Source organism: Hevea brasiliensis, chromosome 5, assembly GCF_030052815.1.
Source record: "Hevea brasiliensis isolate MT/VB/25A 57/8 chromosome 5, ASM3005281v1, whole genome shotgun sequence".
NCBI classification, from domain to species: Eukaryota; Viridiplantae; Streptophyta; class Magnoliopsida; order Malpighiales; family Euphorbiaceae; genus Hevea; species Hevea brasiliensis.
In genome coordinates, this window is record NC_079497.1 from 69,222,221 (window position 1) to 69,294,309 (window position 72,089).

Genomic DNA, 72,089 nt, shown 5'->3' on the forward strand with positions numbered 1-72,089 from the left:
TTCTTCATGAAAATGAACAAGAGTTGTTTACTCATGAAGAAGTAGATCATGGAGATGATCCACTTGCATATGAAAAAGCTATATCAAATATAGACTCTTCAAAATGGATTGAAGCTATGAAATCCGAAATTGATTCCATATATAAAAAGCAAGTTTGGGATCTTGTTGACCCACTTGAAGGTATTGTACCTATAGGGAATAAATGGGTTTTCAATAAGAAAATTGGTTCTAATGGAAAGGTAGAGACCTATAAAGCAAGGCTAGTAGCGAAAGGGTTTCGCTAAAGGCAAGGAATCGACTATGAGGAGACTTGTTACACTCATTTCATATAGGCATTTTAGGGTAGTTTTGCATCCATTTTGCCCTTATATTTTAGTATATTTTGTGTTTTTAGCTTTATTTTAGCTTATTTGTTAACTTTAGATACTTTATATTTGATTTTTGTAATTTTGTTGTTTTTGATAGGATTTTGTGGCAAATCAAAAATCAATGAGTGCATTAGGAATTGATTTAAAGAAATTTGGAATTCTTTAAGCATGGAGGAAAGTTGAAGAAATCAAGCCTTGAAAGAGCAAGTTAGCTGAAATTTGCTTGAGACTTTGCTTATGATGTTGCTTAGGGTATGTCATATAAGCTTAACCTTAAGCCTGTTCAAGCTGAAAGTCAAGCACGGCTTAAATCCTACACATTCAAGTTTTTACTCCACAACTTGCCGAGAATTGCTTAAGATTCTACTTAGGGTAAAGCGGCAGTGCTTAAGGTGCAGCACAAGTCAAGTTGGAAGTCAAGCATGAGCAGAAAAGTCCATTTTACTCCAACCTATCGAGATTTGCTGAGGGTCTTCTTAACCTTAAGCAGACAGTGCAACCAGAGGCTGAAATTTACTAGGAAGCTGCTTAGGGTTAAGCCGTACCCTAAGCAGACTGCCAGAACGTGAATAATGCTGCTGACTTGGACAATTTTACACCTTATTTCCTATACATTCCTTGGGTCTTATCCACTTTTAGGGCAACTTTTTGGGATGATATAAATTCATCATTTTCTAGTTTTTTCCAAAAGAGGAAAGAGGATAAAACAAAAAGGAAAGAAATATAAATAGAGAGAGGAGGAGAACGCCATTTTTTCTGAAGAGGAGCTGCTGCAACCATCTTTTGGAGCTCCAGAAATCAGAGTTTTAGGTTCTTCTACCTGGGTTTTTCTATTTTAGTCCTCTTATCATGTTTTTCTTTAGTTTTCCATCAATCTTTCTTGTAAATACCATTATGGGTGAATAAACTCTTTAGATTTCAGAGTTGGGAAATATGTTTTAGATTAATTTGTGGATTTGGACTGGGTATTTCCTTATTTTACATAAATATGAGCTTTGATTCCTTCCTTGTGTGCTTGATTTACTTACCTAATGTTGGTACCCATTGGGTATTGTGTTAATCTTTGATTGAAGGACTGAAAGGTGAAAGTCATTGATAGATAATCAAGGATTGAAACTTAAAATCACCTAGATTTAGAAATAAACTAGGATTTTAAGAGGAATTAATTATTGGTTACAAAACTTAATGGGTTTTAAAGTAATCAAATAACATACGAAAGTAGGTTTGGTTATTTTAGAACACACTTTGGTTTGCTTGAAAAAGATATCAAAGGAATTTAGAATCAATTTCCTTCAAACTCTATTTTTCCCTTAAAATTGGAATGCCCAAGATAAATCCCAATTAATTTATGCATAAACCCCCAACTCTTTAATCACTTTTAACATAATTAGACTTTGATTTAAATTACCCATTATTAATTTAGTTTAATTGCAAACTAGATTTAGAATTTATTTGTTTGCTCTTTACCCATTCCAATTAGATTAATCAATTTACCTTACCCATTTACATTTACCATTTATTCATCAATCATTAGCCTAAATAATCGCTTCATTCATAGTTTGGTACTCAAACGGAAAATACTCATGGGAACGATACTTGACTCATCACTCTATTACTTGAGACGACCCGTATACTTGCGGATTTGCGCATCAAGACTTTCTTGCCTGTTGCCATGCTTAAATCAATTAGGATTCTATTAGCAATAGCTGCATACTATGATTATGAGATTTGGCAAATGGATGTCAAACCTTCCATTAAGTCAGCAGTTCCACTATACTGAGACAAAAATGGAGCGGTCATATAGGCTAAGGAACCCCGGTCTCACCAGAAATCCAAACACATAGAAAGGCGCTAACACATTATTAGAGAAATAGTTGGGCGAGGCGATGTAGCCATGCAGAAAATAGCATCAGCTGAAAATCCAGCTGATCCATTCATGAAGCCTATGTCACAAGCTCAATTAGACCAACATCTTGAGAAGATAGGTCTAAGATATTGTAATCAATGGCTCTAGTGCTACTGGGAGATTGTTAGTAGTATGCGCTAGAGCATATCATTTAGTATGTATCTTATACATATTTTATTAATAAAAGGCAATTTCACTATTTCGTTTACATAACATATTTTTGTGTAATAGAAAAGTTCCATTGATATTTTGTTAGAAATTATATTCTTAAGTTGTTAAGAGTATGAGTGATAGTATTTCTAGCACAAAGTATCATAAACTGGTTCACAATCGAGGATACTTCACACAGGACATGACTTATCTAGAAAGATTGTAATCATGTTTGTTCCCAAGGTATTTATATGAGATAAAAATAAGATGGAATGGTGAGTCTCATGCCATATAACAAACATGATATGCACCTATGCATGATAAGTAGGCCGAACCAGTGACGCATATAACAAGCACATGGAGTTTACTCTTGTCAATGCATTATCATATATCATATTAGTGCATATAATCTTTAGACCTGAGATAACATAATTATCTTGTATATAGATGGTTTGAGTTTGATACTGCTTTCATACTTGTACTGTGTATGGGTATATGGGCATGTGTTGGCTCCTACTAGTTATATATGGAGATAGGTGTTCATCAAGATGAAATCTATTACCCTAAGTAAATAGGGATAAAATCCTATGTTCATTTAATTGTTCTTAATGTTTCAAGTTCTTGGCCAGGATAGACAGATTTAGTCAAAAAAGAGTTTGTGATAAGAAAATCTAATTAATCAAGATCTGGAATTAAAAGTAAACATAATATTCATAGCAAATATGGTTTGACATAAACCATGACTCTAGCTCGAATTGGGATTTTGTAACAGAGAGATTCTAGTGCATGGTAACATATGATTAAAGGTTCATTTAAGGTATTCCTTGTTATTGATTGGGTGGCCATGGCACGCTATGCTAGGTGTTAACTATGGTCTATGAGATGCCTAAAATGATTTAGAGAAATCATTTATGGTAAGAAAGAGTTCTAATAATATTAAGAGTTAATATCATAACTCATTGCCAATTAGTGATGAGCCTAGTGAGTCACGCACATAAACAAGATAATCACTAAGTAAAATGTGATTTAATTGATTAATTAAAGAGTTTAATTGATTAATTAAATATGTTTGGTTTGCAATAAGATTACAAAGTCCTCAGCATGACTTGAAACCAGATATGGGTTATTGGATGTATAGCATAAGTTAAATTTATATTTAAAGTATTTAAATATGAATTTAATTGTGAGAAATTAATTAATAGAGATTAATTAATTAATTTATATTTGATATAAATTGATTTGAAGAGGAGAAATAATGATTTTGGATTGAGAACTAAAAAATACAACATAAGGGTAATTTGGTCATTTCATATGGTGACATGTGGCACCATGAGATGGTGGCACATGGCATCATATAAGCTTACCATTTGTCTTCCTATCATGTAAGATGATCAAAGTCAAGATTAAGTCTAGCTTTGACACTTGGCTTAATGTGATTGAGTCAATTAAAAATAAGATGCAATGAGGTGGTGACATGTGGCATAGGGTTTAAGTGACTTAATGACCTAATTATATAAAAGGGAAAAGAAAAGATGAAACATAATACACTCTTATTTTCTCTCAAGTGTGGTGGTATACCTCTTTCCCTCTCCTCTTCATCTTGTCCCATCAATTCAAAGAGAATTGCCCAAAAATCCTTTGAATTAAAATTGCTAGAAATTGTTTCTAGTGTCGTATACATACATACTACCTCTCTAAAGGCAAAAACCCAATTTATAATTGGTTGGCAAAGGCTTGAGGAGAAAATTGGAGGCTGCCCATTGGTGATCTTGGTATGGAAAAGCTAGAGGGACAACACTTGGGGTCCTAGGTGCTTCCTAAAGGTGCTAATTACATCCATAGTGCATCAAAGAGGTTAGTGCATTAACTCCTATTTTAAACTGAGGTTTAAATGAATTAATTTATTAATTCATAATCTTGAATGGCAAACATAGATCCTAATACATATTAAAAGTGTTTTAATATTCAATTGAGCATTGAAATTAATTAGGCATAGAAGAGATGTGGCATGATGCATGTAACCCTAGAAGAAAAATTTTGAAATTAAATGCTCAAATGAACTAATCAACATGCTTCTGCTCCTTCATGAATGTGGGAGATCATGTGTATAAAATGATTAGGATTATCGAGCAGCTTGCGGCACTTGATTTTTCTATGGATTTCACATTGCAAACAGATTTGATCTTGTAATCCCTTTTAGAGTCATTTGGATCTTTTATTACAAATTTCTATATGACTAAGCAAGAATGCACCTTGGTTGGTCTGCTAAATTTACTAGTCATTACACAGAAAAATATGCCTGCCAATAAGGGATAAGAAGTTGCCTTAGTTGCTTCTTCTTCTGGAAAGTCCAAGAAGAAAGAGCAATAAAAGAAAGAAAACTTCTGTCCTTGGTCCTTCTAGTAGGATTGCTAAAAACCAATCCCAAAAGAGAAAGAAGACTAAAGCTATTCTTGATAAAGGAAAATGTTTCCATTGTCAGAAGGATGGGCACTAGAAAATAAATTGCTCAGAGTATTTGGCGTCTTTGAAAGATAAGAAGGATAAGCCTTCAGAAGGTATATTCATATCTTGTTTATTTAGATTCTGATAATACTCACAGTTTATCTACAGCTTGGGTTTTAGATACTGGTGCTAGTTTTCACATAAGTTTTGATATGTAGGAACTAGCAAGCAGTGAAAGCTTGGATGCACAAGATGTTAGATTCCGAATTGGCAACGAAGCAACTGTTGTAGCATTAGCCATAAGGTCTAAATCAATGTATCTAAATGAACATATTTTATTTTTGGATCATATTTTGTATGTGCCTGATGCTTTTAAAAATATAATTTCTGTATTTAGTTTGATTACAAATGGTTATGAATTTCACTTCATAGATGATGTTTGCAATATTTATTTTAGAAATAAAATTGTTGGCATGGATTATTTATAAGATAGTCTTTATTATTTGGATAGTGAAAACAAAACAAATCCAAGTAATCAAATTGAGTTTTCTAACACCCCTCACCCGGTCTACTGTCTAGTTGAGTAAGGTATACTTTATTCGGTGTCAAAACACCCTATCTTATCTTATCCTATACCCTATTAATTTAAATTCCATTTATTTGTATTATTCCATGTGTGGCAAAAAAATTTTTTTTATTCACATTTTATTTTTGTGGAGACCAGGACAGAGTCTCCTCTATTTTCTTAATGCATGGCGGGTTCCACCATTTACTTGTTAAAAATAATTTCATATCATATATTATTCTATCCATCTCATTCTTTCTATATGTCATGTCATATCATCTCATTATTCATAATATTTTCAAGAAGGTAAATTTCATTTCATTCATATAATATTTACATACAATAATGTATAATTTATATACAATCTAAAAATTTAATTACATATCTCAAAATGATTTACAACGTTTACTTATATACAATGATCAAAATGCGACATCTAATATATACATGAGCCCTACCAAAATAACTAATGAGGTGACACCGACACTGTAGCAAATCTGATCAATCCTCTATCGGTGCTCTACTACTACTGCTGCTGCTGCTGGTGGTCTCTTGTACCTACACGAGAAAATAATCCATCGCGCTAAGCATTTCCGCTTAGTGGTGCATAAATTGAAATAAAAATAACTAAATAATTGAAATAATTATTCTACGTATAACTTTATAAAGAAATATAACATTTTCATGAATTTAAAATCTTTTACATGTTTATGGAATTTTGGAAGCAATTAAGTTAATAAGGATCTTTTCTATTCACTTGTTTCGTGTTCAATCTTATTATTCATACCTGTGATCTCTTCATGTAATTATTTAAATTTAAGACTTATTACTCTTATTTATGCCCAAGTAACTTATAACAAACTATAAAGACTGAATACATGAGAGTATACTAGTTAAACATCCATATGTCTAACATGTATAGATCTGTCATGTCAGGCACAAGGCCAGTGGGCAGGCATGAAGCCAGAAATGAAATTAGACACAATGGCCAACGGGCAGGCATAAAGCCAGCAGAATAACTATCTTAGACATATATTGTCTATCATTGATTATTCCTATGGGCAGTACTTCTATCTATAGTCCTTAATTGGTATACCAATTAATCCAAGCTATAAACATAAGTCTAAGTATACTTTGGGCAAATTAAATGTTATTAATTACTTATGATATTATCATTTCATGTCATGCACTATTAGTGCTTTATAATAGTTTCATGTCAATTTACAGTGGTAAAATAGGTTCCCCCTTTATTTTCATGTAACTTATGCATTTAGCAATTCATATAGGTAATTTACATCTCATGTATCAAATAATATCTTGAACCTTTCTTTAGGTCCAGATTCGGTATCTTATTTTCTCCTAGCAATTTGGCCAAGATATGGCCACGGTTTGGCTACACTTCCTCTATGGAAGTTGTTTCTCTATGTCTTATCTTTATTCTCCTTTTTGAATCATATTATTTGGAGTTTTAGAAATCAAGTTATTATAACACCCCTATTTGTATAGCCTGGTATATTTCACTGTTTCGATGACTGGTGTCGGTCTGGATAATTAAGGGGATTAGAAGCACACTTAAGACAACTAAATAAGCCATAAACACAAATAATTAGTAATTGCCAATTAGTTAAGTATAAATAAGAAAAACAGAACATAAAATGTTAAAAGAGCCGAGAGTCACAGTGATGGGTGACCTTCTCGGGAACGACTGCGAAGTCGATTTAAACTCAAATTTCGAACCGTAAAATGTGACGCTGCGTCCTTAGGACCATTACGAACATAGTGGAAAAGAGAAAATCATGAAAAAGAACTGTTAAGCTAGTCAAATAATTAGGTCAGGGAGCCAGAAGAAATATTGAATTATTTGCGAACCGGGATGAACCGGCGAGGGGCAATTTGGTCAATTGACCCCGAGAGTTGACTCCTGACCTAACTGTCAAATAAAATCATAGAAAAGAAAATTTCGGAATCGAGAATTAAATTAAAGAACTAATAGAAAAAAAATAAATAGAAAAAAAAATGGAAAAGTCAAAAGGTGATGACATCATGCATGACCTCATGCATGATGCCATAAAAATAATACTTAATATATTTACTTAATTTTAATTTTTAGTTCTTCCATAAGTAAATAAAGGAAAAGAAAAGAAAAAAAAAACAAAAGTCCTTCTTCTTCCCAAAGTGGACGTCTCCCATTTCTCTCTCCCTCTCCATTGTTAAACCTCCATGGAAGCTTATTCTCAAGCTTCTTAAACCCAAAACTAACCATAAATTTCACAAATTCCTTCATTAAACTTTGTTTTTGAAGCTTGGTAAAACTATTGACAATAAAAAGAAGAGGAAAGAAAGGAGATTTGAAGAGGGAGAAATTCAACAAAAGAGGTTAGTGGTTAGTTTTTAATATTATGTTTAAATTCATAATTAAGTAGTTGAATTACACTAGAAATTGTGGAAAATGAAATGAAATAAATTATTGAAGGACCAAACCTAAATTTCAGTCAACTAGGGTTTAAGGATGTGTATGCATGAACTTGGTAAATTTAAAGGTGTATGTGAGCTTATTGGTGTTGAATGATCATGATTAAATGTTTTGAATTAGTTAAATGCAACAAGTTAGTAAGTTAGGGTTTTGGGGCACTTAGGGTTAGAGATAAAAATGTGAGAAACTTGTAAATGGTGTCTTTGACCTAATGTGAAGTGAGAAATAGTCATTTGTGACCTAATTAAGTGTGTTAGAAGTGTTGAAATTAATGTCAAATTCGGAGGGAGTATGGGCAGCATGACCAAGTTAACTTTGAGGGACCAAAAATAAAAATTTTCAAGTCCAATTGGTATGAGACCAATTGGGAATGAAAATAGGCACTAAATGACACAATTTTCATTTAGGAAGCATGCTTAAAAAGTGACTAAAACCTAGTGAACAAATTGACCAAAGTTGGAAAATTGCAGGCTGCCCTGTACAAACTGACTAAATGAATAGTGTTTGTTCATTTAGTCATAACTCGAGCTAGGCAGGTCAAAATGACCTGAAATTTTACCAGTAGTTAGATGAGATATAGACCTAAAACTTTCATGAAGAACACAAACCCAAATTATGCAATTAACCCAATCAAATTACTGAGAAAATTTGAATCACTGAATCTGCAGAACTGCAGATTTACCATATGAATAGTAAAGTTTCAATGACTATAAATCTCTCTAGAAAACTCCGATTTAGGTGATTCTTGAACCAATGGAAACCTAAGCCATAGTAGAACATTTCATATGAAGAAAATTAGACCAAATTATGGACTTAACTTGATCAAATTGTTGAACGAATTTGGATCAATAATCTGCCAGAACTAAAATCTGCAGCATAAACAGTAACCATAATTTGGATATAACTAAAGCTAAAAAACTCCAATTGGAGTGATTCAAAAAGGAGAATAAACTTAAGACAATAGGGAACATTTTCTATGAAGGAAGTTTTGCCAAATTCAAACAGAAAAGTAACCAATGGAACAGTGCAACCTTAAACACCAAAACTGAAAATTCGGCAATTTTGCCTAAAAGACCTAAGTTTTGAAAAAATGACCAAAACTAACAAGTTTGGTGATCAAAATGTGGTATGTGGGTGAATTTGGAATTCCCATACCTATTAAACCTTAGAAAGTCAATAATTTGACTTGAATAGTATATTGAACAGTAACCCAAAACACAAAAATTTCAAGAACGTCGAGTTTAGCACATTAGACCTAGGTAAAAGTGAAGTTAAATTTATTTTTGGATTTATGCTAAGTTATGGAACTGAAACACTGTGAAACTATGTGTTTCAGCTGAAAAAGACTTGGAAGGCCTGAGAGACTGAGTCAAGGCCTCGAGACGACTCACGCCAGGTTTGTGCACAATAAACCTTATTTGAGCCTTTTGTCATTGAAAATTTGATTTAGAATGATTTATGAAAATTTGAAGTTAATTATGAATTGTGTTGCCATCTTGCGAATGAAATTATGAATTTGGAAATTTATTGGATTTCTCATGAATCATTTGAATTAAATGTTTGAAATTGATTTTTGATTCACACCTAGCATGACAGTATCTTATTATTTCTCCTCCATTTATGGGGTGAGATCGGTTATCTTTCCTCCCTCTCTGGTTTACCAGTTGAGGTTGTAGATCGGATGAGTACTCATTAGCTAGCTAGCCACCTTCCTCATTGATTTCGATTAGTGGGGTTGTAGATTGCTTTGTCGTGGTGTACAACATGGCATTGATCAGAAATTTTGTATCATGGCTTAAGTTGTGTATGAATTGGCAACACTGTGTTTATTAAATTATTTGACCCAAAATTTTTCTATAATGAGCTTTAATAATTTGTGAAAAGTAATTGTGCAGCATTTAAATTGTGTTTTGGCAATGAATGATTTATGTATTATATTTAAAATTTTTATTGTGCACCACTGAGTATTTTTATACTCAGCGATGGCTTGTTTTGCTGTTGCAGATAAGAGCAAGAAGAAAGCAGCAGAGTGAGTTGCTATCAATATTGAAGATTCCATTAATTTTTTGTACGGGTATTGTTTTATACCCTTGTAGTTCTTTTGATGTAAATATTGTGATGTTGTATGTATCAATGTAAAGTGAGCAGTTGTATAATAAATTGTAATAATTTTATTTTTGGATTGTATATCTGGAAATTTAAATTGTGCATACAATATTGATGTAATGATATAAAATAGTTTGTTTTAAGAATTTTGAGATGTATTGACTTGAGAATATTTGGAGGTTGGGAGTTAGGAAAATTTTATTGGAAGTGCTTTTTACAGGTTTTTGAAGAACGGTTTTCTCCAAATACAAACGGAACTCCGTCAAAATTTTTATAAAACTTGCGATAAAATTAAAATGGACAAAAATTATTACTAGTTTATAAGCTTTGAATAAATGATTTTAATTCCTACCAAAATGCTCACCACTTCCAAAATGCAAGAAAATAGTTTTAAAATCCCTTGTAGTGTACTTAATGAATTATCGGTAGGTGAAGTTCGGTAGTTCATTAGGTATTCTATGGGATCATGTTATGCCTTACAGAGGGGTAAGGTGTGACATGTTTTAGTGGTATCAGAGCATGGTTTTGCAATGAATTTTGACTATTTATGTGAATATTTCTTTGATAAGTACAACTGCTCAAGTGTCTTTAATTGATACATATGACATATTTACATCATGAATATGCACTAACAGAGGTCAACCTCCTTGTATTTGATCTCAGGAAGTAGAAATTTTGGGAAAATGGAATGGAAGAAGGAGATCATTCCGTAGAACAATCTGTTGAGGCTGAGGTTTAAGGGGAAGCCCCAGCACTCCAGAACGTGAGTGGGTCAGCCACTCTAGCTCCTAGTTCAGTACTGCAGTTCCCTGCTCAGTTTGCACAGCAGATGGCTGCGTTTTTCTAGCAAATGGCGGGAAATGTGCCACTCCAAGCTCATATGCAAGTACCTGTAGCACAACCACAGCCCTCTGCTCGGCAATATGAAAAATTGATGAAATTTGGGGCCACCGAGTTTAAAGGCACTGTGGATCCACTGGAGGCAGAACAGTGGTTGGAAAGAATGGAACGAGTTTTCAGGAAGCTGTAGTGTAGCAAAGAATTAAAATTTGAATATTCAGTATCTCTTCTCCAAGGGGATGCATATGAATGGTGGAAGACCATCCCCCACAGCCTGGTAGAAACTCTTGTCCTTACTTGGTTAGACTTTTTGAGGGAGTTTCGATAGAAGTGGGTCCCCGATGCATATGTGGATATGAAGTTACAAGAATTCTTTAGTTTGAAACAAGGGGACAGAACTATAGCAGAATATGAGAGAGACTTCTCTCGACTGAGCCACTACGCTGGAAGCTTAGTCTCCACCCCCAGAGATAGATGTAAGAGGTTTGAGTCCGGGTTAAGGTCAAATCTGAGAATGCAAGTTATGGGTTTCCGACATCAGAATTTTACTGAGTTGATCTCACAGGCCCTAGAACTGGAAAGGATAGAATCAGAAGGGGCAGTGAAGAAGGGTACACAAGAGAAAGAGAAGACTGAAAAGACTACTGAACAAGCACCTGAGGGTGGTTCTGGGAAGAGAAGCTTGATTTGGGGATCCAGCTCCGTAGATCCGCAGAGGCGATTCTGCGGCCAAATACCACCCGGTGCAGTCGTGGACCCAGCAAGCACCCCGAGGAGCTATATTAGTACGGCAGTGTGAAACTTGTGGTAGAACTCACAGTGGGGTTTGTTTCAAGGCCACCGGTGCATGTTTTAACTGTGGAGGGAGCAGACATTTCGCTAAGGATTGTATTAGTCCACATCGGTCTGGACCTTTTGCTACATCTGAAGGATCAACCCAAGTCTCTACACCTAGAAGGTCATAGTTAGCTGGTAGAGGTAGAGGCAGAGGTATGGGTCCTAGTAACACTCCTGGGAGTCAAAGCACTGTTAACCAGCTAGTATCCAATGGCGCACTAGTTAGAGTGTATACCATGCATCAGAGGGAAGAAGTTGAAACATCAGACGTAGTAGCTGGTATTTTCTCCATCCTTGACCAAGATGTACATGTGTTATTTGATCCTGGCTCTACACATTCGTATGTTAGTGCTAGTGTGATGTGTTCTACTGCTATTTAGTGTGTACTGATGGATTATGATGTGCTAGTAACTAGTCCGTTAGGCCGGGAGGTCAGGGTAAATAAATTATATAGGGATTGTCCTTTGGTGATCCAAGGACACACTTTTCTATCTGATTTGATTGAAATGCTCTTCAGAGATTATGATATTATCTTGGTCATGGATTGGTTAGCCAGGCATCATGCGATGATTGACTGTAGACTGAAGACAGTCACTTTTGGTCTTCCTCAGTATGATGATGTAGTAATACATGGGGAGAGGTAGTTATTGCCTTCAAACATTATTTCAGCTGCACTGGCTAGAAAAATGATTAGGAAAGGGTGTGAGGCGTACTTGGCACATGTGATAGACACCCAAGTGGATAGTCCAGCATTGAGGGACATCCCTACGGTATGTGATTTTTTGGATGTATTTCCTGATGAATTGCCAGGATTACCTCCAGAAAGAGAAATGCAGTTTGAAATTGATGTTATGGCTAGTGTGGACCCAATCTCTATAATGCCATACAGAATGGCACCAGCAGAACTAAAAGAATTGAAAGTAAAGTTGCAAGAGTTGCTTGACAAGGGCTTCATCCGCCCTAGTGTGTCACCTTGGGGAGCGCTAGTATTGTTTGTAAAGAAGAAGGATGGCACTCTCCGGCTATACATTGACTATCGGCAGTTGAATAAGGTGATAATAAAGAACAGATACCCATTGCCCCGCATTGATGACTTGCTTAATCAGTTGAGGGGTGCAGCTGTGTTCTCCAAAATTAACCTGAGATCAGGTTATTATCAGCTAAAAGTATAAGAGCAGAGTATTTCTAAAACTGCCTTTAGAACCCGCTATGGCCATTATGAGTTCTTGGTTATGCCATTCGGGTTAACTAATGCTCTGGCTGCTTTTATGGATCTGATGAACACTATCTTCAGACCATACCTTGATCAGTTTGTTATGGTATTTATCGATGATATATTGGTTTACTCGAGGAATGCAGAAGAGCATGATAGACATCTACGGATTGTACTACAGACTTTGAGGGAGAAACAGCTATATGCCAAATTGTCAAAATGTGAATTTTGGCTGAAGGAGATATCCTTTTTGGGGCACATAGTATCAGCAGAGGGTATTAAGGTAGATCCTAGCAAGATAGAAGCTGTCCTTAATTGCAAGCCACCCAGAAATATCACAGAGATTTGTAGTTTTCTGGGTTTAGCTGGATACTATTGTCGTTTTGTGAAGGGATTCTCCATGTTGGCATCTCCATTGACCAAGCTGCTTAGAAAATATGTGAAATTTCAGTGGACAGATAAATGCCAACAGAGTTTTGATGAATTGAAGAGATGTTTGACTGAGGCTCTAGTTCTGACTTTACCTACTTCGGGTAAAGAATACACAGTATATAGTGATGCTTCTCACAATGGGTTAGGCTGTGTATTGATACAAGATTGAAATGTCATTGCCTATGCATCACGCCAGCTAAAACTGCATGAGAGGAATTATCCGACACATGACTTGGAGCTTGTAGCCATTGTGTTTGCTCTTAGGATCTGGAGACATTATTTGTATGGGGAGAAGTGCTATATCTACACAGATCATAAGAGTTTGAAGTATTTGGGCACCCAGAAAGAGTTGAATTTGAGACAGAGGAGATGGTTAGAGTTGATAAAAAACTATGATTGTCTGATAGACTATCAGCCAGGGAAAGCTAATGTTGTGGCTGACGCCTTAAGTCTCAAGACTATGGCAACTCTATGGGTTACTCCTTTGTCTTTGGTGCATGAGTTAAGATCATTACATGCCAGCTTAGAGGTTAATGACGATGGACAGACAGCAGTTACATGGCATGTACAGCTAGTGTTGATTGATCATATTAGAATGGTTGCTCAGAATGATCAGAAATATCAGAAGCTGTTGGAAGAAGTCCGGCAGGGCAAGAAACCAGAATTCTCAATAAGAGATGATGGTCTATTGCTACACCAGGGCAGAATGTGTGTTCCTAATAATGTTGATTTGAGGCAGATCATTTTGAAGGAAGCACATGAGTCTCCTTTTGCCATGCACCCTAGTGGTACAAAAATGTATAGAGGGCTAAAGGAGCATTACTGGTGGATTGGTATGAAAAGAGATGTGGCAGAGTTTGTTTCCAAATGCCTAACTTGTCAATAAGTAAAGGCAGAGCATCAAGTACCAACTGGGTTATTACATCCACTACCAGTGCTAGAATGGAAATGGGAGAGAATAACTATGGATTTTGTGATGGGACTTCCGAGGACACAGAAGAGTCATGATGCAGTATGGGTCATTGTTGACAGACAGACTAAGTCTGCTCATTTTCTGCCAGTCCGAATGGACTACAGTTTAGAAAGATTGGCCAAGTTGTACATTGATGAGATTGTGAGACTGCATGGAGTGCCAGTATCCATTGTATCAAACAGAGATCCTAGGTTCACTTCTAGATTCTGGGGTAGTCTTCAGAGAGGCCTAGGAACTAGATTGAACTTCAGTACTACATTCCACCCACAAAAAGATGGCCATTCTGAGAGGGTAATTCATATCTTGGAGGATATGCTATGGGCTTGTGTGATTGAATTTGAAGGTAGTTGGGATACATACTTGCCTTTGATTGAGTTTGCTTATAACAACAGCTACCAATCAAGCATTGGGATGCCTCCATATGAAGCTTTGTATGGCAAAAAATGTAGAACCCCATTGTGTTGGGATGACGTGGGTGAAAGAAATGTGAATGGGCTCAAAATTGTTTAGCAAACTAAGGAGAATATCAGAGTAATCAGAGGTCGACTTAAGACTGCATCAGACCGTCAGAAGTCCTACATTGATTTGAAAAGAAGGGATATTGAGTATGCAGTGGGTGAGAAAGTTTTCATCAAAGTTTCACCTTGGAAGAGAATTGTGAGATTCGGCAGAAAGGGAAAACTGAGTCCTCGCTTCATTGGGCCATATGAGGTTCTGGAAAGAGTGGGTCCTTTTGCATATTGGTTGGCACTACCTCCAAAGTTGGAGAAGATAAATAATGTTTTCCATGTGTTTATGTTGAGGAGGTATCGATCAGACCCATCTTATGTACTACCAGTAGAAGAAATTGAAGTGAATCCAGACCTCACATATGAAGAAGAACCCATAAAGATTCTAGCTTATGAGGTGAAGCAGCTACGGAACAAGCAAATGCCATTAGTGAAAGTGCTGTGGAACCATCATTCGGGCCAGGAGGCTACTTGGGAAGGAGAGGAGGACATAAAGAGACAGCACCCACAACTGTTTAGAGATTGATACTAGGTAAAATTTCGAGATGAAATTTATTTTAAGGGGGGGAGAATTGTAACACCCCTATTTGTATAGCCTGGTATATTTCACTGTTCCGGTGACCGGAGTCGGTCTGGATAATTAAGGGGATTAGAACCACACTTAAGACAACTAAATAAGCCATAAACACAAATAACTAGTAATTGCCAATTAGTTAAGTATAAATAAGAAAAACAAAACATAAGAAGTTAAATGAGTCGAGAGTCACAATGATGGGTGACCTTCTCGGGAACGACTGTGAAGTCGATTTAAACTCAAATTTCGAACCATAAAATGTGACGCTGCAGTCCTTAGGACCATTACGAACACAGTGGAAAAGAGAAAATCATGAAAAGCCAGTCAAATAATTAGGTCAGGGAGCCAGAAGAAATATTGAATTATTTGCGAACCGGGATGAACTGGCGAGGGGCAATTTGGCCAATTGACCCCGAGAGCTGACTCCTGACCTAACTGTCAAATAAAATTGGAGAAAATAAAATTTCAGAATTGAGAATTAAATTAATGAACTAATAGAAAAAAATAAATAAAAAAAAAGAAAATGGAAAAGTCAAAAGGTGATGACATCATGCATGACCTCATGCATGATGCCATAAAAATAATACTTAATATATTTACTTAATTGGAATTTTTGGGTCTTCCATAAGTAAATAAAAGAAAAGAAAAGAAAAAAAAAAAAACAAAAGTCCTTCTTCCCAAAGTGGACGTCTCCCATCTCTCTCTCCCTCTCCATTGTTAAACCTCCATGGAAGCTTATTCTCAAGCTTCTTAAACCCCAAAACTAACATAAATTTCACAAATTCCTTCTTTAAACTTTGTTTTTGAAGCTTGGTAAAACTATTGACAACAAAAAGAAGAGGAAAGAAAGGAGATTTGAAGAGGGAGAAATTCAACAAAAGAGGTTAGTGGTTAGTTTTTAATATTATGTTTAAATTCATAATTAAGTAGTTGAATTATACTAGAAATTGTGGAAAAATGAAATGAAATAAATTGTTGAAGGACCAAACCTAAATTTCAGTCAAATAGGGTTTGAGGATGTGTATGCATGAACTTTGTGAATTTAAAGGTGTATGTGAGCTTATTGGTGTTGAATGATCATGATTAAATGTTTTGAATTACTTAAATGCAATAAGTTAGTAAGTTGGGGTCTTGGGGCACTTAGGGTTGGAGACAAAAATGTGAGAAACTTGTAAATGGTGTCTTTAACCTAATGTGAAGTGAGAAATGGTCATTTGTGACCTAATTAAGTGTGTTAGAAGTGTTGGAATTAAAGTCAAATTCGGAGGGAGTGTGGTCATGCTACTGCAGCATGACCAAGTCAACTTTGAGGGATCAAAAATGAAATTTTACAAGTCCAATTGGTATGAGACCAATTGGGAATGAAAATAGACACTAAATGACACAATTTTCATTTTGGAAGCATGCCCAAAAAGTGACTAAAACCTAGTGAACAAATTGACCAAAGTTTGAAAATTGCAGGCTGCCTTGTACAAACTGACCAAATAAACAGTATTTGTTCATTTGATCATAACTCAAGCTAGGCAGGTTAAAATGACCTTAAATTTTACAAGTGGTTAGATGAGATATAGAATAAAACTTTCATGAAGAATACAAACCCAAATTATGCCATTAACCCAATCAAATTACTGAGCAAATTTGAATCACTGAATCGGCAGAACTACATATTTACCATATGAACAGTAAAGTTTCAATGACTATAACTCTCTTTAGAAAACTCTGATTTAGGTGAATCTTGAACCGATGGAAACCTAAGGAATAGTAGAACATTTCATATGAAGAAAATTAGACCAAATTATGGACTTAACTTGATCAAATTGCTAAACGAAGTTGGATCAATAATCTGCCAGAACTAAAATCTGTAGCATAAATAGTAACCATAATTTGGATATAACTTGAGCTACAAAACTCCAATTGGAGTGATTCAAAATGGAGAATAAACTTAAGACAATAGGGAACATTTTCTATGAAGGAAGTTTTGCCAAATTCCAACAGAAAAGTGACCAATGGAATAGTGCAACCTTAGACACCAAAACTAAAAATTTGGCAATTTTGCCTAAAAGACCTAAGTTTTGAGAAAATGACCAAAACCAACAAGTTTGGTGACCAAAATGTGGTATGTGGCTGAAGTTGGAATTCCCATACCTATTAAACCTTAGAAAGTCAACAATTTGACTTGAATAGTATAGTGAATAGTAACCCGAAACACAAAAATTTCAAGAACGTTGAGTTTAACGCGTTAGAGCTAGGTAAAAGTGAAGTTAAATTTATTTTTGGATTTATGCTAAGTTATGGAACTAAAACACTATGAAACTATGTGTTTTAGCTGAAAAAGACTTGGAAGGTCTGAGAGACTGAGTCAAGGCCTCGAGGCGACTCACGTTAGGTTTGTGCACAATAAACCTTATTTGAGCCTTTTGTCATTGAAAATTTGATTTAGTGTGATTTATGAAAATTTGAAGTTAATTATGAATTGTGTTGCCATCTTAGGAATGAAATTATGACTTTCGAAATTTATTGGATTTCTCACGAATCATTTGAATTAAATGTTTGAAATTGATTTTTGATTCACACTTAGCATGACAGTATCTTATTATTCCTCCTCCATTTATGGGGTGAGATCGGTTATCTTTCCTCCCTCTCTGGTTTACCAGTTGAGGTTGTAGATCGGATGAGTACTCATTAGCTAGCTAGCCACCTCCCTCATTGATTTCGATTAATGGGGTTGTAGATTGCTTTGTCGTGGTGTACAACACGGCATTGATTGAAAATTTTGTGTCATGACTTAAGTTGTGTATAAATTGGCAACACTATGTTTATTAAATTATTTGATCCAAAATTTTTCTATAATGAGCTTTGATAATTTGTGAAATGTAATTGTGCAGCATTTAAATTATGTTTTGGCAATGAATGATTTATGTATTGTATTTAAAATTTTTATTGTGTATCATTGAGTATTTTTATACTCAGCGATAGCTTGTTTTGCTATCGCAGATAAGAGCAAGGAGAAAGCAGCAGAGTGAGCAGCTATCAATATTGAAGATTCCATTGATCTTTTTGTACGAGTATTATTTTATACCCTTGTAGTTCTTTTGATGTAAATATTATGATGTTATATGTATCAATGTAAAGTGAGCAGTTGTAAAATAAATTGTAATAAGTTTATTTTTGGATTGTATATCTGTAAATTTAAATTGTGCATACAATATTGATAGAATGATATGAAATAGTTTATCTTAAGAATTTGGAGATGTATTGACTTGAGAATATTTGGAGGTTGGGAGTTAGGAAAAATTTATTGGAAGTGCTTTTTACAGGTTTTTGAAGAACAGTTTTCTCCAAATACAAATGAAACTCTGCCAAAATTTTTAAAAAATTTGCTGTAAAATTAAAATGGACAAAAATTCTTACTAGTTTATAAGCTTTGAATAAATGATTTTAATTCCTACCAAAATGCTCACCACTTCCAAAATGCAAGAAAATAGTTTTAAAATTCCTTGTAGCATACCTAATGAATTATCGATAGGTGAAGTTCAGTAGTTCATTAGGTATTCTACGGGATCATGTTATGCCTTATAGAGGGGTAAGGTGTAACAATTATGGTCAAATAACCAAAACTAGTTCCTTAACTCACTCTAGTTCCAAAACCAGGCAGATTCTGGAGTCAATTTTTCGCTAATTATTTGGACATGTTATAGCCTCTTTTAGGCCTAATGTTCTTCATAGAAGTTCTTACCCTATGTCTTAGGATCACTCAAGTTTAAGAATTAAAAATTTTTAGGTTTTGTAGAATTAGTTATAGCAAATTAACTGCCCTGGACTCAGATACCCTGTGTCTTCAAGATTCCAGGTTCAGGTCTGTAGATTTGTTTCCCATTTTAGGGTTCTTACACTCAAAATCTGAGGAAGGTTCCTAAATCAAAGTTGGAGCCCTATCTCTTAGGTTTCTAGAATAGTTTAGTATATCCTAATTTGAGTTTCCTAGTGGGAGATATGATAAACAAACAGTTCTAGGGTCAAGTGTAGTTTGGTCAAATTCTAGGTTTTGATGTGCTGATTTGTTCTAGCCATTTGACCTAGTTCCTTTGGGTTCTAGGTTTTGGTCCAAACACAAATATTGTAGATTTATGTCTTATGAAATGTTTTCCATTAGTTTCATTGCATTTGGATTTTTTGTAGACCAAGGTATGGCCTTTTTTGCCACAACTGGTCGGATAGGTTTATGTCCAGAAAATTCTGGGCAGTTTGGCTCTTGACAGTTTTGTGACCTAAAGTTTGCTAGCAAATTGGTTTGGTTAGAGGCAATTCTGGGTTCTATGTTCTTCAAGAGAGTTATGCTCCTATATCTAACCTTTCTAATGGCATAAAAATCAGGCCATTTGACTTTTCTAGAGGAAGTTATAGCCACATGTTCATTTGGTCATTTTTCTAGGTTTAGGTTATGGTCATCCGAATTCAAGCAGTAATTAGGTCAAGTTGCGAAAAGTTTTTGGGCATGGTTTCTTGATGAAAAATGAGGCATCTTGACCCTAGTTTCATCTCCAATTGGCTTCATACCAATTGGAGCAACACAAGTCTAGATATGGCTCAAAAACACCATTAGACTCAAGATTCCCACAACCTGCATGAAAATGTACACTCCTAATTTCATTTCCTCCAATCTCCCAAACTTCATTTGACATACATGGCACTTCTAATGGTTAACAAATCATCTCATCAATACCAATTTCAAGCAATAACACAAAAGTCCCAAAGTTAGGTCAAAACCCTAACTCAAAATTTCAATCTCAAGCATAACACTTGCAAATCAATATCCAAGTCATCTTTACTTATTAATCAACACCACCAATCACAATTATGTTCATGATTTCATCAAACCCCTATGTTTCTCAAGGCTGCCGAAAATTGGGTCTTCCATATATTCCAAATTTTCTTTTAGTTTCATGCAATTTCAACTTAATTAAGCATGCTTATCATACTTAGAAATGAAAGAGAGTATAATTAGTGCACTAACCTCTTTGAAGCCAAGTTTGGTCTTGTAGAACTTCATTTTTTTTTTTCAAGTTTTTGCTACCTATAGGTTTCCCAAGGTACAAGATCAATATTTTGTGAAGGCAACTATAGATTTTGGGGTGGAAAAAGGGAGGGATTTAAGTTTTAGTAGCTTGAAAATGGTAGAAGAGAGAGGACCAATTGTTTCGGCCAACAAGAGGTGAAAGGAAGAAGAAGACTATTTTATCTCTTTTAAGTTTCTTCTTATCCTTTCATAAATGGTTGTTCAATTTTTATTGGTTACAAATTTTAATTGCATCATCTTAATGTCATGCTTATGTAATAAAGGTTATTTAAATTTCATTTCTTTTCTTATTTCCTCTACTCATTTCTATCACACAAATTCTTGATTTTTAATTTATTTTTAAGGTTTTATTCTCTCTCATTTTAATTGACATTTAGGTCAAAATTCAACACTGAGAGGGAAATCACCAAAATGCCCTTCGTTATGCTTATCGGGTTATAATTTCCCTTTATTAATTAGCTAATTTTCTTTGACATTTTTAATGTCATTTAATCCTCATAAAACCTTCCATTTAATCCAAAATATTTATTTCATAGGGTTCCTTGCAGGTTTGGAGTCAGCAACTGTCTTCACAGTCACTTCCCGGTACGGTCACCCATCGTCGTGACTCCGGCTTGTTTAACTCATTTACAAATCTTTTCTTTTATTTTTCTTTGATTTTACTTAATCTTTATTCAGTCAATTTATGCCTCCTCACTCTAGTTCAAGCATAGTCCTAGACATCCTGGTTATCCGAACAAACATTAGTCGTCGGAACAATAGAATGTACGAACTACCAAAAATGAGGGCGTTACAATTCTCCCCCTCTAAATAAAAATATTGTCCTCAAAATTTATCCAGTCTAAATAGTAAAATTTTATCTCAATTAGTTCTATAACTATCTTCTTCCATCCCATATACAAGGTCTATCAATACATATACTAAAGTATTAATAAAAGAAACTATACCTCTGACAGCATCTGCCAGTTCTGGCTCCTCTTGAGCCATGGTGTATACACGAGGTGCTACTCTGGCCTTGGGTCACTCTATAGTCTCAAAAGTAGGTCCCTGTGGTGTACCCGTTACTTCTGGGCTCGTAGATCATTTACCCATCTGGGCCACAGGGGCAGATCTCTCGGTCGATGGTAGAGCAGTGGGAGCACTCCTCTATGGGCAATCTCTCAAAAAGTGATCCGTAGATCCACATCTAAAGCATCCTCCAGTCAATAGTCGACACTCTGCTCGGTGCCTCCTCCCACAGTGGGTACACTATGGTACTGGGGCTAATCCCCTTGTTACTGTGCCAGGAGAACTGGCCATAGATACTTCAGACTAGCCTTTCTGACCCTTGGACTTCTTACTACCAGTAGCTGGTACACTAGACTGGCCCGATCTAGGACCCCTCTTACGCTGTCTATACTTTTGGGACTGCTCATCCCTTCGCACTCTCTCCATATTAAGAGCTACAGCCACTAACCGGGAAAAGTCGATAAGCCCATGTGCTGTCACCAGAAGTTTGATGTTATCATTCAGTCCATCCTCAAACCTACAGCACCGATTTGCCTCTATAGGCATCATCTCCCATACATATCTACTTAACCTCATAAACTCCCTCTCATACTCAGAGACAGTAAGCTGTCTCTGTCTCAATGTCAAAAACTCTCTCCTTCTAGCCTCTAGGTACACATGACTAATATATTTCTTCTTGAACATAGCCAAGAAGAAATCCCAAGTAAGCGCTGTAGGCTGTACCACTCTGGAGACCGTAACCCACCATTGGTAGGCGTCCTCCTGTAGAAATGATAAAGCACACTCCAACTGCTGCTCAGGTGCGCAGTGTAACTGCTGCTCTAGTGTGTAGTGTAACTGCTACAACACCCTCTTAGTCTGCTTTAGCCAATGCTCAGTAGCGGTTGGGTCGTCTTCCTTCGTACCCTTAAAGTCAATGGCCCCATACTTTCTTAACTTCTCTAGTGGGGACCGTTGTACAGGCCATGGCTGAGGCTGTGGGAATGGCTATGGAATGGCCCCAGTAAACTGGCAGAGCATCTGGGTTATCTGCTCCAAAAATGCCTATTGTGCTCTACCCACAACACCATGAGATGACTCCTCTCTCCTGTATTACCCTTGACCACAGACAGCTACATGGCTATTAATCTCCTCCTCCTCAGGTCTATAACACCCTTCCTCTGAAGGATTAGACTCCATCAATCCTATAATACAGATAAAGAACAAATCTGTATTAGTGTCACCTCGACTCCTAAATAAAGGCTCATGCATGTTATGCACACAATATCTTTCTGTTCACCTAAGCCTAGGAACGCCTAAACCTTTGCTCTGATACCACTAAATATAACACCCCTCACCCAGTCTACAGTGTAATCGAGTAAGGTATACTACATTCGATGCTGGAACACCCTATCTTATCTTGTCCTATACCGTATTAATTTAAATTCCACTTATTTATATTATTCTATGTGTGGGAAACTTTTTCTTTTATTCACATTTTATTTTCGTAGATACCTGGACACAGAGTCTCCTTTATTTTATTAGTGCATGGCGGGTTCCACCATTCACCTGTTAAAAACAATTTCATATCATATATTATTCTATCCATCTCATTCTTTCTATATGTCATGTCACATCATCTCATTATTCATAAAATTTTCAAGTAGGTAAATTTCATTTCATTCATATAACATTTACATACAATAGTATATAATTTATATACAATCCAAAAATTTAATTACATATCTCAAAATGATTTACAATGTTTACTTATGTACAATAATCAAAATGCAACATCTAATATATACATGAGCCCTACCAAAATAACTGATGAGATGACACCGACACTGTAACAAATCTGATCAATCCTCTATCGGTGCTCTACTACTACTGCTGGTGGTGGTGGTGGTCACCTGTACCTACGCGAGGAAATAATCTATCGCTCTAAGCATTTCTGATCAGTGGTGCATAAATTGAAATAAAAAAAACTGAATAATTGAAATAATTATTCTACGTATAACTTTATAAAGAAATATATAATTTTCATAAATTTAAAATCTTTTACATGTTTATGGAATTTTAGAAGCAATTAAGTTAATAAAGATCTTTTCTGTTCACTTGTTCTGTGTTCAGTCTTATTATTCATACCTGTGATCTCTTCATGTACTTATTTAAATTTAAGAATTATTACTCTTATTTGTGCCCAAGTAAACTATAACAAACTATAAAGACTGAATACATGAGAGTATACTAGTTAAACATCCGTATGTCTAACATGTATACATCTGTAATGTCAGGCACAAGGCTAGCGGGCTAGCATAAAGCCAGAAATAAAATCAGTCACAATGACCAATGGGCAGGCATAAAGCTAGTAGAATAACCATCTTAGACATATATTGTCTATCAATGATTATTCCTGTGGGTAGTACTGCTATCTGTAGCCCCTAATTAGTATACTAATTGATCCAAGCTATAAACATAAGTCTAGGTATACTTTGGGCAAATTAAATGTTATTAATTACTTATGATCTGACCATTGCATGTCATATACTGTTAGTCATTTATAGTAGTTTCATGTCAATTTATAGTGGGCAAAATAGGTTCCCTCTTCATTTTCATGTAACTTATGCATTTAGCAATTCATATAGGTAATTTACATGTCATGTATCAAATAATATCTTGAACCTTTCTTTAGGTCCAGATTTGGTGTCTTATTTTCTCCTAGCAAATTGGTCAAGATATGGCCACCATTTGGCTACACTTTCTTCATGGAAGTTCTTCCTCTATGTCTCATCTTTGTTTTCCTTTTTGAATCATGTTATTTGGAGTTTTAGAACTTAAGTTATAGTCAAATAACCAAAACTGGTTCCTTAACTCACTCTAGTTCTAGAACGAGGCATATTCTGGAGTCAATCTATCCCTAATTATTTGGACATGTTATAGCCACTTATAGGCTTAATATTCTTCATAAAAGTTCTTACCCTATGTCTCAGGATCACTCAGGTTTAAGAATTAAAAATTTTTAGGTTTTTTAGAATTAATTAGAGCAAATCAACTGGCCTGGACTCAGGTACCCTTTGTCTTCATGATTCCAGGTTCAGGTTAGTAGATTTGTTTCCCCTTTTAGGGTTCTTACACTCAAAATATGAGGAAGATTCCTGAATCAAAGTTGGAGCCCTATCTCTTAGGTTTCCATAATAGTTTGGATCATCCCAATTGGAGTTTCCTAGTGGGAGATATGATAAACAAACTGTTATGGGGTCAAGTGTAGTTTGGTCAAATTCTAGGTTTTGATGTGTTGAATTGTTCTAGCCATTTGACCTAGTTCCTTTGGGTTCTGGGTTTTGGTCCAAACACAAATATTGTAGATTTGTGTCTTATGAAAATTTTTTTCATTAGTTTCACTACATTTGGATTTTTGTAGACCAAGGTATGGCCTTTTTGCCTCAACTGGTTGGATAGGTTCATGTCCAGAAAATTCTGGGCAGTTTGGTTCTGGACAGTTTTGTGACCTAATTTGTTCTATCAAAATGGTCTGTTTAGAGGCAATTCTGTGTAACACCCTCCTTGTAGCAACTCCGTACATTCTACTGTTCCGGTGACCAGTGTTAGTCCGGACAGCTAGAATGATCGGAAAAATATTTAAACTAAAGTGAGGGACCATAATTAACTCAAATATTAATAAGAAAAATTTAGTAAAAATTTTAGAAATAAAATACAACCAAGTTAAATGAGCCGGTGCCCAAGCGATGGGTAACCCAGAGGGAAGTTGCGGTTCTCGCAACTAGGAGCCCTATATTCGGGGAAAAATTCATAAAATAATTTTTGGGACTCCAGAAAAGGGTCATTGAGGTTCCTATGGCATTAGAATGCCAAGAAAATATTTAGAAAAATTTTTCAATCGGTACAGACAATTTTGACCCGTTAAGCCAAACAGAGGGCATTTTGGTCATTTCGCCTTCAGAGACGATTTTTGGCCGATTTGTCCAGTTAAGTAAATAATTATTATGATCTAAAATATGAATAAATATTGCTTAAAATTAAATTAAAAATGAATAGAAAAGAAAGAAAAAGAAAATGACTTAAATCCTTAATTATGACATCACTATGATGTCATTTAAATGCCCTCCACTAATCAACATTCAACAACACAACAAAAATTCTTTAAAAAGGGAAAAATGACAAATTAAGAAACCAAATTCCGGTTTCTTCTTCCTCTTCAAGCCGTGACCCTCTCTTCCATCTCCCTCCATTAAAATTTCTTTCATCACTTCCATTTTCCCATGAATTTTCACTACAAAACCCTAGACATCTTTCATTAAAACTTTTCTATACCTCTTGGGGAAGTGTTTGGCAGCCTAGAAAAGGAAAGAAAGTGAAGTTTAAGCTTGAGAAAATTCTGCCCTACAAGAGGTTAGTGCCTATCTATACATAAATCTCTCTTATTCCGTGTTAGAGACTTCAAATGAGTAAGGATTTGTGGATTAAATGAATAAAATTCATATGTATGTACACTATGAATTTTGGCAGCCCTAAGGAAGGGATAAGATTGATTGTTTTTTATGGACTTAGAGTGGACTAGAGATCATGATTAAAGAATATATATATATATATGTGGATAATGAATTAGTGAGGTAATTAAGGTATCTTGTGTAAATTCATAATGGGAATTAGGGTTTTGGGGGTGAAACTTGTACTTTGCTCATGAAATGGTGTGTGAACATTCTAATGGTCAATTATTGACCATTTGAGGTATGTTGACCATAATTTGAAGTGAATTAGGGTATTACAAAATGAATTGGTATGCTGCCTAGTGAGGGCAGCAGGTGAGGCTGTGAGTCCAGCCTGTTTGGACTGCCATAACTCTGGCTGTGTAGGTTCAATTGGTGTTTGGCCAACTGGAAATGAAACTAGACATATAATGACACAATTTTGGTGAAGAAACCATGCTCAAAAGACCAAAGCAAGTGGACCAAAAACTGGCCCCAAACTGGATGTCCTGCAACCAGATTCTGCACAATGACCAAATGAACAGTAATTGTTCATTTGGCCATAACTCATTGTAGAATGGCCCAATTGACCTAAAATTTTTACAGTGACAAGTTAAGATATAGACAAACAACTTTCATGAAGAAACCTACCCCAAATTATGACAGAACCTATCCAACAAGGCAGTTACAGTCACTGTTCACTGCACTGTAGATATGGTCAGTTCTGCAATTTTTCAATCTGGCCAGCTGTTGTTTTTGGACCATAACTGGAGCTACAAAACTCCAAATGGAGTGATTCAAAAGAAGAAATTCAACTAGACAAAATAAGAAACAACTTTCATGTTTATCAATTTCTCAAATTCTCACTGCAACAGCAACTAATGGAACTGTAAAGTTTAGGTATGAAAACTGAAAAATTCTACTCCCTTAGTTTAAGCTTAGAAATGGTATTGGTGATTAATGCCAACAAGTTTTGAATGCAAAATGTGGTATGTTGGGAGTGTCAAAACCAATGTACCTATTTTCTATGCAAAAGTCAACATTTTTGTTGACTAATGAAGTGAATAGTAACATCAAAACTTGAAATTCAAAAATTGAAGAATTCTAAAGTATCAAATGCCCTAGTATACCTAACAAGATTGGTTTGGATAGTTTGGCATCCCAATAGGGTTCAGTTAGCAGTACTGCACATGGCATTATGCCATTCTGTGATTTTACGGCTTTTAGCCATTTTGACATTGTATTGAGACTTGGCCTCGTGCCTCATATTATTTACAGCTTGTTAGCTGTTCTGTTGCACACCGGGAGACACATATGTGACCGATGGTGTGACGGCCCGAGGTACTTGATACCCAGTGCCATTTTACCCGTTTATCCAGTCCAGTCATTCAGTATAGGTTACTTGGGCAACCAAAAGAATGAAAGTGGATAAAGTTAACGAAATAAATGATTATAACGAGTACAAAACAAGTAAAACATCGATACATTCAATGCATATTTATTACTGTTATTTCTTTTTATTTTATTATTGGCACCACTAAGCATATTTTCTTAGCGTGTTGCTTTTGCCACGCGTAGGTTCTGGAGTTACTGATCGAGAGCCCAGTAGACCGCAGACTGGGTGAGACCATCCTGCAACTCTGCATAGTGTCCATGTCACCTCACCATCTTCAGTGCATTTATAGGACACTAGGTTTCATTTTGGTATTTTGTAACTAATATTTTTTATTTTCTCATATGTAATTGAACTTATGTAATGTATTTTGATGTCCATGTAAAAAAAATGAAAATTGTGGTTATGAATGTAAAATTTGAGTATTTATTTATTGCTTGTATATGAGTATCATGAGAAATGAATGTTTGAGTAATGGAAAGGTTGTTGAAAATCATATTAAGACTTTGTTGATAAAATGGAATTGGGATTGTTTGGAAATGATTTTGGAAGTGTTTTTCACAGGTTCCGAAGAACTGTTTTCTCCATTTTTAGCCCAGATCTGGATTTTCTATAAAATTTTCGGAACCTCAAATAAATTATAATGTCAATAAATGACTTAAATGAATTATATTTCACAAGTTATATTCAAAACTATGATCAAAATTAATTAAGAAAAAATAGAGTGTTCCAGTACACCGTGTGACATATCTTACTCGGATATACTGTAGACGGGTAAGAGGTGTCACATTTAGTGGTATCAGAGCACGGTTTAGGCGTTTCTGGGCCTAGATTGAGTCCATACCATGCATTGCATTTGTAAGAGTCGAGGTGACACTAATGCAGATCTGTTTGTCTTTCTTATTTTGAATAGGATATGGACCCTACATCACAGAGGGCAGTTGAGGAGGAAGTGGAGAGTCATGCTCCACCTGCAGCAACTGAGACTGGGGGTATGGGAGAACCTGCTTCGCCAGCTCAAGCAGAGCCTGCTCAACCTCCACAGGCCATGTTCCAGCAAATGGCCAAATTTTTCAAACAAATGGCTGGGGTAATGCCACCACCACCACCACCTCCACAACTAAAATCACACTTGGAAAAATTGAGAAAGTTTGGAGCAGGGGACTTATTTGGCAAGAGAGAAGATGATTCTGTTGCAACCGAGAATTGGTTGAACAAAACAGGCAGAGTTTTAAAACAACTCCACTGCACTCCAAAGCAAAATTTAGAAGCTGCCATATCTTTGTTGTAAGATGATGCATATGAATGGTGGGACACAGTATCCAGTGAAGTGCAGCCAGAAGTTATAACTTGGGACTTCTTCCTCTCTGAATTTAAGAAGAAATATGTGGGTAGTGTATACCTGGAAGAGAGAAGAAGAGAGTTCATTAATCTAAGGCAGAGACAGCTGTCAGTTGCCGAGTATGAAAAGGAATTTGTTAGATTGAGCCGCTACGGAAGGGAGATAGTCCCTAATGAGGCTGAAAGGTGTAAGAAATTTGAAGAGGGACTAAATGACAACATAAAGATCATGATCACTGCCTTGGGAATTACCGACTTCACTAAGTTAGTGGAAGCTGCAATAAAGGTTGAAAAAGTAAGAATCAGTGAGCAGACTAGAAGGGAAAGACAGCAAAAGAGGGGCCCAGATCAGTCTAGTTCATCTCTTGCATTTGGAAAGAAGTTCAAGGGTCCACCTGCATAGAGTTCAAGTCAACCACAAGGTCAGGGTCAGTCTCAGGGGCCCAAGCCACAGTTTACCCCTAGGAAAGGTCAGTCCACACCATCAGTGGGCAGCTCTCCAGGGATGGGGTTCAGGGGACCAGCCCCAGCATCTTCTGCATGTCCACATTGCCTGAAGTGACACAAGGGGGAGTGTTGGAGAGTGACTGGTGCCTGTTTAAGGTGTGGGTCAACAGAGCATCAGTTGAGGAACTGTCCACGCAGAACCACTACAGCTGCTCCAACGCATGCAGACAGACCTGCTCCTGCAGCACAAAGGGGTAGGAAATCTGGCAAATCTGAGGCAGTGGGATCATCTCAGAGGCCTGCATCTGAGCCAGCAGAGAGGCCTGATAACAGACCACCTGCCAGAGCTTATGCCATGAGAGCTCAGGAGGAGCAAGATGCCCCAGATGTCATCAGGGGTACGTTATCCCTTTACAATACATCTGTGCATGCATTGATGGATCCAGGATCCACTCATTCATACATCTGCATCAACCTACCCGTCGAAAGGGGGATACTAGTAGGGGAGAGTGACCAAGACATTCTGGTCACTAATCCATTGGGCCACAGTGTAGTGGTGAACAAAGTATACAAGGGTTGCCCGTTAAGGATTCAAGGGTATGAATTCTTGGCAGACCTGATTGAGTTGCCTTTCCATGAGTTTGACGTGATTTTGGGAATGGACTGGTTGTCACGTCATCAGGGAATAGTTGATTGCAAATTGAAGAGAATTTCTCTGAAAACTTCAGAGGGTAATGAGATCACTGTTGTGGGTGAAAGGACAGATTTCCTGTCCAATGTTATCTCAGCCACAGTTGCAAGAAGAATGATGAGAAAAGGCTGTGAAGCCTACCTAGCACATGTGGTGGATACTAGACAGGCTAAGCCAAACCTGAGTGATATACCCACAGTAAGAGACTTTCCAGAAGTATTTCCTGAAGAATTGCCTGGTTTGCCACTAGAAAGAGAAGTTGAATTTGCTATTGAGACACTATCGGGTACAGCACCCATTTCCATTGCTCCTTATAGGATGGCACTCACTGAATTGAGGGAGTTGAAAACTCAGTTGCAAGAGTTGCTTGATAAGGGGTTCATACGCCCCAGTGTGTCACCATGGGGAGCTCCAATGCTGTTTGTGAAGAAGAAGGATGGGACTTTGAGGCTTTGCATTGATTACCGGCAGTTGAATAAAGTGACTGTGAATAACAAATATCCGTTTCCTAGAATTGATGATCTGTTTGATCAGTTGAAGGGAGCAGGAGTATTTTCCAAAATTGATCTCAGATCAGGGTATCATCAGTTGAGGGTGAAGGATGCAGATGTGCCAAAGACTGCATTCAGGACCCGGTATGGGCATTATGAGTTTCTGGTGATGCCCTTTGGCCTAACAAATGCACCAGCTGCATTTATGGACCTTATGAATCGTATCTTCCATCCATACCTAGATCAGTTCGTAGTGGTCTTTATTGATGATATTTTGGTGTATTCCAAGACCAGGGAAGAACATTATGAGCATTTGAGGATTGTTCTACAAACCCTGAGAGAAAAGAAGCTACATGCTAAGTTGTCCAAGTGTGACTTCTGGTTGAATGAGATTGCATTCCTTGGACACATAGTGTCAGCTGATGGGATTAGGGTGGATCCCAAGAAAATAGAAGCAGTGATGGAATGAAAGCCTCCCAGGAATACAACTGAGGTCAGAAGCTTCTTGGGGCTAGCTGGGTATTACAGGAGATTTGTGAAGGGATTTTCCTTAATAGCTGCTCTAATGACCAAGTTGTTACACAAGAACGTCAGATTTGACTGGAATGACAAGTGTCAGACCAGTTTTGAAAAGTTAAAGGCTATGTTGACAGAGGCACCAGTGTTAACATAGCCAGTGTCAGGAAAGGACTTTGTGGTCTATAGTGATGCCTCTCATAATGGATTAGGGTGTGTATTGATGTAAGAGGGAACAGTGGTCGCTTATGCTTCCAGGCAGCTAAGGCCACATGAACAGAATTACCCTACCCATGATCTAGAGCTTGCAGCAATTATCTTCGCACTGAAGATATGGAGGCATTACTTGTATGGTGAAAAGTGCTACATTTACACAGACCACAAAAGCCTAAAATACTTGCCAACCCAGAAGGAGCTCAACCTTAAACAGAGACGATGGATTGAGTTCCTGAAGGACTATGATTGTGTAATTGACTACCATCCTAGGAAGGCAAATGTAGTTGCTGATGCTTTGAGCAGAAAATCCATCACAGCTTTGAGATCATTGAATGCCCGTCTATCTTTGGTTTGAGATGGAGCTATTTTGGCTGAGTTGCAAGTGAGGCCAAACTTGCTACAGCAGATTTTAGATGGGCAGAAAGTAGATGAGAAGCTAATGGCTATTATGAGCAAAATCTCTGAGTGAAAAGCAACTGACTATGACGTGAAAGCAGATGGGTGTCTCTACTATAAAGGAAGAGTATGTGTACCAGATAATGGGGAATTGAAAGCCAGTATTCTGAAAGAGGCACATACCAGTGTTTATGCTATGCACCCAGGAAGTACAAAGATGTATCATGATCCAAGCTTGATATTGGTGGCCTGGTATAAAGAAGGACATAGCTGACTATGTGACTAAATGCTTGACATGTCAGCAAGTCAAGGCAGAACATCAAGTTCCATCGGGTTTGCTACAGCCTATATGCATACCTGAATGGAAATGGGATCGGGTCACCATGGATTTTGTAAGTGGTCTACCTCTCACCCAGAAGAAACATGATGCAGTATGGGTGATAGTGGATAGATTGACAAAGTCAGCACACTTTCTGCCAGTTAGGACTGACTACTCACTGGAGAAATTAGCAGAATTGTATATCAGTGAGATAGTGAGACTGCATGGAATTCCACTTTCCATCATATCTGATCGACCCAAGGTTTACATCGAGATTTTGGAAGAAGTTGCATGAGTCCTTGGGTACACAACTCCACTTCAGCACAACATTCCATCCTCAGACGGATGGGCAATCCAAAAGAGTAATCTAGGTAAACAATTGAACCAATTGAATTAATACAACTATTGAATTAAAATGATAATAATAACATGAAATATATGTCAGGTCCTTGAGGATATGCTGAGGGGTTGTGTCATTGAATTTGAGGGAAGTTGGGATAGATACCTCCCACTGGCAGAATTTGCATACAACAATAGCTACCAAGCTAGCATTCAAATGGCCCCATATGAAGCACTGTATGGGAGAAAATGTAGAACTCAGGTGTCTTTGGACTGAATTGGCGAAGACAAAGCGGTAGGGCAGCACTGTAAAGGCATTGAGGAGAAAGTAAAACTAATCAAAGCCAATCTGAAGGTTGCCTTAGACAGACAGAAATCTTATGTCGACTTGAAGAGAAAAGAAATAGAATATGCGGTTGGTGACAAAGTGTTCCTCAAGGTGTCACCGTGGAAGAAGGTATTGAGGTTTGGAAGAAAAGATAAGTGAAGCCCTAGGTTCATTGGCCCATATGAAGTCATTGAACGTGTGGGTCCAGTGGCCTATAGGCTAGCTTTACCACCAGAGCTAGACAAGATCCACAATGTGTTCCATGTGTCTATGCTCAGAAGATACCACTCAGATCCTTCACATGTCATCTCCAGGGAAGAAATTGAAATACCGCCGGATTTGACATATGAAGAAGAACCTCTACAGATCCTGGCTCGGGAAGTGAAAGAGTTGAGAAATAAGCATATTCCACTGGTGAAAGTGCTTTGGAGGCACCATAACACCGAGGAGGCAACTTGGGAAAGTGAAGAAACGATGAGGCAACAGTTCCCTCAACTGTTTGCATCAGGTAAATTTTGAGGACGAAATTTAAATTAGAGGGGAAGAGTTGTAACACCCTCCCTGTAGCAACTCCGTACATTCTACTGTTCCGGTGACCAGTGTTAGTCTGGACAGCTAGAACGATCGGAAAAATATTTAAACTAAAGTGAGGGACCATAATTAACTCAAATATTAATAAGAAAAATTTAGTAAAAATTTTAGAAATAAAATACAACCAAGTTAAATGAGCCGGTGCCCAAGCGATGGATAACCCAGAGGGAAGTTGCGGTTCTCGCAACTAGGAGCCCTAGACCCAAGGAAAAATTCATAAAATAATTTTTGGGACTCCAGAAAAGGGTCATTGAGGTTCCTAAGGCATTAGAATGCCAAGAAAATATTTAGAAATATTTTTCAATCGGTACAGACAATTTTGACCCGTTAAGCCAAACGGAGGGCATTTTGGTCATTTCGCCTTCAGAGACGATTTTTGGCCGACTTGTCCAGTTAAGTAAATAATTATTATGATCTAAAATATGAATAAATATTGCTAAAAATTAAATTAAAAATGAATAGAAAAGAAAGAAAAAGAAAATGACTTAAATCCTTAATTATGACATCACTATGATGTCATTTAAATGCCCTCCACTAATCAACATTCAACAACACAATAAAAATTCTTTAAAAAGGGAAAAATGACAAATTAAGAAACCAATTTCTGGTTTTTTCTTCCTCTTCAAGCCGTGACCCTCTCTTCCATCTCCCTCCATTAAATTTTCTTTCATCACTTCCATTTTCCCATGAATTTTCACTACAAAACCCTAGACATCTTTCATTAAAACTTGTCTATACCTCTTAGGGAAGTGTTTGGCAGCCTAGAAAAGGAAAGAAAGTGAAGTTTAAGCTTGAGAAAATTCTGCCCTACAAGAGGTTAGTGCCTATCTATACATAAATCTCTCTTATTCCATGTTAGAGACTTCAAATGAGTAAGGATTTATGGATTAAATGAATAAAATTCATATGCATGTACACTATGAATTTCGGTAGCCCTAAGGAAGTGATAAGATTGATTGTTTTTGATGGACTTAGAGTGGACTAGAGATCATGATTAAAGAATATATATATGTGGATAATGAATTAGTGAGGTAATTAAGGTATCTTGTGTAAATTCATAATGGGAATTAGGGTTTTGGGGATGAAACTTGGACTTTGCTCATGAAATGGTGAACGAACATTCTAATGGTCAATTAATGACCATTTGAGGTAAGTTGACCATAATTTGAAGTGAATTAGGGTATTACAAAATGAATTGGTATGTCGCTCACGAGGGCGCAGTGAGGCTGTGAGTCCAGCCTGTTTGGACTGCCATAACTCTAGCTGTGTAGGTTCAATTGGTGTTTGGCCAATTGGACATGGAACTAGACATATAATGGCACAATTTTGGTGAAGAAACCATGCCCAAAAGACCAAAGCAAGTGGACCAAAAACTGGCCCCAATCCGGATGTCCTGCAACCAGATTCTGCAGAATGACCAAATGAATAGTAATTGTTCATTTAGCCATAACTCATTGTAGAATGGCCCAATCGACCTGAAAGTTTTACAGCAACAAGTTAAGATATAGACAAACAACTTTCATGAAGAAACCTACCCCAAATTATAACCAGAACCTATCCAACAAGGCAGTTACAGTCACTGTTCACTGCACTGTAGATATGGTCAGTTCTGCAATTTTTCAATCCGGCCAGCTGTGGTTTTTGGACCATAAATGGAGTTACAAAACTCCAAATGGAGTGATTCAAAAAAAGAAATTCAACTAGACAAAATAAAGAACAACTTTCATGTTTATCATTTTCTCAAATTCTCACTATAATAGCAACTAATGGAACATTAAAGTTTAGGTATGAAAACTGAAAAATTCTGCTCCATTAGTTTAAGCTTAGAAATGGTATTGGTGATTAATGCCAACAAGTTTTGAATGCAAAATGTGGTATGTTGGGAGTGTCAAAACCAATGTACCTATTTTCTACGCAAAAGTCAACGTTTTTGTTGACTAATGAAGTGAATAGTAACATCAAAACTTGAAATTCAAAAATTGAAGAATTCTAAAGTATCAAATGCCCTAGTATACCTAACAAGATTGGTTTGGATAGTTTGGCATGCCAATAGGGTTCAGTTAGCAGTACTGCACATGGCATTATGCCATTCTATGATTTTATGGCTTTTAGCCATTTTGACATTGTATTGAGACTTGGCCTCGTGCCTCATATTATTTACAGCTTGTTAGCTGTTCTGTTGCACACCGGGAGATACATATGTGACCGATGGTGTGACGGCCCGAGGTACTTGATACCCAGTGCCAGTTTACTCGTTTATCCAGTCCAGTCGTTCAGTATAGGTTACTTGGGCAACCAAAAGAATGAAAATGGATAAAGTTAACGAAATAAATGATTATAACGAGTACAAAACAAGTAAAACATCGATACATTCAATGCATATTTATTACTGTTATTTCTTTTTATTTTATTATTGGCACCGCTAAGCATATTTGCTTAGCGCGTTGCTTTTGCCATGCGTAGGTTCTGGAGATACTGATCGAGAGCCCAGTAGACTGCAGATTGGGTGAGACCATCCTGCAGCTCAGCATAGTGTCTGTGTCACCTCACCATCTTCAGTGCATTGGTAGGACACTAGGTTTCATTTTGGTATTTTGTAACTAATTTTTTTTTATTTTCTCATATGTAATTGAACTTATGTAATGTATTTTGATGTCCATGTAAAAAAAAATGAAAATTGTGGTTATGAATGTAAAATTTGAGTATTTATTTATTGCTTGTATATGAGTATCATGAGAAATGAATGTTTGAGTAATGGAAAGGTTGTTGAAAATCATATTAAGACTTTGTTGATAAAATGGAATTGGGATTGTTTGGAAATGATTTTGGAAGTGTTTTTCACAGGTTCCGAAGAACTGTTTTCTCCATTTTTAGCCGGTACTCTGCCGGATTTTTTATAAAATTTTCGGAACCTCAAATAAATTATAATGTCAATAAATGACTTAAATGAATTATATTTCACAAGTTATATTCAAAACTATGATCAAAATTAATTAAGAAAAAATAGAGTGTTCCGGTACACCGTGTGACATATCTTACTCGATATACTGTAGACGGGTAAGGGGTGTCACATTCTGGGTTCTGTGTTCTTCATGAGAGTTATGCTCCTATGTCTAACCTTTCCAATGGTATAAAAATCAGGTCATTTTGACCTTTCTAGAGGAAGTTATTGCCAAATTTTGATCATTTTTTTTGGGTTTAGGTTATGGTCATCTGAATTCAAGCAGTAATTAGGTCAAGTTGTGGATAGTTTTTAGGCATAGTTTCTTCATGAAAAATGAGGCATCTTGACCCTAGTTTCATCTCCAATTAGCCTCATACCAATTGGAGTAACACAAATCTAGATATGGATAAAAAACAACACTAGACTCAAGAGTCCCACAACCTGCATGAAAATGTACACTCCCAATTTCATTTCCTCCAATCTCCCAAACTTCATTTGATATACATGCCACTTCTAATGGTCAAAAAATCATCTCAACAATATCAATTTCAAGCATTAACACAAAAGTCCCAAAGTTAGGTCAAAACCCTAACTCAAAATTTCAATATCAAGCATAACACTTGCAAATCAATATCTAACTTATCTCTACTTGTTAATCAACACCACCAATCACAATTATGTTCATGATTTCATCAAACCCCTATGTTTCTTAAGGCTGTCAAAAATTGGGTCTTTCATAAATTCCAAATTTTCTGTAACACCCTCCCTATAGCAACTCCATACATTCTACTATTCCGGTGACCAGTGTCGATCTGGACAGCTAGAACGTCCGAAAAAATATTTAAACTAAAGTAAGGAACCATAATTAACTCAAATATTAATAAGAAAATTTTATAAAAAATTTTAGAAATAAAATACAACCAAGTTAAATGAGCCAGTGCCTTAGCGATGGGTAACCTAGTGAGAAGTTGCGGTTCTCGCAACTATGAGCCCTATACACGGCGAAAAATTCATAAAATAATTTTTGAGACTCTAGAGAAGGGTCATTGAGGTTTCTATGGCATTAGAATGCCAAGAAAATGCTTAGAAAAATTTTTTAATCGGTACAGATAATTTTGGCTCAATAAGCCAAACGGAGGGCATTTGGTCATTTCGTCTTCAGAGATGATTTTTGGCCGACTTGTCCAGTTAAGTAAATAATTATTATGACATAAAATATGAATAAATATTGCTACAAACTAAATTGAAATTGAGTAGAAAAGAAAAAAAAAAGAAAATGAATTAAATAAGAAATTATGACATCACATGATGTCATTAGTGTGCCTCCACCCAATCACATGGTGACACATGGCTATAACTCACTTAAAATGAGTTAAATGGGCAGAAATGAAAGAAAAAAAAAATCAGTTTTCCTTTTACTTTCTTCTTCCATCCGTAGCTCTCCTAACCCTTACCACCATTAAAGCTTATCCAAGCTTTATAACTCACCCAAATCTCACTTGAAACCCTAAGTCCACTTCAACAAAATTTGTCTCTACATCTTGAGCAAGTGTTTGGCTGCCAAGAAAGCCAAAGAAAGTGAAGGAATTTTGAGTGGGAAAATTCTGCTCAAAAGGTTAGTGTCCAATCTCCTCCTTTTCTTGCTTAATTCATGTTTAAGGCCATGAGTCAAGTGGAAATTATCATAAAAACATAATATAATTTATGTGTATTTATCTATACAATGTCTGCAGCTTAGGGATGTTAAGAGTTTCATCAATTTCCTTGAAACAAAATGGTATGTGAGCTGCCTTGACATGAGATGAGTGTTTAAACATTTAAGGGCAAGTGAAATGTATGTATGGAACTAGAAAACTTGGAAACTTGAACAAAATTAGGTTTTACTCATATAATGGTATATGAAAATTGTAATGGTCAATTAGGGACTATTTGACTATATGTGAGGAGGAATTGAAGCAATTTAGGACAATGGAATTGAGGTTAGGCAAGCTGCCCTTGGCTAACCTGCAGGACTGACCATGAGTCCAGCAGGTTTGGGCAGCAATAACTGGAGTTTTAGAGGTTCAATTGGTGCAAGGCCAATTGGACATGAAACTATACACATAATGCCACAATTTTAGTGAAGAAATCTTGCCCAGAAAACCAAACCAAGTTGACCTAAAAATTTCCCTAATCTGGGTGACTTGCATTCTGCCTAGGCAAAATGACTAAATAAACAGTGTTTATTCATTTAGTCATAACTTAGTGTAGAAAGGTCCAATTGACCTAAAATTTTACTAGAACAAAGCTGAGACATAGACCTAAAACTTTCATGAAGAAGACAAATCCAAATTCTGACCATAATTGAGTCAGATTTCCAACCAAACTTAGGTTACCAAATCTGGCAGAACCAGTTTTGCCCAGAATTTTGGATTCTGTCCAATCCGGCCAGTTATGGTGTTTAGGCCATAACTTGAGCTACAAAACTCCAAATGGAGTGATTCAAAAAAGGAAATGTAACCAGACAAAATAAAGAAAACTTTCATGAAGACAATTTTGCCAAATTCCCACTGTAAAAATGACCAATGGAACAGTAAACACAAGGCTCGAAATCTGAAAATTTTGAACAACTAGCACTAAGCTTAGAAATGGTATTGGCAACCAATGCCAATAATTTTAGAATGCAAAATGTGGTATGTTGGGAGTATTAGAACCAATGTACCTCTTGTCTATGCCAAAATGAACATTTTAGTTAACTAATAAAATGAATAGTAACACCTAAACTTAAATTTCAAGAATTGTAAAGTTTAAAAGTGTAACATGCCCTAGTACACCTAGCAAGATTGGTTTGGATAGGTTGGCATGCCAAAAGGGTTCAGTTAGCAGTACTGCACATGGCATTATGCCATTCTGTGATTTCATGGCTTTTAGTCATTCTGACATTGTGTTGATACTTGGCCTTGTGCCTAATGTTATTACAGCTTATTAACTGTTCTGTTGCACACCGGGAGATACATATGTGATCGATGGTGTGACTGCCTGAGGTACTTGATACCCAGTGCCAGTTTACCCATTTATCCAGTCCAGTCATCCAGTATAGGTTACTTGGGCAACCAAAAATGAAAGTGGATAAATTTAATGAAATTATGAATATAACAAGTACATAATAAATAAGATTACCAATAATGATAAAAAAATTTTCTGCATAAGACATCAGAACATGTACTGCATATTTATTTTTTATTATTTCTTTTTATTCTATTATTGGCACCACTAAGCATTATTGCTTAGCGCGTTGCTTTTGCCACGCGTAGGTTTTGGAGAGACCGATAGAGAGCCCAATAGACCACAGACTGGGTGAGATCATCTGCAGCTCTGCATAGTGTCCATGTCACCTCACCGTCTTCAGTGCATTGGTAGTACACTAGGTTTCATTTTGGTATTATGTAATCAAACTTTTATTTTCACATGTATAATTAAGACTTATGTAATGTATTTTGATATTAATGTAAATAGTGGAAATTGTGTTTATGAATGGAACATTGAATATTTAGTTATGACTTGTATATGAATATTATGTAAAATGAATGAATGAATGAGAAATGGAAATATTGTTGAAAAATATTGAGACATTGTTGATGAAATGAAGTTTGGGAATGGCTAAAAACATATTGGAAGTGTTTTTCTTAGGTTCCGAAGAACTATTTTCTCCATTTTTAGCCGGTACTCTGCCGGATTTTTTATAAAATTTGCGGAACCTCAAATAAATTTATGATTTCAATAAATGACTGAAATGAATTACATTTCACAAATTGTACTTCATAACTAAAAAAAAAATTAATAATAATAAATTAGGAAGAATAAAAATGATTGAATGAAAATTGAGTGTTCCGGTACACTGTGTGGCATATCTTGCTAGACTACACTGTAGACGGGTAAGGGATGTCACATTTAGTGGTATCAGAGTATGGTTTAGGCGTTTTTGGGCCTAGATTGTGTCCATACCATGCATTGCATTTGTAAGAGTCGAGATGACACTAATGCAGATATGTTTGTTTTTGTTATTTTGAATAGGATATGGACCCTACATCTCAGAGGGCAGTTGAGAAGGAAGTAGAGAGTCATGCTCCACCTGCAGCAGCTAAGACTGGGGGTAGGGGAGAACCTGCTCCACCAGCTAAAGCAGAGCCTGCTCAGCCTCCACAGGCCATGTTCCAGCAAATGGCCAAATTCTTCAGACAAATGGCTGGGGTAATACCACCACGACCACACCTCCACAGCAGAAATCACACCTGGAAAGACTGAGAAAATTTGGAGCAGTGGATTTCTTTAGCAAGAGAGAAGATGATTCTGTTGCAGCCGAAAATTGGTTTAACAGAACAGGAAGGGTCTTAAAATAACTCCACTGCACTCCAGAGCAAAATCTAGAAGCTGCTGTATCTCTATTGCAAGATAATGCATATGAATGGTGGGATACGGTGTCCAGTGAAGTACAGCCAGAAGTAATAACTTGGGACTTCTTCCTCTTAGAATTCAATTAGAAATATGTGGGTAGTATATACCTAGAAGAGAGAAGAAGAGAGTTCATTAACTTGAGGCAGAGACAGTTGACAGTGGCAGAGTATGAAAAGGAATTCATTAGACTGAGCCGCTACGGAAGGGAGATAGTCCCTAATGAGGCCGAAAGGTGTAAGAGATTTGAAGAGGGATTAAATGACAACATAAAGATCATGATCACTGCCTTGGGAATCACATACTTCACTAAGTTAGTGAAAGATGCATTAAAAGTGGAGAAAATGAGAATAAGTGAGCAAATTAGAAGAGAGAGATAGCAAAAGAGGGGCCAAGGTCAGTCTAGCTCATCTCTTGCACCAGGAAAGAAGTTCAAAGGTCCATCTGCACAGAGTTCAGGTCAACCACAAGGTCAGGGTCAGTCCCAGGGACCCAGGCCATAGTTCACCCCTAGGAGAGGTCAGTCCACACCATCAGTGGGTAGCTCTCCAAGGACGGGGTTCAGGGGACCAGCCCCAGCATCTTTTGCACGTCCGCATTGCCTGAAGTGGCATAAGGGGGAGTGTTGGAGAGTGACGGGTGCCTACTTATGTAACATCCTCCCGGTAGCAATTTCACACGCTTCATCGTTCGGTGACGATGTCGGTCCCACAATTAGACCTTCCGAAAATATTTAAACTAAAGTCAGGAATCATAATTAACTCAAATATTAATAAGAAACACTTAGTAAAAATTTTAGAAATAAAATACAACCAAGTCAAACGAGCCGGTGCCCAAGCGATGGGTAACCAGAGGGAAGTTGCGGTTCTCGCAACGAGGAGCCCTAGACCCGGGGAAGAATTCATAAAATAATTTTTGGGACTCCAGAGAAGGGTCAATGAGGTTCCTATGGCATTAGAATGCCAAGAAAATATTTAGAAAAATTTTTCAATCTGCATGCACAATTTTGACCCGTTAAGCCAAAAGGAGGGCATTTTGGTCATTTCGCTTTCAGAGGTGATTTTTGGCCGACTTGTCCAGTTGAGTAAATAATTAATATGACATAAAATATGAAGAAACATTACTAAAAATTAAATTGAAATTGAGTAGTGATGAAAAGAAAAGAAAAATGAGAAAAAAGGGTTTATTTATGACATAAGGTGATGTCATTAAAAGCCACCACCAATCACTATTGAACAACCAATTAATTAACCAATAAAAGAGACCAAAAATGGACCAAAGGAATTAAAAATGCAGCAGCCATCTCCTTCCCCAAAACCAGCCAAAACGTAGAGAGAGAGAAGAGAGGGTTTCCACCATAGCCATTCTTTGCAAGCTTTCATTCTCATGCTTCCTCACCATATTTCCTCAAGACCCCAACACTAAAATGAATCCTGGAACTAGAGGAAGTGTTTGGCAGCCAAGAGAGTACAAGAAAAGTGAAGTTTGAGCTTGGGAAAAATCTGCCTACAAGAGGTTAGTGCACCTATCTATTTAAAGCTCTTTATTTCTATGCTAAGGGACTTAAAATAAGTAAGAATTGTAACTAAAATGAAAAAAATTATGTGTATGCATGCCATGCATTTTGGCAGCCCTATTGAAGGAATAGAAATGGAGTGTTTGATGGACTTAGAGTGAACTAGAGCTTAGGTTTAAAGTGTATACATATATATATAGAGAGAGAATGAAAGAGTAAATTAGGGAAATTGTGAAAACTTTGAAATTTAGCTAGGGTTTAGGAATGAAAATTTGACTTGGCTTATGAAATGGTTAAAGAACATTCTAATGGTCAATTAGTGACCATTTGAGGTATGTTGACAATAAATTGGACTGAAAAATTGCATGGCAAAGTGGAATGGTAGGCTGCCTAAAGACAGCAGCATGGTGGCTGAGATTTCAGTCCAATTGGACTGCCATAACTTTGGCTGTGTAGGTTCAATTCGTGTTTGGCCAATTGGACATGAAACTAGGCTTATAATGGCACATTTTTTCTGAAGAAACCATGCCCAAAAGACCAAAGCAAGAGGACCAAAAGTTGGCCCCAATCCGGATACCCTGCAAACAGCCCCTGCAGAATTACCAAATGAACAGTAACTGTTCATTTGGCCATAACTCACTGTAGATATGGTCAATTGACCTGAAAGTTTTACAGCAACAAGATAGGATATAGACAAACAACTTTCATGAAGAACATCATCTCAAATTATGCCATTAACCCATTAAAATTATTGGGCAAAGTTAAGTTATCAAACCTGCAACTCTGCAGATTTTCACTTGAGCAGTAATGTTTGGATGCCTATAACTCTCTCTAGAAAACTCGGATTTAGGCGGATCTTGAACCGATGGAAACCTAAGGTATGGTAGAACATTTCATATGAAGAAAGTTAGACCAAATTATGAACTTAACTTGATCAAATTACTGACCAAAGTTGGATAAAAAATCTGCGGACCAAAATCTCAAAGATGAATAAAGGCACGTTAACGAGAAACTTATTTTGGCCATAACTTGAGCTACAAAACTCCAAATGGGGTGATTCAAAAAAGGAAATTCAACTAGACAAAATAAGAAACAACTTTCATGTTTACCATTTCCTCAAATTCCACTGCAACAGTGCTTAATGGAATAGTAAAGTTAAGTTTCAAAAACTTAAAATTTTGTTTCCCTTGGTTAAAGCTTAGAAATGGTATTAATGCTTAATGCCAACAAGTTTTAAATGAAAAATGTGGTATGTTTGAAGTGCCAAAGTCAATGTATATATTTTCTATGCAAAAGTCAACTTTTTTGTTGACCAATGAAATGAATAGTGACACCAAAAGTTGAAATTCAAAGATTGAAGAATTTTAAAGTATCAAATGCCCTAGTATACCTAACAAGATTGGTTTGGATAGTTTGGCATGCCAATAGGGTATTGTTTTAGCAGTACTGCGAAAGGCTTTATGCTTGTGTTCATGGCTTTATGCCCGTATTCATGGCTTTTATGCCCGTATTCATGGCTTTTATGCCCGATTATGTGATATCATGGCTTTTTAGCCATACTGACTGCATACATGGTTGACGTTCTGCGTCCCATGGTATGACGGCCCGAGGTACCGCGGTGTCCAGTGCCAACGACCCGTTATCCAGTCCAGTCATCCAGTATAGGTTACTTGGGCATGGAAAAGTATAACTATGATTGAACTGATTATTAAAGAAAATACGAAAATTAAGTATCAGGAATGATTACAAAAATACAAAGAAGCTCAAGATCATGAAGAAAATAATTAACGAAATGCATGAAGAAGTTAATATCATAAAACATGATTAGCCCTCGACTAAATAATAAGTTAGTAATTATTCATTTCTTATGAACACAATAGCAAGGAAATTATTATTTTTATTTGCATATTATATTTTCTTGTATTATTGGCACCACTAAGCTTTATGCTTAGCGCGTCGCTTTTGCAACGCGTAGGTACTAAAGATTTGGATAGAGGGCCCAGTAGACCACAGATTCGGTAAGGCAGTTCACAGTTCTGCTTAGTGTCCGTGTCACCTCACCATCCACAGTCCATTGGTAGGACACTAGGTCCCATTTTGTATTTTGAGGTTTTTGTAAATTTTGTAATTAAACTCTTATTTTATCATGTGTATTTGAAACAATTGTAATATAATTTTGTATTAATGTAAGTACTTGTAAATTGTGATTATAAATCCCATGTGAGAATTTATTTATGATTTGAGTCTAATGATGATGTGAAATGAATGAATGACAAATAGAGGAATTGTTAAGAAAATTGTGTTTGTGAAAGGAAAAGTGAATACATAACTGTGACTTGTACATGATTATCATATGAGATGAATGATTGAGAAATGAATGGTGAAAAATGTTGAGATTTTGATATTGAAGTTTGAGAGTGATGAGATGATTGAATATGATCATAGGAAGTGTTTTTCACAGGTTCCGAAGAACTGTTTTCTCTATTTTTAGCCGGTACTCTGCCGGATTTTCTATAAAATTCTCGGAACCTCAAATAAATTATAATTTCGATAAATGGCTTAAATAAATTATATTTCACAAGTTATATTCATAAGGAAGAATAAAAAATGAATTAAGATAAAATAGAGTGCTCGGCACACTGAGTGGCATAACTTGCTCGGCTACACTGTAGTCGGGTAAGGGGTGTCACATTTAGTGGTATCAGAGCACGGTTTAGGCGTTTCTGGACCTAGATAGATTGCATATCATGCATTGCATTCATAAGAGTCGAGGTGACACTATTGCAGATCTGTATTTCCCATTTATTTTAGGTTAAGGTATGGAATAAGAAAGTGAAGAGACAATGAGATAGCGAATAGAGATGAGAAGGAGACTGTATTTAAGATGAAAAAGGATGAGTACATAATTGTTTGAGGATAGGATTGAGACTAAGGAGAAAGTGAAGTACGATAACACGGAAAGGTGAAGAAATAAAGAGGTAGTAGCTCCTCGGCTATTTACACTGGGTAAATTTCGAGGACGAAATTTAAATTAGAGGGGAAGAGTTGTAACATCCTCCCGGTAGCAATTTCACACAGTCTACTGTTCCGGTGACCAGTGTCGGTCCGGACAGTTAGACCTTCTGGAAAAATATTTAAACTAAAGTCAGGAATCATAATTAACTCAAATATTAATAAGAAACACTTAGTAAAAATTTTAGAAATAAAATACAACCAAGTCAAACGAGCCGGTGCCCAAGCGATGGGTAACCAGAGGGAAGTTGCGGTTCTCGCAATGAGGAGCCCTAGACCCAGGGAAGAATTCATAAAATAATTTTTGGGACTTCAGAGAAGGGTCAATGAGGTTCCTATGGCATTAGAATGCCAAGAAAATATTTAGAAAAATTTTTCAATCGGTACAGACAATTTCGACCCGTTAAGCCAAACGAAGGGCATTTTGGTCATTTCGCTTTCAGAGGTGATTTTTGGTCGACTTGTCCAGTTGAGTAAATAATTAATATGACATAAAATATGAAGAAACATTACTAAAAATTAAATTGAAATTGAGTAGTGATGAAAATAAAAGAAAAATGAGAAAAAAGGGTTTATTTATGACATAAGGTGATGTCATTAAAAGCCACCACCAATCACTATTGAACAACCAATTAATTAACCAATAAAAGAGACCAAAAATGGACCAAAGGAATTAAAAATGCAGCAGCCATCTCCTTCCCCAAAACCAGCCAAAACGTAGAGAGAGAGAAGAGAGGGTTTCCACCATAGCCATTCTTTGCAAGCTTTCATTCTCATGCTTCCTCACCATATTTCCTCAAGACCCCAACACTAAAATGAATCTTGGAACTAAAGGAAGTGTTTGGCAGCCAAGAGAGTACAAGAAAAGTGAAGTTTGAGCTTGGGAAAAATCTGCCTACAAGAGGTTAGTGCACCTATCTATTTAAAGCTCTTTATTTCTATGCTAAGGGACTTAAAATAAGTAAGAATTGTAACTAAAATGAAAAAAATAATGTGTATGCATGCCATGCATTTTAGCAGACCTATTGAAGGAATAGAAATGGAGTGTTTGATGGACTTAGAGTGAACTAGAGCTTAGGTTTAAAGTGTATACATATATATATATAGAGAATGAAAGAGTAAATTAGGGAAATTGTGAAAACTTTGAAATTTAGCTAGGGTTTAGGAATGAAAATTTGACTTGGCTTATGAAACGGTTAAAGAACATTCTAATGGTCAATTAGTGACCATTTGAGGTATGTTGACGATAAATTGGACTGAAAAATGGCATGGCAAAGTGGAATGGTAGGCTGCCTAAAGACAGCAGCATGGTGGCTGAGATTTCAGTCCAATTGGACTGCAATAACTTTGGCTGTGTAGGTTCAATTGGTGTTTGGCCAATTGGACATGAAACTAGGCTTATAATGGCACATTTTTGCTGAAGAAACCATGCCCAAAAGACCAAATCAAGAGGACCAAAAGTTGGCCCCAATCCGGATACCCTGCAAACAGCCCCTGCAGAATGACCAAATGAACAGTAAGGCCATAACTCACTGTAGATATGGTCAATTGACCTGAAAGTTTTACAGCAACAAGATAGGATATAGAAAAACAACTTTCATGAAGAACATCATCTCAAATTATGCCATTAACCCATTAAAATTATTGGGCAAAGTTAAGTTATCAAACCTGCAACTCTGCAGATTTTCACTTGAGCAGTAATGTTTGGATGCCTATAACTCTCTCTAGAAAACTCGGATTTAGGCGGATCTTGAACCGATGGAAACCTAAGGTATGGTAGAACATTTCATATGAAGAAAGTTAGACCAAATTATGAACTTAACTTGATCAAATTACTGACCAAAGTTGGACCAAAAATCTGCCAGACCCAAAATCTCAGCATGAACAGTGCACGTGAACAGTAAAATTATTTTGGCCATAACTTGAGCTACAAAACTCCAAATGGAGTGATTCAAAAAAGGAAATTCAACTAGACAAAATAAGGAACAACTTTCATGTTTACCATTTCCTCAAATTCCTACTGCAACAGTGCTTAATGGAATAGTAAAGTTAAGTTTCAAAAACTTAAAATTTTATTTCCCTTGGTTAAAGCTTAGAAATGGTATTAATGCTTAATGCCAACAAGTTTTAAATGAAAAATGTGGTATGTTTGAAGTGCCAAAGTCAATGTACATATTTTCAATGCAAAAGTCAACTTTTTTGTTGACCAATGAAATGAATAGTGACACCAAAAGTTGAAATTCAAAGATTGAAGAATTTTAAAGTATCAAATGCCCTAGTATACCTAACAAGATTGGTTTGGATTGTTTGGCATGCCAATAGGGTATTGTTTTAGTAGTACTGCGAAAGGCTTTATGCCTGTGTTCATGGCTTTATGCCCGTATTCATGGCTTTTATGCCCGTATTCATGGCTTTTATGCCCGATTATGTGATATCATGGTTTTTTAGCCATACTGACTGCATACATGGTTGACGTTCTGCGTCCCATGGTATGATGGCCCGAGGCACCGCGGTGTCCAGTGCCAAAGACCCGTTATCCAGTCCAGTCATCCAGTATAGGTTACTTGGGCATGGAAAAGTATAACTGTGATTGAACTGATTATTAAAGAAAATACGAAAATTAAGTATCAGGAATGATTACAAAAATACAAAGAAGCTCAAGATCATGAAGAAAATAATTAACGAAATGCATGAAGAAGTTAATATCATAAAACATTATTAGCCCTCGACTAAACAATAAGTTAGTAATTATTCATTTCTTATGAACACAATAGCAAGGAAATTATTATTTTTATTTGCATATTATATTTTCTTATATTATTGGCACCACTAAGCTTTATGCTTAGCGCGTCGCTTTTGCGATGCGTAGGTACTGAAGATTTGGACAGAGGGCCCAGTAGAACACAGATTCGGTAAGGCAGTTCACAGTTCTGCTTAGTGTCCGTGTCACCTCACCATCCACAGTCCATTGGTAGGACACTAGGTCCCATTTTGTATTTTGAGGTTTTTGTAAATTTTGTAATTAAACTCTTATTTTATCATGTGTATTTGAAACAAATGTAATATAATTTTGTATTAATGTAAGTACTTGTAAATTGTGATTATAAATCCCATGTGAGAATTTATTTATGATTTGAGTCTAATGATGATGTGAAATGAATGAATGACAAATAGAGGAATTGTTAAGAAAATTGTGTTTGTGAAAGGAAAAGTGAATAAATAACTGGGACTTGTACATGATTATCATATGAGATGAATGATTGAGAAATGAATGGTGAAAAATGTTGAGATTTTGATATTGAAGTTTGAGAGTGATGAGATGATTGAATATGATCATAGAAAGTGTTTTTCACAGGTTTCGAAGAACTGTTTTCTCTATTTTTAGCCGGTACTCTGTCGGATTTTCTATAAAATTCTCGGAACCTCAAATAAATTATAATTTCGATAAATGGCTTAAATAAATTATATTTCACAAGTTATATTCATAAGGAAGAATAAAAAATGAATTAAGATAAAATAGAGTGCTCGTCACACTGAGTGGCATAACTTGCTCGGCTACACTGTAGTCGGGTAAGGGGTGTCACAACTTAAGGTGTGGGTTGATAGAGCATTAGCTGAGGAACTGTCCACACAGAACTACTACAGCTGCTCCAACATAAGCAGACAGACCTGCTCCTGCACCACAAAGGGGTAGGAAATCTAGCAAATCTGAGGCAATAGGACCATTACAGAGGCTTGCATCTGAGTCAGCAGAGAGGCCTAAGGGCAGACCACCTGCCAGAGCTTATGCCATGACAGCTCAGGAGGAGCAAGATGCCCCATACGTCATTAGGGGTACGTTCTACCTCTACAATACATCTCTGCATGCATTGATGGATCCAGGATCCACTCATTCATACATCTACATCAACCTACCTGTAGAAAGGGGGATATTAGTAGGGGAGAGTGACCAAGACATTCTGGTCACTAATCCATTGTGCCACAGTGTAGTGGTGAACAAAGTATACAAGGGTTGCCCGTTAAGGATTCAGGGGTATGAATTCTTGGCAAACCTGATTGAGTTGCCTTTCCATGAGTTTGACGTGATTTTGGTAATGGACTGGTTGTCACGTCATCAGGCAATGGTTGATTGTAAATTAAAGAGAATTTCTTTGAAAACTCTTGAGGGTAATGAGATCACAGTTGTGGGGGAAAGGACAGATTTCTTGTCCAATGTTATCTCAGCCACAGTTATAAAAAAACTGATGAGAAAAGGCTATGAAGCCTACCTAGCACATGTGGTGGGTACTAGGCAGGCTAAGTCAGATTTGTGTGACATACCCATAGTAAGAGACTTCCTAGATGTGTTCCCTGAAGAATTGCTTGGCTTGCCACCAGAAAGGAAAGTTGATTTTGCTATTGAGATACTGCCGTGTACAACGCCAATCTCTATTGCTCCTTATAGGATGGCACCTACATAATTGAAGGAACTGAAAATCCAGTTACAGGAGTTGTTGGATAAGGGGTTCATACGCCCCAGTGTGTCACCATGGGGAGCTCCGGTGCTGTTTGTAAAGAAGAAGGATGGGACTTTGAGGCTGTGCATCGATTACCGGCAATTGAATAAAGTGACGGTGAAGAACAAATATCCATTGCATAGAATTGATGATCTGTTTGATCAGTTGAAGGGAGCAGAAGTATTTTCTAAAATTGATCTCAGATCAGGGTATCATCAGTTGAGGGTGAAGGATGCAGATGTGCCAAAGACTACATTCAGGACTCGGTATGGGCATTATGAGTTTCTGGTGATGCCCTTTGGCCTAACAAATGCACTAGCAGCATTCATGGAACTTATGAACCGTATCTTCCATCCATACCTAGATCGGTTCGTAGTGGTCTTTATTGATGATATTTTGCTGTATTCCATGACCAGGGAAGAACATGATGAGCATTTGAGGATTGTTCTGCAAACCCTGAGAGAAAAGAAGCTGTATGCGAAGTTGTCCAAGTGTGACTTCTAGTTGAATGAGATTGCATTCCTTGGACACATAGTGTTAGCTGATGGGATTAGAGTGGATCCCAAAAAAATAGAAGCAATGATGGAATGGAAGCCTCCCAGAAATACAACTGAGGTCAGAAGTTTCTTGGGTCTAGCTGGGTATTATAGAAGATTTGTGAAGGGATTTTCTTTAATAGCTGCTCCAATTACGAAGTTGTTACACAAGAATGTCAGATTTGACTGGAATGAAAAGTGTCAGACCAGTTTTGAGAAGTTGAAGGCTATGTTGACCTTGGCACCAGTGTTAACACAGCTAGTGTCGGGAAAGGACTTTGTAGTGACACCTCTCATAATGGGTTAGGGTGTGCATTGATGCAAAAGGGGAAGGTGGTCGCTTATGCTTCCAGGCAGCTAAGGCCACATAAACAGAATTACCCTACCCATGATCTAGAACTTGCAGCAATTATCTTCGCATTGAAGATATGGAGGCATTACTTGTATGGTGAAAAGTGTTACATTTACACAGACCACAAAAGCCTAAAATACTTGCCCAAAAGGAGCTCAACCTTAGATAGAGGCGATGGATTGAGTTCCTGAAGGACTATGATTGTGTGATTGACTACCATCCTGGGAAGGCAAATGTAGTTGCTGATGCTTTAAGCAGAAAATCCATCACAATTTTGAGATCATTGAATGTCCGTCTATCCTTAATTTGAGATGGAGCTATTTTGGCTGAGTTGCAAGTGAGGCTAAACCTACGACAGCAGATTTTAGATGGGCAGCAGGTAGATGAGAAGCTAAAGGCTATTATGAGCAAAATCCTAGAAGGGAAAAAAACTGACTATGCAGTGAAAATAGATGGGTGTCTGTACTACAAAGGAAGATTATGTATACCAGATGATAGGGAATTGAAGGCCAGTATCCTGAAAGAAGCACACACTAGTGTTTATGCTATGCACCCAAGAAGTACAAAAATGTATCATGATCTGAAGCTTCATTATTGGTGGCCTGGTATAAAGAAGGACATAGCTGACTATGTGACTAAATGCTTGACATGTCACCAAGTCAAGGCAGAACATCAAGTTCCATCGGGTTTGCTACAGCCTATACGCATACTTGAATGGAAATGGGATCAGGTCACCATGGATTTTGTAAGTGGTATACCTCTCACCCAGAAGAAGCATGATGCAGTATGGGTGATAGTAGATAGATTGACGAAGTCAGCACACTTTTTGCCAGTTTGGATTGACTACTCACTAGAGAAGGTAGCAGAATTGTATATCAGAGAGATAGTTAGAATGCATGGAATTCCACTTTCCATCATATCTGATCGAGAGCCAAGGTTTACATCGAGATTTTGGAAGAAGTTGCATGAATCCTTGGGTACACAACTCCACTTCAGCATAGCTTTCCATCCTCAGACGGATGGGCAATCAGAAAGAGTAATCCAGGTAAACAATTGAAACCAATTGAACTAATACAAATATTTAACTGAAATGATAATAATAACATGAAATATATGTCAGGTCCTTGAGGACATGCTGAGGAGTTGTTTCATTGAGTTTGAGGAAACTTGGGATAGATACCTCCCACTGGCAGAATTTGAATATAACAATAGTGACCAAGCTAGCATCCAAATGGCCCCGTATGAAGCACTGTATGGGAGGAAATGTAGAACTCCAGTGTGCTGGACTGAATTGGGTGAAGATAAACTGGTAGGGCCAGACTTGGTGAAACAGACTGAGGAGAAGGTAAAGCTAATCAAAGCCAATCTGAAGGTTGCCTCAGACAGACAAAAATCTTATGCCGATCTAAAGAGAAAAGAAATAGAATATGCAGTTAGCGAAAAAGTGTTCCTCAAGGTGTCACCGTGGAAGAAGGTACTGAGGTTTGGAAGAAAAGTTAAGTTGAGCCCTAGGTTCATTACCCATATGAAGTCATTGAACGTGTGAGACTAGTAGCTTATAGGCTAGCTTTACCACCAGAGCTGGACAAGATTCACAATGTGTTCCACGTATCTATGCTAAGAAGATATCGCTCAGATCCTTAACATGTCATCTCCAAGGAAGATATTAAAGTACAACCGGATTTGACACATGAAGAAGAACTCATACGGATCCTGGCTCAAGAAGTGAAAGAGTTGAGGAATAAGCAGATTCCACTGGTGAAAGTGCTTTGGAGGCACCACAACACCGAGGAGGCAACTTGGGAAAGTGAAGAGAAAAAAAGGCAACAATTCCCTCAACTGTTTGCATCAGGTAAATTTCGAGGATGAAACTTAAATTAGAGGGGCGGATTGGTAACACCCTCCTTGTAGCAACTCCGTACATTCTCCTGTTCTGGTGACCAGTGTCGGTCCGGACATCTAGAATGTCCGGAAAAATATTTAAACTAAAGTGAGGAACCATAATTAACTCAAATATTAATAATAAAAATTTAGGAAAAATTTTAGAAATAAAATACAACCAAGTTAAATGAGCCGGTGCCCTAGTGATGGGTAACCTAGTGAGAAGTTGCGGTTCTCGCAACTATGAGCCCTAGACCCTGGGGAAAATTCATAAAATAATTTTTGAGACTCCAGAGAAGGGTCATTGAGGTTTCTATGGCATTAGAATGCCAAGGAAATGCTTAGAAAAAATTTTCAATCGGTATAGACAATTTTGGCTCAATAAGCCAAACGGAGGGCATTTTGGTCATTTCGTCTTCAGATATGATTTTTAGCCAACCTTTTCCAGTTAAGTAAATAATTATTATGACATAAAATATGAATAAATATTGCTACAAATTAAATTGAAATTGAGTAGAAAAGAAAAAAAAATAAAATGAATTAAATAAGAAATTATGACATCACATGATGTCATTAGTGTGCCTCCACCCAATCACATGGTGACACATGGCTATAACTCACTTAAAATGAGTTAAATGGGTAGAAATGAAAGAAAAGAAAAATCAATTTTCCTTTTACTTTCTTCTTCCATCCGTAGCTCTCCTAACCCTTACCACCATTAAAGCTTATCCAAGCTTTATATCCCACCCAAATCTCACTTGAAACTCTAAGTCCACTTCAACAAAATTTGTCTCTACATCTTGAGCAAGTGTTTGGCTGCCAAGAAAACCAAAGAAAGTGAAGGAATTTTGAGTGGAAAAATTCTGCTCAAAAGGTTAATGTCCAATCTCCTCCTTTTGTTGCTTAATTCATGTTTAAGGCCATGAGTCAAGTGGAAATTATCATAAAAACATAATATAATTTAAGTGTATTTATCTATACAATTTGTGCAGCTTAGGGATGTTAAGAGTTTCATCAATTTCCTTGAAAGAAAATGGTATGTGAGCTGCCTTGACAAGAGATGAGTGTTTAAACATTTAAGTGCAAGTGAAATGTATATATCGAACTAGAAAACTTGGATACTTGAACAAAATTAGGTTTTACTCATATAATGGTTTATGAAAATTGTAATGGTCAATTAGGGACCATTTGACTATATGTGAGGAGGAATTGAAGTGATTTAGGACAATGGAATTGAGGTTAGGCAACCTGCCCTTGGCTGACCTGCAGGACTGACCATGAGTCCAGCAGGTTTGGGCAGCAATAACTGGAGTTTAGAGATTCAATTGGTGCAAAGCCAATTGTATATGAAACTAGACATATAATGGCACAATTTTAGTGAAGAAACCTTGCCCAAAAAACCAAACCAAGTTGACCTAAAAATTGCCCTAATCCGGGTGACTTGCATTCTGCCTAGGAAAAATGATCAAATGAACAGTATTTATTCATTTAGTCATAACTCAGTGTAGAAAGGTCCAATTGATCTAAAATTTTATCAGAAGAAAGCTGAGACATGGACCTAAAACTTTCATGAAGAACACAAATCCAAATTCTGACCATAATCTAGTCAAATTGCCAACCAAACTTAGGTTACCAAATCTGGCAAAACCAATTTTGCCCAGAATTTTGGATTCTGTCCAATCCGGCCAGTTATGGTGTTTGGCCATAACTTGAGCTACAAAACTCCAAATGGAGTGATTCAAAAAATGAAATGTAACTAGACAAAATAAGGAACAACTTTCATGAAGACAATTTTGCCAAATTCCTGCTGTAAAAATGACCAATGGAACAGTAAACACAAGGCTTGAAATATAAAAATTTTGAACAACTAGCACTAAGCTTAGAAATGGTATTGGCAACCAATACCAAAACTTTTAGAATGCAAAATGTGGTATGTTGGGAGTATTAGAATCAATGTACCTCTTGTTTATGCAAAAGTCAACATTTTAGTTGACTAGTGAAATGAATAGTAACACCTAAACTTAAATTTCAAGAATTGTAAAGTTTAAAAGTGTAACATGCCCTAGTATACTTAGCAAGATTGGTTTGGATAGGTTGGCATGCCAATAGGGTTCAGTTAGCAGTACTGCACATGGCATTATGCCATTCTGTGATTTCATGGCTTTTAGTCATTCTGACATTGTGTTGATACTTGGCCTCGTGCCTAATGTTATTACAGCTTATTAGCTGTTCTGTTGCACAACGGGAGATACATATGTGACTGATGGTGTGACGGCCCGAGGTACTTGATACCCAGTGCCAGTTTACCCGTATATCCAGTCCAATCGTCCAGTATAGGTTACTTGGGCAACCAAAAATGAAAGTTGATAAATTTAATGAAATTATGAATATAACAAGTACATAATAAATAAGATTACCAATAATGATCGAAAAATTGTCTACATAAGATTTGACGCTTAAGATTAGGTTATAATGTAGAAGATAAGATTAAAAAATTTGATAAAATGGGGATTTTATCTTTATTAGGTTCTGAACTTGCTCCAACTTGTGAATCTTGCCTTCAAGACAAAATAACTAAATCTGCAGCACCCCCTACCCGATCTATAGTGTAGCCAAGCAAGGAATGCTACATTTTATGCTGGAGCACCTTAACTTATTCTACTTTATTCATTATTAATTTTTAATACCATTTTATTTTGAAATAAATTTATTTAAGTGGAGAAACGGGAAGAGTTTCCCCTATTTATTTAACAATTTCCCTATTTTATCAATCACCCATTTCAAATAATCTCATAATCATATGTTTCCAATTTATAATCTCAGCCAACAATTCTCAAATTCAATCATAAAACCATCTCCCATCATATCCATATCATCCTCAATTCATACATGAAACTTACAAATTTCATTAATTTATATAATGTACAAATTAATTGCACAAACTCATAATATACAATACAAAATTTCTGAATATTTACAATGTATAAAAATAAACTTATATGGCCTGGCAGACCCTACCAAAATGCACTTCAGGAGTGAGATGACACAGTAGGACACCATACAGATTTGGACACCAAAATTCTAGTCTGATGTCTATTGGGCTTTATCTCCAGTACCTACACGTGGAAAACCAATGCGCTAAGCATAACGCGCAATAATAATACTAAAAGTAAACTAAATAATTAAAAACAATGGATTTATGTTGTGTTATCGTAAGGAGTGCATTTTTAATAAATATTTGGCTTATACTTATTTTATTGTTCTTTCTATTCATTATTTGTCATTTACCTTTCAAAACTCATTTCAATGCCCAAGTAACCTATAACAGACTAATTGGACTAGATAAGCGGGTATCACTAGCACTGGACACATCTGTGCCTCGAGTCGTGATACCATGGGACATATAATATCAACCAGGTATGCAACAGAATGGCTAAAAAGCTATAGTAGCAATCGGGCATAAAGCCATGAATATCATAATGCAACAGAATGGCTAGAAGCCATAATCAACAAAATGGCTCAAAACCATAAGTAGTACTACAAAACACAACCCTTCTTAGCATGCCAACCTATCCAACCCATACACACATGTTTAGGCATACATGGGCAATTAGTATTTATACTTCATAACATTTTTGCTCCAATCATGTTGAGAAATATAAGTTCCAAATATGTACATTCATGTTCAATGAGTCATTGGTATTAATTACCAATCATACTTCAAGTCATTTTAGGAGTACATCATAAATTCCAGAATTTCAATCTTGAATTTACTCTTATAATAAGCCAAGCTACAATAGTAATTTGACCACACTTTCTTCATGAAAGTTGTTCCTTATTATCTTAGCTTTAATGTCCTTTTTGAATCATCTAATTTAATGTTGTGTAGCTATAGTCATGGTCAATTTACCACGTACTGGTCTAGTGACCAACACTGTTCCAGAACAGGGCAAATTCTGGAAATCAACTTTGTCAAGCTATTTGGATAAGTTACAGGCATAATTTGGCTTTGTGTTCTTCATATGAGTTGTCCTCCTGTATCTCATGGTTACACAGGTTCAAGAATCACTAAATTTGAAAGTTGTGTAGGGTAAGTTATGACTAATTCACCAACTTGGACTCATGAATCCTGCACTCCAGGATTTCAGAATTCAGGTCAGTATTACAATTAATATTTAAGGGTCTTACACCAAAATTTCAAGTAAGGTTTCTAAACCAAAGTTGTAGCCCTGATTCTTAAGTTTTCAAATCATCTTGATTCATCCCAATTTAAATTTTCTAGTGGAAGTTATGATCTAATTACTGTCCTGGGGTCAAATGGCAAAAATGGTTCCAGTGTAGGAATTCCAGGTTGGGAATTCCCGAATTCTCTTAACAATTTCCCTTAATTGCTTTACGATCTGGGTTCTGGTCAAAACATAAAAATTTTAGTTCTATGTGTTATGAGCATTTAGCTTTGGAATCAATGCATTTTCAGTTTTTAAGCTCAAGTTATGGCATTTTTTCCACAACTGGTCAGATACCCTAAAGTTCAGGATTTCTATGTTCAGGTTTAGTCCAAGGTAGGTTTGCTGGGCTAAATTTTCCTAGAAATTTGGTTAAGTTAGGGTCATAATTTTACTCTTAGTTCTTCATATGAAATGTTTTACTATGTCTCAGGTTTCCATAGGTCCAAGAATCAGGTCAATTGGAGCTTCCTAGAGTAAGTTATGCCTAAATTACTAAACACTCTTCATATGCTCATTTCTGCCCAGGTCTAGAATGTCAATTTCGGATTCAAGCCTAATTTAGGGCAATTTGTGGTCAGTTTCTGGGCAACCTTCCTTCATGACATTTCTAGCATTATGTCTTAGGTTTCATTTTCAATTGGCCTAACACTAATTGGAGCTGTGTAGCTCTACTTATAGCCATTTAAACCTACTAGACTTAATGGTCCAGAATTCCTGCACATCAAGCACACTTCCAAAATCATTAACTCACCTCACCAGCCACTTCATTTCATAATCAATACACATCAATTGGTCAATATTTGATCACAAGAACATCAATTTCATACCATAGGACAAAATTCCTCAAATTTCCAAAGCCCTAATTCTCACATAATCCAAATTTCTTGCAATCACTTGCAATTCAACACACCTTTTATATCTATCACCTTACCTAAGCCAGAATTCAAGGTTTATTTCAATTAAACACATCAAACCTCATCCTACCATGGTTGACTGAAAATCACTCCCCTCATACATACATCATTTTCATCCATTCTCATGCAATTTCCTCATATTCAAACTTAAATTCAAGTAAATTACAAGAATTTAAGAAAAAAGTGCACATACCTCACTTGAGAGATTTTTCCAAGCTTCCAAACTTCATTTACTCCTCTTCTTTTTTACTTCTAATCTCTTAAGCAAGGTCTAGTAGCAAGTTTTAGTATTGGGGCTTATGGGAAATGTGGTAGGAAAATCAAGAAATTGGAGCTTGTGAAGAAGAAAAAATGGAGGAAAATGGTGGTGGTGGTGTTTCGGCCAAGCTTAGCAAGGAAGAAGAATAAGACCACTTTCAATTTAATGAGGTTTGTCTCTTATGTTATTAGGTGTCTAATTATAATTAGTTTTAATTTTAATTAGAATTAATTAATATAATTATAATTATAATTATTCTATTAATCTCCTTTATGTCCCCTTTTACATTTCCATTAACACTTCATATTTTTAATTCTTCTTCAACATTTTAGTCTCACAAATTTTAATGGATATTGACGTCAAAAGTCAACTCTGGGTGTCAATTGACCAAAATGTCCCTTATCGGGTTATAGTTTATCTTTTTCGATAATGACACTTAACTTCATAATCCGATGGTCACTTTAATTTTTATACTTTTTATTTCAATTTATTTTCATTTCATTTTTAGCCCTCAAACTGGCTTTGAATAGTACTATTCATGGACTGAAAATAGTATTGTTCAGAGCTCAGAAGTTCAAGGCATTACAATCTTCCCCTCTAAATAGAAATTTGTCCTCGAACTTTACCTGGTGCAAACAGTTGATGAAACTGCTGCCTCATCGTCTCTTCACTCTCCCAAGTAGCCTTTTCAGTATTGTGGTGTCTCCAAAGTACTTTTACTAATGGAATTTGCTTGTTATGTAGTTCCTTGATTTCCTAAGCTAGGATCCTCATAGTTCCTCTTCATATATCAAATCTGGTTGCAATTCAATCTTCTCTACGGATTTAACATGTGAAGGGTCTAATCTGTATCTCCTCAGCATCGAGACATGGAATACATTGTGGATCTTATCCAGCTCTGGTAGTAAAGCTAGCCTGTAGGCTACTAGTCCCACACATTCAATGACTTCATATGGGCTAATAAATCTAGGGCTCAATTTACCCTTCTTCCCAAATCTCAGTACTTTTTTCCATGGCAATACTTTAAGAAACACTTTGTCACTAACTTCATATTTTATATCTTTTCTCTTCAGGTCAACGGTATGACTTTTGTTTGTCCGAGGCAGCTTTCAAATTATCCTTGAGGAGCTTTACTTTCTCCTCAGCATGTTTCACCAAGTTTGGCCCCACTTTCTTGTCTTCACCCAGTTCTGTCTAGCATAGTGGTGTTCTGTACTTCCTCCCATTTAGGGCTTCATGAGAAGCCATCTGAATACTGGCTTAAAAACTATTGTTATATGAAAACTCTTCTAGTAGGAGATATCTATCCCACCTTCCCTCAAATTTTATAACACAACTCCTCAGCATATCTTCCAGTATCTGGATTACCCATTTTAACTATCCATCCGTCTGAGGATGAAAAGCTGTGCTATAGTGCACTTGTGTACCCAAGGCTTCTTGCAAGTTCTTCTAAAATCTAGAGGTTAACCTCGAGTCTCTGTCTGATATGATGGAAACTAGAACTCCATGTAGCTGAACTATCTCACTGATGTACAGTTCTGCTAGCTTCTCCAGTGAGTAGTCAGTTCTAATTGGCAGAAAATGAGCTGACTTTGTCAACCTGTCCACTATTACCCACATCGCATTATGCTTCTTCTGTGTGAGAGGTAGACCACTGATAAAATCCATTGTGATGCGATCCCATTTCCATTCAGGTATAGTTATGGGCTGTAACAAACCTGATGAAATTTGGTGCTCTGCCTTTATTTACTAACATGTCAGACATCTAGTTACATAGTCAGCAATATCTTTCTTCATACCAGGCCACTAATATTGTGACTTCAAATCATGGTACATCTTAGTACTCCTTGGGTGTATAGCATAAAAGCTACTGTGTACCTCTTTCAAGATGTTCTTCTTCAATGCTTTATCATCTGGTACACATACTCTCCCTTTATAGTTTAAGCAACCATCTTCTTTCATTTCATATCCAGTTTCCTTCCCCTCTTTGATTCTGCCCATGATGGTCATCAACTTTTCATCTTGTTTTTGACCCTCTTGTACCTGCTGTAGCAGATTTGGCTTTACTTGCAACTCAGCCAAAATAGCACAATCTTGTGCTAGAGACAGACAAGCATGCAAAGATCTCAAAGCTGCTATGGACTTTCTACTCAGAGCATCTGCTACCATATTTGCCTTCCTAGGGTGATAATCAATCACACAGTCATAGTCTTTCAAGAACTCAATCCATCTCCTTTGCCTCAGGTTGAGTTCCTTCTAGGTTGGCAGGTATTTTAGACTCTTGTGTTCTGTGTATATGTAGCACTTTTCATCATACAAGTAATGCCTCCATATTTTTAATGCAAACACAATGGCTACAAGTTTAAAATCATGGGTAGGGTAGTTCTTTTCATGTGGTTTTAGTTGCCTAAAAGCATAAGCAACCACTTTCCCTTCCTGCAGTAGAACACACCCAAGCCCATTGTGAGAGGCATCACAATAGACCACAAAGTCTTTCCCTGATATTGGCTATGTCAACACTGGTGCCTCAGTTAGTATAGCCTTCAGCTTCTTAAAACTGGCTTAACGCTTATCATTCCAGTCAAATTTCACATTCTTGTGTAGCAATTTGGTTAGTGGGGCTACTATAAAGGAGAATCCCTTCACAAATCTCCTATAATACCCAGCTAACCCTAAGAAGCTTCTTACTTCTATCACATTCTTAGGAGGTTTCCATTCCATTATAGCTTTAATTTTCTTGGGATTCACTCTAATCCCATCAACTAATACTATATGTCCAAGGAAAGCAATCTCATTAAGCCAGAATTCACACTTGGACAATTTAGCATATAGCTTCTTCTCTCTCAGAGTCTATAATACAATCTTTAGATACTCATCATGCTCTTCTCTATCCTTGGAATACACCAATATGTCATCAATGAAGACCACTACAAACTGATCCAAGTAGGGATGGAAGATGTGGTTCATAAGGTCCATAAATGCTGTTGGTGCATTTATCAACCCAAACAGCATCACCAGAAACTCATAATGCCTATACCGGGTCTTGAATGCAGTCTTAGGCACATTTGTATCCTTTACCCTCAATTAATGATACCCTGATCTGAGGTCAATCTTGGAGAAAACACCTACTTTCTTCAACTGACCAAACAGATTATCTATTCTAGGCAAAGGATATTTGTTCTTCACTATTACTTTATTCAACTACCGGTAATCTATGCATAATCTCAATGTCCCGTCCTTTTTTTTCACAAACAACACCGGTGCTCCCCATGGTGACACACTGGGGCGTATAAACCCCTTATCCAGTAACTCTTGTAGATGGATTTCAGCTTCTTGAATTCGGTGGGTGCCATCCTATAAGGAGCAATTGATATCAGTGCTATATCCAGCATCACCTCTATAGCAAATTCTACCTCTCTTTCTGGTGGTAAACCAGGTAATTCTTCTAGAAACACATCTGAAAAGTCACATACCGTGGGTATCTCCTAGAGACTAGACCTAGCCTTCCTGGCATCAAAAACATGCGCCAGGTAGGCTTCACAACTCTTCCATATTAGTCCCCTTGCAACAGTAGCTGATATGACATTAAACAGGAAATTTGTCCTTTCACTCACAACTGTGATTTCTGTTAGTAGTATGCCCTAGAGCTTATCATTTTGTATGTATCTTGTACATATTTTATTAATAAAAAGCAATAACACTTTTTTGTTTACATAATCTATTTATGTGTAATTGAAAAAGTCTATTGATATTTTGTTAAAAATACTATTCTTAAGTTGTTAAGAATATAAGTGATAGTATTTTTAGCACAAAGTATCATAAATTGGTTCACAATCGAGGATACTTCACAAAGGACATAGACTTATCCAGAAAGATTGTAATCATGTTTGTTCCCAAAGTATTAATATCAGACTTAAATAAGTTGGAGTGGTGAGTCTCATGCCACATAACAAACATGATAGGCACTTATAGATGATAAGTAGGACGAACCAGTGATACTTATGAGAAACACGTGGAGTTTACTCTTGTCAATGCATTGTCATATATCATATTAGTGCAAATAATCTTTAGACCTAAGATAACACAGTTATCTTGTATATAGGTGGTTTGAGTTTGATACTGTTTTCATACTCATACTGTGTATGGGTATACGAGCATGTGTTAGCTCCTACTAGTTATATATGGAGATAGGTGTTGATTAAGATGGAACCCATTACCCTAAGTAAATAGGGATAAATCCTATGTTCATTTAATTATTATTGATGATTCAAGTTCCTAACCAGGATAGATAGACTTAGCCAGAAAGGTGTTTCTGATAGGAAAGTCTAATTAATCAAGGAATTAAAAGAGAATATAAGATTCATAGCAAATAGAGTTTAACATTAACCATGACTCCAGCTAGAATTGGGATTTTGAAATGGAAAGATTTTAGTGCATGGTAGCATATGATTAAAGGTTCATTTAAGGTGTTCCTTATTACTGATTGGGTGGTCATGGCATGCTATGCTAGGTGTTAACCATGGTCTATGAGATGCCTAAAATGATTTAGAGAAATCATTTATGGTAAGAAAGAGTTCTAATGATATTAAGAGTTGATATCATTTCTCATTACCAATTAGTAATGAGCCTAGTAAGTCACACATATACATAAGTTAATCACCAAGTAAAATATGATTTAATTGATTAATTAAAGAGCTTAATTAATTAATTAATTAGGTTTGGTTTGCAATGAGATTGCAAAGTCCCTAGCATGACTTGAAACCAAATCTAGGTTATTAGATGTATAACATAAATTAGATTTATATTTAAAGAGTTTAAATATAAATCAAATGGTGAAATTAATTAATAGAGATTAATTAATTAATTAATTAATATATGATATAAATTAATTTAAAGGAGAAATTATAATTTTGGATTGAAAACTCAAAATTACAAACAAGGGGCAAATTGGTAATTTCACATGGTGACACATGGCACCATGAGATGGTGACATGTGGCACCCATGTGAGTATGCTAGTTGTCTTCCTATGATGAAAGACAACTTTCTGATGATTTAATCAAGCTTTGACACTTGTCTAAATGAGATTGAGACAAATAAAAGGAAGATTAAATCATGGCTTGACATGTGGCACCAATTAATTAGATTTTGTCTCTTGTATATAAATGCAAGACAAAAGGAATAAGCAACTTCTTCTTCCTCTTCTTATTGGCCAGCACACTAGTTCTCTCTCCCTCCTCTATTTTTTTCCATTGATAGCTAAGAGAAAGCTTTCTTTTCTCTTGAATAAAAAAATATTAGAAAGGGTTTCTAGTGCACTACATCCATAAAACCTTCACCAAAAGCAAAATCCTAAGTTTTACTGGTTGGCAAGCTTCAAGAGAGGATTAGGGTTGCAATTCGGTGATCCTTGGTGAGCTTGCGGTGGACTAGCTAGAGGAGCTACAATTGGAGCTCTTGGAAACTCCCAAAGGGAATTAAGAAGGTTGATTCAATGCCTTAGAGGTTAGTTGAACTTCATCCCTCTTTTAATTAGCATTTAATGTGATTAAATACTAAACATCAATCCTTAATGGCAAATGAACTAATAAAACATGCTAAAAGGTGTTTTGGCACACCCATGGGCATAGGAGGTTGGCTAGGTTCATAAGCTACTATGGTATGCTAGCATGTAACCCTAGATAAAATTTTAAAATCCAATCTACCAATGCCCTAAACCCATGCTTCCCAAGACATCAATTGGTATTAGAGCCACTATATTTGCCATTAGAGTTGATTTTGGGACACAATTGTGTGATTGGATAAGGTTTGAAACGAAAAACCCTAGAAAAAAACCTAATAAGAAACACAGCCTGGGCGTGTCCAGGCCACAAACCATGTTTCTGGGCTTACTGGCAATAGTGTGGACATGTCATTTTACACGGGCCATGCTTTTTCGTGTCTTGGCCCATGTCTCTCTCTGCCCAATCGAGTCACACAACAAGACCCATGTTATTTCGTGCTCTAGGCTGTGTGATCGGCGCCATGGGCTGTGTAATGGTTACAGGCCGTGTTATGTATTTAGGGCGTGTTTTGTCTATTTTGGGCCTCTTTTGTGCAATTGTTGCTTAATTAAGGACCCAAAATTAAGCCTAGACCTAATTAAATGGTTTAATTAGGACTTCGAAGCACAGAAATAGTTTTGAAAATTGTTTTCATGAAATTAAATTTGAGAAAAGTTCCTAAAATTTAGAATTGATTTGAATGAGATTTAAATTGAATGCTAATTGAGTATGTGATATTCAATTTAATTTTAAACATGTATATTCATTTAATTGTTAAATTTTAATATTCATGATGGATGATCATGGACAATAAAAGACCAATGTGATTGGATTTATTTCTTTTATTTTCTTTGTGATGTAAAATAATTAATTTTATTTTAGTGGCATGTATCATAAATGTTGTGATAACTTAGGATATAATTTCATTTATTTAAGGACCTTAAAGTCCAAATTCTTGTAAATTCACCTTGGTGTGCCAAAGGTTACAATGTAAATGGATTGCAAGAAGCACAAGGAGGTCAACAGCATTGGTGGGACCAGTGGGAGGAGATTAAGATCAAGATATTAGTTATGTACTCCTTCAGCATCTCTTGCAATGAAATGTATGAAACATACCTTGGAATACCTTAATTCGATTCTTGGTGGCTCAGAATTGAATCCCTTAGAAAGTCCATGATCATGCCTTATTGTTTGATTATCCATGTATGCATGAGATGTGTTTGAATGTATGCAAATATGTGATATGTGCATGCTAAACCGGATAATGTGTAAAGTGAGACCATAATAGTAATTAAGCCGACTACAAAATCTTCCAAATAAATGATTAAGTTGGTAATGGTATAATTATGGTAATTATATCATGGCTCTCTATTAAGGCAATTACTTTAAGGAATTTTAATCACTTGCATTATTAACTATGGAAACACGGGAATGATGCATTTGTTTAAGAGATTTTCTTAAGAGTAATTGTTAAACATGAGATGTTGTAGTATGTGAATGCTTAATGACCAATAATGGATGTGCCTGAGCTTATTGAAGTAATTTACATGCTTGCTGGCTCAATGGGATCAACTTAACTAATGCAAGATAAACCAAGAATGGATGTGCCTTAGGTTTTGAGCATTAGGGGCTAAATAAATGATTGAGCCTCACATGAGATGTGATGAGCAAAGAGTTGCTCACTTATAGTTTATTGTGATTCCAATAATGGATGTGCCTGAGGATGATCAATAAGACTATAAGAATTCAATCACCCACTAGAAATCCATCCAACTATGATTTCCATTTCCTACAATGGAAGTATAGGATTTGCTAAGTTAGTGGGAGGACCAATTTGATTAAAAGGCCATAATCATTTTGGTTAATTACTTGATACATATACTAATTGATCTTGTTATTTTCTGCAGTCAATATTCAGATAATAATGAGCACAGAACAACCGCCACCATCCAATATCATTGTAGGCATACTTGATCATAATAGGTTGATAAGACCTAATCTTTCTAATTGGCTTAAAAATTTGAAACTTGTCCTGAACTTAGAGCATATTGGATATGTTCTAGATTCAAAAATTCCTGCTCCCTTACCTCTAAGGGCTACAATAGAGGAATTAGAAACCTTGGACAAGTTGAAGGAGCATGATATGAGAGCCAGATGTTATATGCTTGCTTTTATGACTAATGAGTTATAGAAGCAGCATGAAAACATGCAAAGTGCAAATGAGATCCTTCTTCACCTACAAGAGTTGTATGGTAAACATAGTAGGAATGCTAGGTATGAGATATCTAGACAGCTATTTTGAATGAGGATGTCAGAGAGACAGAATGTAGGAGATCATGTCCATAAGATGATCCGACTCATAGAGCAGCTAGAACACCTTGATTTTCACATAGATTTCCAATTGTAGATGGATTTGATCCTTCAATTCCTACCAGAGTCATTTGGGAATTTTGTGACAAATTTCCATACAACTAAGCAAGAATGCACTCTGACTGGCTTGCTTAACATGCTGGTTATTGCCCAAAAGAATATGTCAGGCAACAAAGGAAAAGAGGTAGCTTTGGTTGCATCTTCTTTATCTGTTGGAAAGTCTAAGAAGAAGAAGGGCAATAAGAAAAGAAACCTCAAGTTCCTAGACCTTCCAAGAAAATAGCCAAACAAAAAGGCAAGACCAAAGTTGATAATGGAAAAGGAAAGTGTTTCCACTGCCAGAAGGATGGGCACTAGAAGAGGAACTTCCCAGAGTATCTTGCATCTCTGAAAGACAAGAAAGATAAACCTTTAGAAGGTATATCTATATCTTGTTATTTAGGTTCTGATGATGCTCATAGTTCATCTATAGCTTGGGTTTTAGATACTAGTGTCAGTTCTCACATTTCTTTTGATATGCAGGAACTAGCAAGCAGTAGCAACTTGCAAGCATGAGATGTTAGACTCTGGATTGGCAATGGCTCAACTGTTGAAGCTTTAGCCATAAGATCTAAATCTTTGTACATGTATGGACATGTTTTGTATTTGGATCATGATTTGTATGTACCTGATGCGTTTAAAAACATCATTTATGTATCTAGTTTGACTAGAAATGGTTATAAATTTCAGTTCACAAATGATGTTTGTAATATTTATTTTGGAAATAAATATGTTGGCTCAGGTTATATGCATGATCGACTTTATTATTTGGATAATAATGATAAATACAAATCCAATGCAAGAAATCTAAATCAATGTAATTCCATAATGAAAATAAACTCCAATCCAAAACGTCTTTGGCACTTAAGATTAGGTCACATTGCAGAAGATAGGATTACAAAGCCAGAGAAAATAGAGATTTTATCTTCATTGGGTTCTGAACCTACTCCAACTTGTAAATCCTGCCTTCAAGGCAAAATGACTAGATCACCTTTTGTTAGACAAGGATTAAGAGCTGAAAATATTTTTGAACTTATATATAGTGATGTATGTGGTCCATTTAAGAAAATGGCTAGAGGCGGTTTTAATTACTTTATTACCTTTATTGATGACAAATCAAGGTTTGGGTATTTGTATTTGATGAAATACAAGCATGAATCCTTTGAAAAGTTCAAAGAATTTAAATCTGAAGTAGAAAATCAAACGGGAAAAAGTATTAAAACTCTTGGATCAGATCGTAGAGGTGAATACTTAAGTACTAAATTTGATGAATACTGGAAAGAGCATGGCATTATTTCCCAGCTGACTCCTCCAAGAATGCCACAATTAAATGGTGTATCTGAAAGGAGAAATCGTACCCTATTATATATGGTACGTAGCATGATGAGCTATACTAACATGCCAATCTCCTTTTGGGGATTTGCATTAGAATCGGCTTTGCATATTCTGAATAGGATTCCATCTAAATCGGTTTCTTCCACACCTTATGAGATATGGCATGGAAGAAAATCAAGTCTTAAGCATGTTAAGATTTGGGGTTGTCCAACTTACATTAAAAAGCTTAAGACTGACAAATTGGAAACTAAATAAAAAAAGGGTCGATTTGTTGGATATCCAAAAGAAAGTTTTATATATTATTTTTATTTGCCTTCATCACAAAAGGCTGTGATATTTCTTGAACAGCAGTTTATTCAAGAGGGTGGCAAAGGAAGGAAAATAGAGTTGGAATTAGAGAATTCTGACCAACTAATAAATCAGACGGATATAGATCCATCTAGCCAACCTATGCCTATTGATGAAACATCTACAATAATTCCTCATAGATTAACTAGAATATCTCACCCACTAGAAAGATATGGTTTTATTCATGAAGATGAATAAGAGTTGTTTGCTCATGAAGAAACAGATCATGGAGATAATCCTTTAACCTATGAAGAAGCTATATCAGATATAGATTCTTCTAAATGGATTGAAGCTATGAAATCTGAAATGGATTCCATGTATAAGAATCAAGTTTGGGATCTTGTTGACCCACCTGAAGGTATTGTATCTATAGGTAATAAGTGGGTTTTCAAGAGAAAATTTGGTTTTGATGGAAAGGTAGAGACCTATAAAGCAAGGCTGGTTGCGAAAGAGTTTCACCAAAGGCAGTGAATTGACTGAGGAGACTTTCTCGCCTGTTGCCATGCTTAAATCCATTAGGATTTTATTAGCAATAGCTGCATACTATGATTATGAAATTTGGCAGATGGATGTTAAAATAGCTTTTCTCAATGGAAATATTGAGGAAAACATTTTCATGGAACAACCTAGGGGTTTCGAATCTTAAGATCATTCCAAAGTGTGCAAGCCAAAACGATCTATTTATGGATTAAAACAAGCTTTGAGGAGTTAGAACATCCGTTTTGATGAATCCATTAAATAATTTAGTTTTTTCAAAAATGTGGATGAGACATGTGTATATAAGAAGGTTAGTGGGAGTGCTGTCACTTTCCTTATTTTATATGTAGATAACATTTTATTAATAGGCAATGACATAGGTATGTTAACAATTGTCAAGGTATGGTTGTCAAATACATTTTCCATGAAAGACTTTGGGGAAAGAACCTATATTTTTGGAATTTGCATCTATAGAGATAAAGTGAAAAGAATAATTGGTTTATCCCAAAGTCTATATTTGGAAAAGGTGTTAAAAAGGTTTAACATGCTTGATTCCAAGAGAGGATTATTACTAGTAAGACATAGTATCCATCTTTCTAAAGAGATGTCTCCAAAGACACCTAAAGAAAGAGACAAAATGGCCAGGATTCCATATGCTTTAGCTATTGGAAGTTTAATGTGTCACATCTTACCCCTCCGTAAGGCATAACATGATCCCATAGTATACATAATGAATTACCAAACTTCACCTACTGATAACCCATTAGATACAATAAAAGAGATTTTAAACATTTTCTTATTTCTTTTTACTGTGGTAACCACTTTCGACAGGTGTTAAATTTCTTTTTTTTTTTACTGAAGTGAAACCAAATAACAAATTTAGAGTATTAATAATTTCTGTAAAAATTTCAGAAGAGTGCCGTCTGTATTTTGAACAAAATAGTTCTTCAAAAACTTGTAAAAAGCATTTCCAATATATTTATTCAATCCCAAACTCCAATATGGCTCAACACAAATCAATTTTCTCAACATTTGTCAAACTCAATTCAACATCAATTTTCAGTAGTTCCAAAAATATACTACAAAATGATTGAGTAGTTCAAAAGCTGAGATAAGAGAAATATATTACAACTTTAGTTTACAACTGCTCAAGGCCAAGTACAATATATACATACAGTTCACATACATTACAACAAAAATTACAAAAAGATGGTATACTCAATATACCCGACAGAATCCCAAAAGTGTAGCACAAGCAACCTATTCTACTGCTTTGTCTATCTGTCTACCTGCGACAACAATGAAAAAGTTATCATTGAGCCAATGTCTCAGTGGTGCACAACATTAACAAAATACAATTTAAAATCATAAACTATAAATCATATGAACTGTGGATACTTAAAATCATAGTTAATTTCAAAAGACAGAGAATGTCATAAAGAATTAAACTCCATTTCACAATGTCTCAGTGAATATCAATAAATCACACACACAGCTTAATCAAGATTTCAAAGTCCAATTCGTCCCAAAAGCCAATGGCTAATGAGGAATAACATAGCTAGCTAGCAATTATATAAGTACTCATCCTATTCGTCCTCAACTGGCACACACCTCAACACTTTAGCCAGAGAGGGAATTCAAAGCCAATTCATCCCACTAGACAAGTTAGTGAGGAATTCAATCAAATATACATGATAGCTATGGTTTAAAACTATTTGCAATATTTTTCAAGCAATAAGTATCCATCAAATTTCATTCAAACAAATTTTCCACAATTTAAGCAATAACATACAATTTGTCATAATTTATTTCAATTGAAAATTCAAAAGAAATAACTGTTGTGCACAAACCTCTAATGAGTAGCCTATTGGCCTTGACTCAGTGGTTCTTTCCCTTTCTCTGAGTCTTTGTTAACTGAAACACACAATTTAAAGTGTTTCAGTAATCATTTAAATTATTACTAATAATAAGGTTCAATAATTAAATTTATTTAATACTATTGCTTTCATTAGTCAACCTATAATGTTGACCTTTGATGCACTCTAAGTGAGTCAATTCTAATGTTACCAATATGTCTCATTTTATAGTCTTTTAGTGTTGGTATATGTTACCAATTTCATTTTCAAGTGTATTGCATTTTATTGCAATTTATCGGATTTTGGTATGCTGTTTTGACCTAGCCGGATGACCTAGTTCCCTTAATTTTTGGGTTCTGGTCAGAACTACAAACTTGTAGGTCTATGTCTTATTGAACTTTTGCCACAAATTTTAGGTCATTTAGAGTTTACTAGACCAAGTCATGGTCATTTTACCAATGCTGGACAGGTTGCACTAAAATGGCAAACTTAGGTCATTTTTCAGGTCATTTCCAATTTTGGCAGTTTTTATACCAGAACTTGTGCAAGCATTTTGACTTGCTTATGGTCATTCTAGGTTTTGTGATCTCTACAAAAAATGTAGCCCTATGTCTAAGCTTTCTAACGGTATAAATTTTAGGTCATTTGAACCTGTTTTGAGTGAGTTATGGCCAAAATACTGACTGCGGTTCAAATGGTCAATTTTCAGGTTTGCAATGTCACCAATCCAGATTTGGTCAATTTTTATATCACTTTCTAGACAGAATTTAGGTCTACTTTCTTCATAAAAGTTGGCATATTTTGTGCCTAGTTTCACCTCCAATTGGTCTCCTACCAATTGGAGTCACATAATTCCATTTATAGCCTAAAACACATGCTACCCTTAACACATTTTTGAAGCATCAACCAATCACACATTCAACTAACTATACTTCACTTCCCAAACCTAATTCTCCATTTGTATTATACCACAACCATTCATCACTTTACATTATAGTCACTTTGGGCAGAATATAACCGATTGACAATGCACCAATTACACTTCCATTTCATAATATCTAATTCTAAACAATATATCCACATAATACTCCTAACCATTACATATAACTTCCATCATCAAATTACATATATATTCTCTTCCAAATCATATACATATGCTGCCTCTTTTAGTACCATAATTTAACAAACTTTTCATGAAATTAAACACTTTCAATCTTCACCATAAGGCTGCTCAAGTTACACATATGCATCAAGCTTCCATTTTCAATTTTCGAACTTACAATTCAAACTATATACATGGTAAATCACTCCTATACATATAAGCACTTAAATCAACACATCAAATCACCATTTACATGTAAAAACAAGCTAGACAATTTGAACTTCCATGGCTGCCGAAAATGGAAAACTAACCTAATCATAAAAAACTCAACATTTCTTCATAAATCAACTCACCACAACACCAACCCAAACTTTAACAAAGAAAATATGAAGAAATGAATACTTACCTCTTATGGACTTCCTCAAAACTCTACTAAATCTCTTCTTTCTTGTTCCCAAAATGTTGCCCAAGGTGTGTGTGCAAGCTTTAATGAAGAAACAATGGTGAAATGAAGGCTTGAACATGGTTGCATGGTGGTTGAAGTGAGGTCGGCCATGGAGTTTCCATGGGGTGGTTTCGGCTGGTTTTTGGTGAGAGGTTGAAGATGAAGTTTATGTTCATAAAATGTTGTATTTTAATATCCATTAACCCCACTTAGTGGGGAAACTCTTGGTGTCAAATGACCAAAATGCCCTTCTTCGGATTGTATTCTCGATTTTTCGATGCTACCGATTAACTTCTTGACCCGCCGATTTCATTAATTTTTGTTTTTCTTTGTACTAATTAATTAATTTTTCTTTAACAATTTCAGTGTCAATTACACCTTTGTAGACCTTTAATTTGGTCCCAAAAATGTTTTCCAGAGTTCCTCGAGGTCCAAGACTAGTCAACAGTCAACGCCGCAACTTCCTGGTGCAGTCACCCATCGCTACAGTTTTTTGCTCGTTTAACTTAGTCACATTTCATTGTTATTATTTTTCCTTTGTTTTTCTTGTATGTTCCTCTATTGTATTTCATTATTTTATGTCTCCTCACTAACATTTAAGCGTAATTCCAAGCATTCTAGCTATCCGGACAGATACTGGTCACCGGAACAGTAGAACGCACTACCAAATATAGGGGTGTTACAATTCTCCCCCCTTTAAAATAAATTTTCTCTCAAAATTTTACTTGGTTTTAGTCTCTGAATAGTTGTGGGTGCTGTCTCCTCGTGTTCTCTTCACATTCCTAAGTAGCTTCCTGGCCTGAATGATGGTTTCACAGCACTTTAACCAGGGGTATCTACTTATTCCTCAGCTGCTTCACCTCATGTGCCAGAATCTCTATGGGTTCTTCTTCATATGAAAGGTCTGGATTTACCTCAATCTCTTCAACTGATAGAACATGAGATGGGTCAGATCTGTACCTTCTTAACATGGACAAATGGAAGACACTTTGT